Source organism: Scyliorhinus torazame, chromosome 6, assembly GCF_047496885.1.
Source record: "Scyliorhinus torazame isolate Kashiwa2021f chromosome 6, sScyTor2.1, whole genome shotgun sequence".
In the NCBI taxonomy this organism is placed as follows: domain Eukaryota; kingdom Metazoa; phylum Chordata; class Chondrichthyes; order Carcharhiniformes; family Scyliorhinidae; genus Scyliorhinus; species Scyliorhinus torazame.
The window spans coordinates 85,566,614-85,638,702 of NC_092712.1; the positions used below are offsets into that span (position 1 = coordinate 85,566,614).

Here is a 72,089-nt window from a genome sequence, read left to right on the forward strand (position 1 = left end):
AGACGCGCCATTGTCAGGGGGGTGGAACTCGGGGGAGATAGTGGTCGCCATCGCCACTCCATAGGATGGCTCCAGGTTGGCACCTAGTGCGCCCTTCTCCCAGTCAGTGCCCATAGGGCCCTGGGGTTCACCTTGGGATAGTAAAAGTGAAAAAAAAAGAAAATCGCTTATTGTCACAAGTAGTCTTCAAATGAAGTTACTGTGAAAAGCCCCTAGTCGCCATATTCTGGCGCCTGTTCGGGGAGGCTGGTACGGGAATTGAACCGTGCTGCTGGCCTGCCTTGGTCTGCTTTAAAAGCCAGCTCTTTAGCCCTGTGCTAACCAGCTCAGAAGGGCAGCTGCATCGAGCCCCGGCTGCAGCCCTGGTGGCTCCCCAATGTCTGCAGCACAGTTCTAATGCCCTCTGCAATGCTCCTCAGTGACTGGGACCTGCTCTGGAGCATTCCGGCAATGCCCACCTACGACTGAGACAAGCTCCGCAGCACCTCATCGAGGTGCAGCTGGTACTGGATCACAATCCCCAGTGACTGAGGCGTGCTGTCGAGGTGCTCAGCATTGGCCGTCCCTGACGCCTTGGACACCTCCACTCATGCTGCCAATATCGTGGCACCAAGCTCTCCATAGCGAGCGCCATAGCAGTGTTGCCCTCGGTGCCACACATTGCCGGCGCCATATCCTGCACCCATAGCCTCTGGGCCTCCTCCGGTTGGCTATGAACCTGCTGGGATCGCTGTCATCCCCCTCTAAATATCACGGCCGCACCCTAGCATCTGCATCAGCTCCGGGTAAACCTGTTCCAGAGGCTCAGCATCTGCCTGGGACCCGGCTGGGTCCTGAGATCCAGCAGACTTCCGACAGCTGTCTCGCCTGGGCGTTCATGCCTCCACCTGAGGTGCTACTGTGTGGTGCTACCAGAATGTGGCCCAGAAGCCTGTCCCCACCACTGTCGCCCATTGAGGTGTGTGTCTCTGTGCTTGTGGACGGTGGGGTGACAGCCTGTGCCACCAATCACATTGTCTCACATTCCCATGGGAGGCAGGGGAGGGACCACCCCAGATGGACCGGCACCATTGGATGAGAATCCTGCAGGAGAATGGACATTTTTTTAAAAATAATTCTAATTAAGGGGCAATTTAGCGTGGCCAATCCACCTACCCTACACATCTTTGGGTTGTGGGGGTGAGATCCAAGCATACACGGGAGAATGTACAAACTCCAGACGGACAGTGACCCGGGGCCGGGATAGAACCCGGGTCCTCGGTGCCGTGACGCAGCAGTGCTAACCACTGCACAGCCATGCCGCCCTGCGGGTTAATGGACATGTGGTCAGCGGGAGATGGGTCATTCTGTATGGCTCACGCGTGATAGGTCATCTGGGTGTGGCCCGGTGGATTCTCACCTCTGCACCATATGCCAACCTCTACGTCAGTGAGGGATCTGTCCTCGGCCACCCCCGCAACCTCCAGGGCCCATTCCTCATAGGGGGTGAGGACTCTGATGTCCGGCATCCCGCCACCTGTCTGCGCCTCTCCATCTGTTATGGGCCAACTTCTCCTGTGGGGACACAAGAGGGGTCATCGTGAGCTGCATGCGTCGTTCATCGCAGGGTTGGAGAGAAAGCTTTTGGGGGGGCAGGATAGGGCACATGGGGGGATAGGGAGTATGGGGTGATGGGGAGTTTGGGGGGGTGCGAATTGGGGGGTGGCGTGGGCGCCACTGCTGGCCATGGGTGGGTTTGGACACTGAATGGTGCTGGGCAAAGGGAGGGGGATTGGGGGTGGCAGATGGGGCCGATGCCAGGGTGCCAATGCCAACCCACCCATGTGGTCCGGTGGAAGTCTTTGACCTTCTTACAGCACTGGGTTCCAGTCCTCCTGGTGATGTTCCCCGAGCTGACGATCACTGCTGCTTCCACCCAGGCAGTACTGGCTGCCATGTGGCTGACCCTCTCAGATTCTCGGGAGAACAGAGCATCCCATCTGATTTTGACCACGTCCAACAGTCTGGCCAGGTCAGCATCCCCGAATCGTGGGGCTGGTCTCTTCGGTTCCATGGCTGCGAGCTGAGTGGGGTTGGCTGTGCTGGAGTGGTTTAAGTGCTGCTCTCACTTGTTAGCAGGGGTCTGGTGAGCGCGGTCCTGGCAAATCAGCTGGTGGGACAGTCATTCGCGGTGTGAAGCCCCTGGGGTCTCGTTAAGTGGTCCAATTATCACTTTATAGTGGTGACAACCTCGTCAGGCTGAGCAGCTGGAAGCTCACGGCAGTTCCCGTTCGCTACCACACTTCAAAACATTTCCATTAAATCACGCCCATAATCTGTGCTTTTGTAGTTATACTCTCTCCCTGGCCTGATGATTGTTAGTTCAATTCGCACTGCAGGGACCTGAGCACAAAATTTTGATTGACACTCCATGCATCCATGCAGCAATGTTGGAGATGCAGCCTTGTTGATGATGGCACAGCGGTTAGCGCCAGGGACCCAAGTTTAATTCGGACCTTGGGTGACTGTGTGGAGTTTGCACTTTCTCCCCGTGTCTGCGTGGGTTTCCTCCGGGTGCTCCGGTTTCTTCCAACTGTCCAAAGATGGGCAGGTTAGGTGGATTGGCCATGCTAAATTGCCCCTTAATGTCCAAAATGGTTAGGTGGGGTTATAAGTATAGGGCAGGGACCTGGGTCTGGGTGGGGTGCTCCTTCGGAGTGTCGGTGCAAATACAATGGGCTGAATGGCCGCCTGCTGCACTGTAGGGATTCTATCAGGTAAACCATGGAAGTGTCCTACTGCAGTATTTTGCAGCAGAGTAGGGGTGTTTTCTGGACCATTCTGGACATCATGTACTTTCAACCAATATGATTGAAACTGATTATCCAATCAGTATCACATTTCTGGTTGTGGGACCTGATAGTGTACACATTGGTTGCTGTGTTACCTGCATGTCATAAATACATGTCATGGAAAAAACCCTTTATTAGGTGTAGAGTGCATTGATCATAAAAGGAATAATAATTGCAGAAACGCGAAGAACCCATTCAGCCCTTGAGCCTTGTCTGCTATTCAACCAAATCATGACTGATCTGAATCTTAACTCTAATAATCTCTTATTCACGTATATAACAAAACATTAATTAACTTCAGGTTGAAATTTCAAACTAATTCTTCTTTGAAGCTTTTTAGGGTGAGAGCTCTGGATTCCTATTGCCTTTTGAGTCAGCAACTCCACCTGCCCCATCCTATTATCTCATCCAGTATGCCTGCTGGGGACTAATTGTGCCAATTTTCTCCCAATTCAACTCATCTCTCTCAATGCTGAGCCTGTGTGCTTCACCATGGGACAAGCTGTCACAACCCCTCTCTGCATCCATCTCCACAATGTCCATTAAATTGTCAACAAAGCTCTTGCCACCTAGAACATAGAACATAGAACATTACAGCGCAGTACAGGCCCTTCGGCCCTCGATGTTGCACCGACCTGTGAAACCACTCTAAAGCCCATCTACACTATTCCCTTATTGTCCATATGTCTATCCAATGACCATTTGAATGCCCTTAGTGTTGGCGAGTCCACTACTGTTGCAGGCAGGGCATTCCATGCCCTTACTACTCTCTGAGTAAAGAACCTACCTCTGACATCTGTCTTATATCTATCTCCCCTCAATTTAAAGGTATGTCCCCTCGTGCTAGACATCACCATCCGAGGAAAAAGGCTCTCACTGTCCACCCTATCCAATCCTCTGATCATCTTGTATGCCTCAATTAAGTCACCTCTTAACCTTCTTCTCTCTAACGAAAACAGCCTCAAGTCCCTTAGCCTTTCCTCATAAGATCTTCCCTCCATACCAGGCAACATTCTGGTAAATCTCCTCTGCACCCTTTCCAATGCTTCTACATCCTTCCTATAATGCGGCGACCAGAATTGCACGCAATACTCCAAATGCGGCCGCACCAGAGTGTTGTATAGCTGCAACATGACCTCGTGGCTCATAAACTCAATCCCTCTACCAAAGCTAACACACCGTACGCCTTCTTAACAACCCTCTCAACCTGGGTGGCAACTTTCAGGGATCTATGTACATGGACACCGAGATCTCTCTGCTCATCCACACTGCCAAGAATCTTACCATTAGCCCAGTACTCAGTCTTCCTGTTATTCCTTCCAAAATGAATCACCTCACACTTTTCTGCATTAAACTCCACTTGCCACCTCTCAGCCCAGCGCTGCAGCTTATCTATGTCCCTCTGTAACTTGTAACATCCTTCCGCAGGATACACCTATCTTGTATTTGAATGCGTTGACATCACAATCCGGTCGAAACCTTGTTGAGGGTCGCCCAGACCCCGGCAGTGACATTGACATGGCACTTAACACCAGTAACACCTTGGTCTGTGTCCTTCCTCTTTTGGTATTTTCCCCTCTTATGAACTTCCCACTTTTTTCACTCACTCTCTTTCTCACTTAAAATCTCTTCTACCCAACAAAGTACCACAAAAATGTTCTCACCGTGATATTTTCACTGCTTTCCTCCCTCAGCCTCTGTAATGACCGGCTTCTCATTAATGTCCATCTCAATTCATTATGCTCTCTCTCCTCTGATTTCACTTCTTTCCTAAACTTAGAATAATAATATAATAATCTTTATTGTCACAAGTAGGCTTACATTAACACTGTAATGAAGTTACTGTGAAAAGCCCGCAGTTGCCACATTCCGGCGCCTGTTCGAGTACACAGTGGGAGAATTCAGAATGTCCAAATTACCTAAGAAGAGTTAATACCAAGAAGAGTTAATACCAAACACAACTATCCAGGTTGACTCCTCGCTCAGACTCCCCGAAGTTGCAGTGTCACGTGGTGCAGTTCTACTGCTACTTGCTGGTTGGAGGTCTAACATATTAACATACAGAATTGCTTATGCATATCACCACAGAGATGGCACAGACATAAGTGGCCAAAATGGCCTCCTTCGTGCTGTAACAATTCAATGATTCTAGGATTTTGGTACTGAGTCAAAAAAAGAGACAAGTAACTTGGTCAGTCACTGAAGACTACCATCAATGCTGAACCAACCATTCCTGGGTGGCTTGCAGGTATCAAATATTTGTAATTCCATACTTCCGTAGTTTCTATTACTTGACTAACAGTATATTAAATGTATTGCGAAAAGAGTAATAAATATTTTTAATGGCTGAACTGAAGCTTTAGAGTGTGATCTCAATACTTATGTATTTCCTGGGTCAGAACTCTAAAGACTGTTAGCACTAAGAAAATTCTTATAGCCTACAGGTCCCAGAAAGTGGTGGGGACAATTTTGTTGCCTCGAGGTGGCCTCCTGATGGCAGACTGAGAGACAAGCACTCTAGGCGGGCTGAGTCGCCACCCCCTAAGACTGCCTGCATTCAGCCGCCACTCGAGGCCACCCTTTAGAGAGCCTCCCTCTTATCACAGTGTTGAATCCACTTTTAACTTTAACTTGGAAAAATGTGGAGAGTGCCTCCATTTTAAGGTGTTGTTTCCCACACTTACCTGCCATGCCATCCTCCTATTGGCCCTTCAGCTTTGAAAGCCTGCCCACCATTCTTACTTCACTGGATGGTGAATCCGTCCTCTGTGATGCACGATCAATTACAATCAAAGACGAGGTTGTATCATAACTGAAGGCTTTAATCGACTAGAACTGTTCCCCAGCAGCTTCGGTACAGAAAATTAGGGCTGCTGGGACGGCACTGGTTCTTATACCCCACCTGTCAAGGCGGAGCTACATACCAACAGCCAATGATAAACTCCTAGGTTTAACCAATGGTCTTCAGCCTCTTGGGTACTGTAATACCTGATAATACCACATTCACCCCATGTTAAAAAAGAGTCCAGCGGGGGTGGTGGCCAGTGGTTACAATTGCATCTAACATGGTATGATCAGATACGGAGGTACCGTGATACCTCTTTACAGAGTTGTCGAGAATATTTACAAGCGTGGAAGATATATACAGTCAGTGTTCATTTACAGTTACAGTTACAATGAAGCAATCAGTCGGTCGGGTGGCCTGGTCATCCTTCTGGATCGTCTGGGCTTCGGTGGTGATTCTGGTGGGGGTCCGGGCGTCTGCGACTCCGGGAGCGTGGCGTCGGCCTCCATGGCAGCTTCGTTACCCCTAGACAGCGCTGGTGGGGCCAACGGTTGGCCCGAGAGGGGGGCGCCTGTGGGGGCGTCGGTGGGTGGGAGGGGCTAGGCAGGAGTGACGGAGGACTGACCCTCCAGTGAGGTGCTGTGGGGGGTGCGGGGGGGGGGGGGGTAATGGTTCAGGTGCACGTGGGGTTCCGGCGGGCGCCAGGTCCCGAAGGGAGACTGTATCTTGCCGGCCGTCAGGGAACGCCACTTAGGTGTATTGGGGGTTAGCGTGCAGCAGGTGGACCCTCTCGACCAACGGGTCCGACATGTGCGCCCGCATGTGCTAACGAAACAGGATGAGTCCGGGTGTTGCTAGCCAGGTTGGGAGCGAGGTCCCGGAGGAGGACTTCCTGGGGAAGACAAGGAGACGTTCATGAGATGTCTGATTGGTGGTTGTACAGAGCAGAGACCGGATGGCGTGGAGGGCCTCCGGGAGGACTTCTTGCCAGCGGGAGACTGGGAGATACCTGGACCGTAGGGCCAGTAGAACGGTCTTCCAGACCGTTCCGTTCTCCCTCTGTACCTGCCCGTTTCCCCGGGGGTTGTAACTGGTCGTCCGGCTTGAGGCAATGCCTCTGTTGAGCAGGAATTGATGCAGTTCGTCGCTCATAAAGGAGGACCCCCTATCACTGTGTATGTACGCGGGGAACCTGAACAGTGTAAAGATACCCTAGACGGCCTTGATGACGGTGTTTGCGGTCATGTTGGGGCAGGGGATGTCGAATGGGAACCGGGAGTACTCGTCAATCACGTTCAGGAAATATATGTTGCGGTCGGTAGAGGGGAGGGGGCCTTTGAAGTCCATGCTGAGGTGTTCAAAGGGACGGGAAGCCTTTATCAGGTGCGCCTCTCTGGCTGGTAGAAGTGCGGTTTGCACTCCGCGCAGATTTGGCAGTCCGCGCAGATTTGGCAGTCCCTGGTGACTGTCCTGACCTCCTCGATGGAGTAGGGCAGGTTGCGGGTCTTAATGAAGTGGAAAAAACGAGTGCCCCCGGGTGGCAGAGGTCCTCGTGGAGGGCTCGGAGGCGGTCCACTTGTGCGGTGGCACATGTGCCGCGAGACAGGGCATCGGGAGGCTCGTTTAGCTTCCCAGGACGGTACAAGATCTCGTAGTTGTAGGTAGAGAGTTCTATCCTCCACCGTAAGATCTTGTCGTTTTTTATCTTGCCCCGTTGTGCATTATCGAACATGAAAGCAACCGACCGTTGGTCCGTGAGGAGAGTGAATCTCCTGCCGGCCAGGTAATGCCTCCAATGTTGCACAGCTTCTACTATGGCTTGTGCCTCTTTCTCGACTGAGGAATGGCGAATTTCCGAAGCATGGAGGGTACGGGAGAAGAAGGCCACGGGTCTGCCCGCTTGGTTGAGGGTGGCGGGCAGAGCTACGTCGGACGCATCGCTCTCAACCTGGAAGGGGAGGGACTCGTCGATGGCACGCATCGTGGCGTTTGCAAAGTCTGCTTTGATGCGGCAGAAGGCCTGGCGGGCCTCCGTCGACAGGGGGAAGGTTGTGGACCGGATTAGGGGTCGAGCTTTGTCTGCGTAGTTAGGGACCCACTGGGCGTAACAACTGAAAAACCCGAGGCAGCGTTTCAGTGCCTTGGGGCAGTGAGGGAGGGGGAATTCCATCAGGGGGCGCATGCGTTCAGGGTCGAGGTCTGTAAATCATGACTGATCTGAATCTTAACTCTAATAATCTCTTATTCACGTATATAACAAAACATTAATTAACTTCAGGTTGAAATTTCAAACTAATTCTTCTTTGAGCAGTGCGGGTTGTGATCGGGCAGCATGTAGTCGGTCCTGCTGGGGGCCTGGGGCCCCATCCAAGATGGCGTCTCACATGGAAAGCAACATGGTGGTCGGGGATGGACAAAATGGCGGCGTGGATGGACAAAATGTTGGCGCCCATCCGTCCAGCGTGGTGTCCGAGGGGCAAGATGGCCGCGCCCGTGGGTCGCACGTGGCCCTAGGATAGGGGGGCGGCGGTGAGTGCTGGCCACCTGGGGCCCGAAGGGGAGGTTGCCGCGGCGGTCCGGAGTCGCTGGAGACCGCCATGGTTTGTGCCTGGTAGACCCCCACAAAATGGCCCTTCTTGCCGCACCCTTTGCAGGTGGAGGCGCGGGCCGGGCAGCGCGGGGGGGGATGCTTCGCCTGCCCACAGAAGAAACAGCGGGGCCCGATGGAGTTAGCAGGCCGTCTTACAGCGCAGGTCTGTGGGGCTGCCACTGCGGGATGCTACGCAGCCCAGGGGGCCGCCGCTAGGTCATAGAAGGCAGAGAGTAGCAATGGAAGGATGCTTTTCTAATTGGAGGGCTGTGACCAGTGGTGTTCCGCAGGCATCAGTGCTGGGACCTTTGCTGTTTGTAGTATATATAAATGATTTGGAGGAAAATGTAACTGGTCTGATTAGTAAGTTTGCAGACGACACAAAGTTTGGTGGAACTGCGGATAGCGATGACGACTGTCAGAGGATACAGCAGGATTTAGATTGTTTGGAGACTTGGGCGGAGAGATGGCAGATGGAGTTTAATCCGGACAAATGTGAGGTAACGCATTTTGGCAGGTCTAATGCAGGTAGTGAATATACAGTGAATGGTAGAACCCTCAAGAGTATTGAAAGTCAGAGAGATCTAGGAGTACCGGTCCACAGGTCACTGAAAGGGGCAACACAGGTGGAGAAGGTAGTCAAGAAGGCATACGGCATGCTTGCCTTCATTGGCCGGGGCATTGAGTATAAGAATTGGCAAGTCATGTTGCAGCTGTACAGAACCTTAGTTAGGCCACACTTGGAGTATAGTGTTCAATTCTGGTCGCCACACAGAAGGATGTGGAGGCTTTAGAGAGGGTGCAGAAGAGATTTACCAGAATGTTGCCTGGTATGGAGGGCATTAGCTATGAGGAGCAGTTTAATAAGCTTGGTTTGTTCTCACTGGAACGATGGAGGTTGAGGGGCGACCTGATAGAGGTCTACAAAATTATGAGGGGCATAGACTGAGTGGATAGTCAGAGGCTTTTCCCCAGGTAGAGGGATCAATTACTAGGGGGCATAGGTTTAAGGTGAGAGGGGCAAGGTTTAGAGTAGATTTCCGAGGCAAGTTTTTTACACCGAGGGTAGTGGGTGCCTGGAACTCGCTACCGGAGGAGGTGGTGGAAGCAGGGACGATAGTGACATTTAAGGGGCATCTTGACAAATACATGAATAGGATGGGAATAGAGGGTTACAGACCCAGGAAGTGTAGAAGATTGTAGTTTAGTTGGGCAGCGTGGTCGGCACGGGCTTGGAGGGCCGAAGGGCCTGTTCCTGTGCTGTACATTTCTTTGTTCTTTGAGACGAGTTAGGAACCTCATAGTTATTTAGCTTCTTAACTTCAGCAATGGAAGCCAGAACTTCCAAAAACACAGCGACTACATACAAACGTTTGGTTGACACAGCAAGTGTGTCTTTACATCTACTTTCTGGATGCAGAGGGTCTGTCAGAGTAACTTTTGAAATCGGGTAATCTATCTTCACAATGTGGCCTTTTTCCCACCCGTCCTCTGACACCGAGACCTCAAATTCAATCTGACCTCTTTCCCTCCCACGCCCAGACCACGGATCCCTTCAAAGAGCCACAAATGCACCTCTAACCCTGAGACCTCCGGTTCCCCCGCAGACCCCCCTCCCCCAGTGAGGCTTTTGACCCCTGGCTGCCGCCCTCCCCCCACCCCTCATTATAACCGCCACAAAACCCACCCGGAGAACCCAATCGATTTCCCTGTGAGACTCGTGGAATCCAAGCTCACCCGCTGAGGGACGGAGGCCCAACAGTGGGGCTCGTTAATTCCCAGAGATTAAAAAAAAGCCGGCCCAAGAGGGAGCTGGCACCTTGGGATGGTCCCGTCTGGGACTTGGAGTGTTGCTTTATTGCTGTATTTCCGAGGAAATAAACTTTGTTTTCCGGGGCTCCTCATTGACTACAATACCCACCATGCCCACTAGGTGTCTCCTACACAGGTTCCTAACCTCCTCGCTTCAGATAATCTGGTGCCGTGTTAACATTCTGCCATTCTAACTTTTGGAACAGGTGGGTTTGGGTTGGGTGGGGGTTTTCGATGTGAGAAATCTGTTTCCCAACCAAACCGACCTCAAACCATCCAATACTGGCCTTAACTGAATAATCATAAGACTGTATTAGTATTCAGTTGTATTTCCAATAGTCAAATGTTTTATTGCAGGACAGTTTGATAAGAACATTAACAGTTACATCCATATACACCATAAATAAAAAATAGTTCAACTTAGCCCTTTAATTAAGAAAATTATAACATGTTCAGCTAGAATTCCACAGTAACAATCAAACAAAGTCTGAACATTTAGTGAAAATGTTCCCAAGTGATGAATAGTGTTAGAAACATATTGTGCACTTCATTATTTACATTTTGGAACATCCTAATGGAAAATATTTGAAATATACTATCATTCCAAGCAATCATACTTATTCATAGGCACTGCAGGTGAATGATTTACTGTTCAGTTCTCATTAGTTGTGAGCATTTCCTCTAATATAGAAAGAAAACAATAAAAGAAGCTAATTAACAAAGAATATAGCTAATCTACATGTCACCAATTAATCACCTCCTAATAAGCAATAAGCCAGCAAGTCCTTCCTGACTCTCAGAATCTGAGGTTCCCATGAACTTGTCACCATGGCAAACTTCTGCAAATGTCTTTGTAAAAATATTTATATTTTAACCGTGAACTAATGTCCAGATCATTACTTGAGTAATATAGGATTCAGAATCTAGACGCTGTGTCTAACTGTTTGGGAATTGCTGGAAAAGCATTCCTATTTTTAGACATGGAAAGTACTTTCTTCTCGTCAGTGCAGTTGATAGTAATTATTTTATAACCGGGTGAGCTCTTCAAGTGTATCACTCAAAGATGTGTTCAGTGGCAGAGTTTGTTTTCCAAAGTGTGGTTGAACAGCAGTTTTCTCTTCCAGCAGTGACACTACAGTATGTATTGTTGTCTTTGGATCAAGAAACGTTACGAGTGGCAAGTTGATGTTTTTTTCCTGATAAATACGATTCTGCACTGTCATACTGAGCATGGAATCAAGGCCAAAGCTGGAAAGATATGATTCTTTCGTAAACTCTGCAGGGTCAGTATTACTGACATCAGACAACAATGCAATGACATACTGCTCAGGTGTCATTGCTGAATTACTCGGTAAAACCTGCTGTTGGATGAGCTGTGTTTTACTGATTTCATCCTGTACAAGTGAAAGGAATCGTGCTTTGAGAAATTGATTCTGAGAGACAACATTCTGATATAAATTCGAGAAATTGAATTTACAGACAGCTTGTTGTGGACTGTTCAATACCAAGCAGTGTTCAAGGCATTCAGAAATTTCTGAAACTTCCAGTGTCATTATCCCTTTCGATTCGAGAAATCTTTGGGTGCTGTCCTTATTGAGTAACAGGCCGAGGTTTAACGCACCCCAGTTTAAAGATTGCCCTACAAGCCCTTGGTTTCTCCGATAGTGGACAAAGAAATCAAGAAATGAGTTTGCTGCAGAATAGTTTGACTGGGCAGAATTCCCACTAAATGATGCAATTGAGGAGTAACATACAAAGTAGTCCAACTGGAGGGACTGTGTTGTATAGTGAAGATTCAGGACACCTGCAATTTTGGGATTCAGAACTTTTTCAAACAACGTTTGATTTAGACTTTGAAGAAGGCCATCATGCAATACAACAGCACTGTGAAAAACTCCTTTAATTGCAATCTTTGGAAAAATGTCATGAAAGGCATTGATGGCTTTCTCAACATCCGACAGCACTGAAATGTCACAGGCCATGCTAGTTACCCTAGTCCCAAACAGATTCCAGAGATTTCTAAATTCTCCCTGCTTCTCATTAGATGGAGTGCTTCTTGACAGAACAATGACATATCCACCACCATGTTTGGCAATGAAATTTACTGTGAGGAAGCCAAGCCCTGTAAGTCCCCCTGTCACTATATATGCAGCATCACTTCTAAAAAGTTGCTTTTGGCTGTGATATACTTGTATCTGTGACATCCTACTATTTGGTGCCTGCGCGCTCTTCAGGTCAACAATTGAAACAGCTTTGCAGGTAAAGTATGATTCTGCCCTGCATTCATCCACATCAGAGATCACTTGCTGAAAATCAACTTTTGGTAAATCAAGCAGTTTTCTTTCGAAATGCATTGATCTCACCCACTTGTAAATATCACGCACAGATTTTCTAAGATATCCCTTCTGAAATATGTTAGCTACCTGCAAAAAGTGAACATAAACATCGTCCTTTTCACAACCAGGAATGATTTGCGAAGAACCAAACACCTGGTTGTTGTCAAATAGAACAACAACATGTTTAGCAGAAGAGCTGTTGACAGATGTTGCAACTAAAGATGTATTAATAGGGGGCAGGAAAAGCAATGCATCAGAATGAGTGAAAGCAGGTGAAAAGTCATGAGATTCATTCTGAACTCTCCACCCCAATCCATTGGCTGCCATGGACAGCACTTTAATCAGACATGATTCTGGCTCCATGGAAACAATTAGCAAACGTTTGTGATATTTAACGCGAGGCAAAATGTTGTGCAGTATTTCCCATGCAAGGACAAAGTATGAAACACATGGTGTCTGCTTCAACATTGGAATCTTACTGCTCTTGTAACAAACAGATGCAGAAAGCGTGACTGTGGAAAGTGCTGCAACTGGGTAACATGCAGCAACGTGATCTCCTATTTTACATGTCTTTACATCACTGCTGACTGCTGTGACTGTGCCACTGAAATCTAGAGCAAGTAGTTTGTGCCCCTCTGTCATTGATTTGTTCCAGTACATTGTCTGTCCAAAGTGCATTTCTGATACACTGATTGGAAAGTAATCTGATGAATGGATGCAAATTTTATCAATTTTAATATGCACAGTTTGTTTTGTTGGTTCATTCACTTTCCCTTGCTGTGGTGTTGCATGGAAATTTACAACTTTGTAGGGATCAAATGTTTGGAAACTAACATTTTCAAAACCAGAGTAAGGAACCATGCTGTGAACATTATCAGACATTTCATTGGGCATCCGTGTGATGTGGCCTGTATACAGCTTTCCTCGCCTAATCATTACTTCAGGATAATTGTCAGGCAAGGTAATTGCATTTGCTAATGCCCCAATATCTGCATCAATGGCAGAGCTGATGTCAATCAGGTGAAAAGTAACCTCTTGAATTTCTGCGGCACATGATCTGGTCATGCCCCATAACGCAAAGCCTGCCGTGATCTGATCTATTGTTTTGTCTGATGTCCTGAATGTGATTGTTCTGATTGACTTTGTGGAATTTTCCCCTTGAACTAGTTGAAGGAGTTGACGGTAAATCTCACAGCAGCTGCTAATGTGCTCCACCACTGCTTTGCTGTTCTGGGCAGTTACGTTTTGCATCCCCCACATGAATAACACTTCATCAAAGCTGCTCAAATCATTTATATTGTGCTGCCTTAGAACCTGTGAAATTTCTGTATCCATCAATGTCTTAGGTTCTTGGTAAGGAATATATGAGGACTGCTTGTGCAAGTACCTTTGAAGGCTACCAGCAATTCCACAGTTATCTGCAAAGACCAACAATTTGGGGGCAGAAGGATGATCCATACCTGTCGGAAAGTGAACTATTTCCTCCCACTTATTTTGGTAAAAATAGTCTTTCAATTCTGAAGAATTCTGTTTGCCAAGAAATGTAATTCTGACATTTTTTAGTTCTGCAATGAGGGCTCCCTTTGTATCTGTAAACCCCCCGGAGACCTCATAAAACTCTGCAGTGCTTTTACATGTCCTCATATACATCATCATTTCCTGTTGCATTGGTCGGCATATTGTCAAACTCCCCACGGATGTCGGGAATCCTGCTCTAGAATTTGACATTTTCATTGCTACGACAGCTGTCATTTGCATATAATAATCTAAAATGACTGGATGAATGTGGTAATCGTGCATCTGCAGCACAATCTCGTCAGGTACCTTAATACATGTTATAGCTTCCTTTAATTCATCTCCACAGAACACATCCCCAAGGCGTCTGAAAACTGAACCATATTGGAAACCTAAAGAGGAGAGCTCATCATAGATGTCTTCTGCCTTTATCCTTTCCTTGGCCCTTTGTGAAATATTTTGAAGAGCGATAGTATTTTCTTCAACAATGCATTCCGGTACTTGACGAACCTCGCCCTTTGCATAAGTGGCAGAAGATGCAAAAACAACAAACTTGGACACTTTGTCTTCCTTGCTAAGTTGTACCTTGAGCTCAGTTGAGTTTGTTTGCACAATACAGGGATTCAAAAAAGTAGTACTGATTTGACACAAACTGAGTGGTATCTTTGGCTCAATACTTGCCAGGGCCGATGCTACGCCAAGCTCCACATGAATAGAGCCAGGTAATATAGGGACATTGTTGTTTTTGTGCTCCAATATATATGGCACTGTTGCTGGTGTTAGGTTGTAGTTGAATTCCTTGCCATCTCTGTTTGAACTGCAGAAGAAGGGGTGTGTGGTAGATGCTGCATTTTCATTACTTTGCCTAAAGTCTTCAAAATTGACCTGAAGCTTAGTACGATCAAATTTGTAGAAAGGATACAATGTTGGAGCAGTCTCACATCCGAGATACATATTTTTCCAGTTAGGATTATACCCTGGTTCAAATAGTTTAGATAAAACTGAAATCAGTGTTTCATAATCCCTCGCTGGCTGTACTGTGGGAAGAACCAGAGCGTCATGCCCTACAATTTCTTTGATGTACCTTTGTAAGGCCCTTCTTGGACCTATTTCTACAAACACAGCATTTTTCACTTCTGCAACTGCAGTTCTTATAGCTTGTTCAAAAGCAACAGGATTGCGAATATTTCTGGCCCAATATTCCCCTGTGACACAGTCACCCCTTGAAACCAGTTGTCCAGTAACAGTGGAAATTACTTTTGTCTCTGTTTCATGTTTTTCTAAGTTGCCTATGTTCTTTTCCACCTGTTTTAAAATTGGTTCCATTAAGTGACTGTGATATGCTGCCGGAACATCTAAGATATGAAGGAATACATTTCTGTCACCAAATGAACGGGACAATTCTGTGTGCAGTTCGTCCACTGCTTTCGAGTCACCTGACACTGTACACGATGAAGGACTATTGAATGCAGCAATGCACAATCTCCCTGAATATGAATCAAGTTTCTCTGACACTGTTGACAGGGATAAATTGCTAACCACCAACATTCTCCCTTCTGTTACTGTCGACTGTAATACACTTCGGTGGTAAAGCACCTTTACAGCATCTTGTAGTGAAAGTATCCCAGCACAATGAGCTGCAGCAACTTCCCCAACAGAATGACCAATGGTAACATCTGGCTGCACTCCCCAAAACTTCAAAAGAGACACAATTGCCATCTGAATGGCAAATAGCACCGGCTGTGCTACGTCTGGTTTTGTGAAGTCGGCACAGTCGTCTTGAATTAAATCTAGCAATTTGATGTTTGTGTATGGTTTGAGTATTCGTTCTATCTCTTCAATTTGTGACCTGAACTTTGCTTCTGTTTGGAGAAGTTGTTTGCACATACCTCGATATAAAACACCATTGCCACAAAATACAAATACTAGCTTTACCCCTGTCTTTACCTGAGTTACGTCAGTATTTGTGGCTGATTTAAGTTGCTGCTGCAGATGACTGAGAGAAGATGCCACAAATGCTTTTCTGTATCTGTTATTTTTGTGGCTTCTTCTGCAGGCAGATGTATATGCCAGGTTCTGGAGCACAATGTCACCATTTTCCTTTATTTGGTGACTTGTGTCTTTTAGCATCATCTGAATGGAATTCTGGGAGGCAGCTGAAAGCACAAATATCTCGAATGGTTTTTGTGCACAGTTATGTACAGAATCCTGCCGGTACTCCCTTACTACTACATGAGCATTTGTTCCCCCAAAACCAAATGAATTAACCCCTGCCATCTTCTGTTTCATCCAACTTTCATTCCATTGTTTCACACTGGTAGGAATATGTAGATTCAAAGCTTTTGCATTGATGCTTGAATTCTCCTCAGAGTAGTGGAGTGATGGCACAATTTTTCCATGATACATCATGAGGAGCACTTTAATTAAACCTGCTGCTCCTGCAGCGGACTCTGTGTGGCCAATGTTTCCTTTGACAGAACCCACGATAAGTGGAGGTAGGTTTGGATGCCTGGATTGCCCAAGGATATTTGATATGCTGGCTGCTTCTGTAGGATCACCAGCTGGTGTTCCGGTTCCATGAGCCTCCATGTAGTGAACCTCTGATGGGTCAACATTTCTGGGGTAAATACTTCTCAATAACTCTTCTTGTTGTGTTTTTGAGGGTCTGGTGATGGGTGTGACTGTCCGACCATCCTGATTGACTGCACTACGGACTATTACTCCCCAAATATGATCATGGTCCTTCTGAGCCTGTTAACAAGATTAATAGATATGGCAAATCAATAATAGATATTGGAATAAATATCAATATTTAAGTGCATATTCTGGATAAAAATGTAGAGAAACATGTGTGATAATTATGTATTACCTTTGTAAGCGTCTTCAACAGAAGAATTCCACAACCTTCTCCCCTTCCATACCCATTACCGTCGCTGGAAAATGGCTTGCTTATTCCATCTGGTGATATCATCTTTGCTTTGCTAAGTGCTACATTGATTCTTGGTTCAATGATGCAGGTCACTCCCCCACAAACAGCCATCTCACAATCACCTGAAAGATGAAAATGGAGTTTGAACATAGTCTTTGTGGGCAAAGTTGAGCTTGGTAAGAGTAGTTGGTTTGTAATACAAATATTGACAAAGCAAGGGCGGCATGTGACGCAGTGGTTAGCACTGGAGCTGCGGCGCTGAGGAACCGGGTTTGAATCCCGGCCCTGAGTCACTGCCCGTGTGGAGTTCGCACAATCCCCCCATGTCTGCGTGGGTTTCACCCCCACAACCCAAAGATGTGCAGGTTAGGTGGATTGGCCACGCTTAATTGCCCCTTAATTGGAAAAAATAATAATTTTGCTCCTTTTCAAATTACCTCAAATCTGAGCGCTCTGGTTCTGGCTTCTTCCACCAATGGGAACAGTTTCTCCCCATCTACGCTCTCCAGGCCCCTCATGATTTTGAATACTTCTATCAAATCTCCTCTCAGCCTGAAGCTCACATGAAGCTCAACAGCGAAACAATTTTATTTTATGTGTTTTTAACAAGTACAGTGGTTAGCACTGTTTCTTCACAGCTCCAGGGTTCCAGGTTCGAGTCCCGGCTTGGATCACAGTCTGTGCGGAGTCTGCACGTTCTCCCCATGTCTGCTTGGGTTTCCTCCAGGTGCTCCGGTTTCCTTCCACAAGCCCCAAAAGACGTACTGTTAGGAAATTTGGACATTCTGAGTTCTCCCTCCATGTACCCGAATAGGTGATTTTCACAGTAACTTCATTTCAGTGTTAATATAAGCCTACTTGTGACAATAAAGATTATTACATATTCCAAATAATGGTCTTCCATTTAAGAGGATGAGGAGGAACTTCTTCTCTGAGAATTGTTAATCTTTGGAATTCCCGACCTCACAGAACAGCGGAGGTTGTGTCATCGAGTATGTTCAAGGCTGAATTAGACCGATTTTTGACCTCCAAGAGAATCAAAAGGTTATGGGGGTGGAGAAACAGGTAGGAAAATGGAGTTAAGGCCCAATTCAGATCAGCGATGATCTTACTGAATGGTGGGGTAGGCTCGAGGGCCAAATAACCTCTTCATGCTCCTATTTCCTCTGTTTTTACATGCTTCTTAAAAAGTGAAATAATTACTAGTACCTTGCTTGATAGCCATTGAAGCATAGTGTAGAGCAACAAGGGATGATGAACATGCTGTGTCGATAGCCAATGATGGTCCTGTAAGGTTGAAAGCGAAAGAAATCCTATTTGCTGCGATACTCATTGATGTCCCTGTCCCATTGTAATGGGTGATTTTGTTGGCAGGACTATTTAAAATTCCTTCATAGTCACGATTCATGAGTCCTAAAAAAAGCCAAGTATAAAGTGTCATATATTGCTGAGGAGTATACCTGTGCTCATAGAATAATCTTTTTGACTCTTTTTGTAGCTGTGGACTAGCATTAAGTAAATGTACAAAGAGTAGTGTAAATGCTCTTCCCCAACAGGCTGTGATGCGCAATCAATTACACTCAAGACAAAGTGATTCCATAACTGAAGGCTTTAATCTGCTAGAACCTTTTCCCCAGCAGCTTCGATACAGAAAGTGAAGGCTGCTGGGACAGCATCATCTCTTATACCCCGCCTCCAGGGTGGAGCTACATAATACAGCCAATGGTAGACTCCTGGGTCTAACCAATGGTCATCAGCCTCTCAGGTACCGCAATAGCTGGTACTACCACATTCACCCCCCCATTAAAAAAGAGCCCGGCGGGGGCGGTGGCCAGCGTTAATAGTCGCATTTAGTATAGTATGACCAGGTATGGAGGTACCGTGATATCGAGCATATGTATAAAGTGTTCATAGTGCAGCAATCAGTCGATCGGGCGGCCTGGTCGTCCTTCTGGAGCGTCTGGGCTTCGGCGGTGATTCTGACGAGGGTCACGGCGGTTGCGACTCCGGGGTCGACTTTGGTCCAGTGTCACCGAGGCCAGATGAAGCAATTATGAGTTCTGGTTGGGCAGCGTGTAGCCGGCCGTACTGGGGGCCTGGGGCCCCATCCAAGATGGCGTCACCCATGTGTCGCACATGGTGTCCGGGGATGAAGAAGATGGCGGCGGCGATGTACAAAATGGTGGCAGCCACCCGTCCAGCGTGGAGTCCGGGGGGCAAGATGGCCGCGCCCATGGGTCGCACGTGGCGCTAGGATGGGGGGTGGCAGAGAGCGCTGGCCGGTCGGGGCCTGAAGGGGGGGTTGCTGCGGCAGTCCATAGTCGCTGGAGACCGCGGCCACGGCGCGGGCCTGCCAGACCCCCACAAAGTGGCCCTTCTTGCCGCACCCATTGCAGGCGGCAGTGCGGGCCGGGCAGCGCGGGCGGGGATGGTTCGCCTGCCCGCAGAAGAAACAGCGGGGCCCGGCGGCGTTAGTGGGCCGTCACGCCGCGCAGGCTTGCGGGGTCAGGGGGAAGGTCTGAGGGGCTGCCGCTGCGGGGTGCCACGCAGCCCAAGGGGCCGCCGCGCGATCGGGTGCAAAAGCCAGCGCGTTTTTGTAGGCAACGTCCATGGACCCTGCCAGGGCCCGTGCCTCTCTAAGTCCCAGAATGTCCCTTTCTAGGAGTCTTCGGCAGATATCGGGGGAGTTCATACCTGCAACGAAAGCATCCCTGATTAAAAGTTCCGTGTGCTCACTCCCCGAAACTTGCGGGCAGCCACAGTTTTGGCTCAGCACCAGTAGCGCCCGGTAGAAATCGTCCAACATTTCCTCGGGGCTTTGACGCCTAGTCGCAAGCAGGTGACGAGCGTAGACCTGGTTTACAGGGCGGATGTAATGTCCTTCTAGCAGTTCGATAGCGGCAGCACAGTTCTCCGCCTCCTCGATAAGGGGGTAGATCCCAGGGCTGACCCGGGAGCGCAAGAGATGCATCTTCTGTCCTTCCGTGGGGGAGCCTACGGCCGTGTCGAGGCAGCCCTTAAAGCACATCAGCCAGTGTTTAAAAATAGCAGCAGAGTTATCCGCGTAGGGGCTGAGCTGGAGGCACTCCGGTTTGATTCGGAGCTCCATCCTTCCAACTTAAGTTGTAGCAGATTAAATTGATGCGCAATCAATTACACTCAAGACGAACTGATTCCATAACTGAAGGCTTTAATCTGCTAGAACCTTTTCCCCAGCAGCTTCGATACATAAAGTGAAGGCTGCTGGGACGGCACCATCTCTTATACCCCGCCTCCAGGGCGGAGCTACGTAATACAGCCAATGGTAGACTCTTGGGTCTAACCAATGGTCATCAGCCGCTCAGGTACCGCAATACCTGGTACTACCACAGGCTGTATGGATGCTTTGTGAACTGAAATTTTCAAGAGTTAGGTTTTTGTTTGGTCAGGGTATCAAAAGTTATGAAAGATGGGTAAATGTTGTTGAAATACAAATCAGCCAAGATCCAGTCGAATGGCTGAACAAGTTTGAGGGGCAGAATGGTTTGTTTCCATGTAACAGATGGAACTCACCGATGAAAACTCCTGTTCTGCTGCCACTGATGTCTTCCATAGGCATCCCTGCATTTTCAAATGCTTTGTATGTGCACTCTAACAGAAGTTTGTGCTGTGGATCCATACTGTTGGCTTCTGTTTGGTTAATGCTGAACAACTTGTGGTCAAATTCATTAAACCTGGTGAATTTTTAAAAATAACAAGTTTACATTAACTACATGTAGGTGAATTTACAATGGGTGGAATGTTCTCCTGCTCATCGGGTATAATTTCAGCTGAAGAGTGTGAAAACTCAGGAAAAATGGCAGAAATGGTATTTATTGTTATTCCAGAGTTTCTGTGGCTCTATTGCTGATGTTAAACCCAGAAACCACACCCCACACCCCATGCAGACAGATTAGAAATGTGAGAGAAATGTGAAGAGATGTATTTTGTCAGGAAGAAAAGGAGAGGCAATATAAACTAATTGGCACAATTTTAAAGAGATGCAGGAACAGAGAGAGAGGCTTGAATTAATGATGATTTATGGTTACATTGTTTGATTTCTTAATTGAGTCAAACTGTTTTCTTCTGCATTTACCTCCCAAGTTCAAATTGATCACAAGATTAAGAATAAAACATTTCAATTGGCCGATTATGCTTTGTTGATTTATAATCATTAAGACTCTCTGATCATTGACGTTATTATTGTAGAATATTTTCTGCAGCATTACCCTTCGATTAAACATGCACGTTTTGTGATCATTTTTCCAACTTTGTTGTCATCTGTGTCATGCCAGAATTTAGTATCGAATCGATCTGGTGGAATATCTACAACACAGTTTCTTCCCTCATGAAGAACTTTCCAGAAATTGTCAATGCCTTCCCCTGAAAATAAAACACAAGAATTCAGACGGGAATCACATGTATTAAAATAATTCTAAATACGTCAGTAAAATTGTCTGAAGAAAGACAGTGTCATTGGTTCTGACATGTCTCGATTCAATTGCGATATATGTGGGGCGGGATTTTCCACCCGCCGCTCCAGTTTTCTTCTGGTGCAGCGCACCCCCGCTGACAGCGGGGTTGTCCGTCCTGCCAGTCAGCCAATGGAGTTTCCCATTGTGGGCAGCCCCATGTTGTCTGGAAATCCCCAGGCGTGGGTGCGCTGCTGGCACAACGGAGAATCCTGCCAGTGGAGAATCCAGCCCGTGATATTTACCATGTACATTCAATGTGCAGCAGCCAGCCCAAGGGGTTCCACACAGTTACCAGTCCTCAATGTACTTTGGCTGAAAGGACTGAAACAATTTTCCCCATTGCACCATTTGTGGCGCATGCACCAAGCTTTACTGCCTCCCTCAGCTTGTAGTCCTAGCTCTCAGAATGTGCCAGTTTACCACACTTGGTCATGGATAACTCTTTGCACTGGAAGGCCAACAAGTTTCACGCAGACCATAAAGTGTCTTTCACTGAGTTGATAATCCTTCAGCTATTAGAACAAAGAAATGTACAGCACAGGAACAGGCCCTTCGGCCCTCCAAGCCCGTGCCGACCATGCTGCCCGACTAAACTACAATCTTCTACACTTCCTGGGTCCGTATCCCTCTATTCCCATCCTATTCATGTATTTGTCATGATGCCCCTTAAATGTCACTATCGTCCCTGCTTCCACCACCTCCCCCGGCAGCGAGTTCCAGGCACCCACTACCCTCTGCGTAAAAAACTTGCCTCGTACATCTACTCTAAACCTTGCCCCTCTCACCTTAAACCTATGCCCCCTAGTAATTGACCCCTCTACCATGGGGAAAAGCCTCTGACTATCCACGCTGTCTATGCCCCTCATAATTTTGTATACCTCTATCAGGTCTCCCCTCAACCTCCTTCGTTCCAGTGAGAACAAACCGCGTTTATTCAACCGCTCCTCATAGCTAATGCCTTACATACCAGGCAACATTCTGGTAAATCTCTTCTGCACCCTCTCTAAAGCCTCCACATCCTTCTGGTAGTGTGGCGACCAGAATTGAACACTATACTCCAAGTGTGGCCTAACTAAGGTTCTATACAGCTGCAACATGACTTGCCAATTCTTATACTCAATGCCCCGGCCAATGAAGGCAAGCATGCTGTATGCTTTCTTGACTACCTTCTCCACCTGTGTTGCCCCTTTCAATGACCTGTGGACCTGTACTCCTAGATCTCTTTGACTTTCAATACTCTTGAGGGTTCTACCATTCACTGTATATTCCCTACCTGCATTAGACCTTCCAAAATGCATTACCTCACATTTGTCCGGATTAAACTCCATCTGCCATCTCTCCGCCCAAGTCTCCAGACAATCTAAATCCTGCTGTATCCTCCGACAGTCCTCATCGCTATCCGCAATTCCACCAACCTTTGTGTCGTCTGCAAACTTACTAATCAGACTAGTTACATTTTCCTCCAAATCATTTATATATACTACAAAGAGCAAAGGTCCCAGCACTGATCCCTGTGGAACACCACTGGTCACAGCCCTCCAATTAGAAAAGCATCCCTCCATTGCTACTCTCTGCCTTCTATGGCCTAGCCAGTTCTGTGTCCACCTTGCCAGCTCACCCCTGATCCCGTGTGACTTCACCTTTTGTACTAGTCTACCATGAGGGACCTTGTCAAAGGCCTTACTGAAGTCCATATAGACAACATCTACTGCCCTACCTGCATCAATCATCTTAGTGACCTCCTCGAAAAACTCTATCAAGTTAGTGAGACACGACCTCCTATTGTTGATATTTGTCTCGGTATGGGTCCCTGGGAACATCCTGTGGAGCACAGAGTCCTGTGTCACGGAACTACACAAGATGAACCTTGACAAAAACCACTACATCCCTTTCCAGACCCTGAAGGAGGTGTGTGAGTCTCTTCCCCATCACAGCCGCTTTGAGGACAGCATGCGGTGGTGCAGAGACTTCGGGCATACATGAAGGGTCTGATGGAGAGTGCACTTTTCAACAGCCAAGCTACATCTTGGTACTTATTTGGAAATTCTGGCGATCAGACATTCTGCCAAATGACAGTCTGCTCAGGGAATGATCTAACAGGATCTACCATCTACTATAGTATTATTAGGCAGCATGGTAGCATTGTGGTTAGCACAATTGCTTCACAGCTCCAGGGTCCCAGGTTCAATTTCCGGCTTGGGTCACTGTCTGTGCGGAGTCTGCACGTTCTCCCTATGTGTGCGTGGGTTTCCTCCGGGTGCTCCGGTTTCCTCCCACAGTCCAAAGATGTGCAGGTTAGGTGGATTGACCATGATAAATTGCCCTTAGTGTCCAAAATTGCCCTTATTGTTGGGTGGGGTTGCTGGGTTATGGGGATAGGGTGGAGGTGTGGGCTTGGGTAGGGTGCTCTTTTCAAGAGCCGGTGCAGACTTGATGGGCCGAATGGCCTCCTTCTGCACTGTAAATTCTATAATTCTATAATTTCCACAGGATCTCCAGAATGTTGTGGGAAACATACTGTCTGATGGACCTGTGGTCAAAGGTGTTCTTTTGGATAAACATTTCCACTAGGGACAAGTGATGGGACACAGTCCAACTACTTGGAGTGTTCCATGGCAATATGACCAGATCCATCCTTTGCAACACCAGGGAACGTGGAACCTCAGCTTGCAGTGACACTTGATGTTTACAGACTGAGGGTTCATACACAGTTTGATGCAGCCGCACCCAAAGATGGCCATCAGGATGAGGGTAATGCTGGGCACATTTTTTCCCCTTCTATCCAGATCTTGCACATGATGTCACACAGTCAGGTAAAGTAAAAACAAAAGCTTTATGTATGAATAGAACTGAGGACCAGGAATTGATTCTGGTGCACAGAGTGTGAACACAAGGAAAGTAAAGTCAATATAGTACAAATGTCTTTCAGAATTCCTAATTCCCATTGGGGTAGAAACATAACAAATAGAATTAGGAATAATTCAAACTCCCCTAAACAAGAAATGTAACAAATAGGATACATTTTACACCAGGATCTTGAATTAATAAACATAAAATCCTTCCCAACCTCAACAGTAAAAGATTAAGCGAGAGACCACAGAGATGACATGTTGCTCAAATACATTAGTCGGGCCATATATCAAGATGTATTGACACCAGCACTACAATTAAACACAGAACTAACATGTCCTGTAAACAACCTCTTTTTTAAAAAAATGGTAGCGAATCTATACCTGTGAATAACCATCTTTGATGGCCTGTTTAATGCTATCTACTATCAGGCTATTAAAAAATATATAAATCTACAATATGAATAGTCGTCTCTAAGTTGGCATAATGCATGCTATTTACAATCAGGCTCTTCTAGAGAAAGGGGACGAAAATGTATAAAAAGATTTGACAGAGCCGGCACTCACTCTTCTCTTCTGCAAGACAGTGTAGTCAAGATGTCCTCTCGCCTGCCTGTTTCGTCAAACAAGTCTCTTGAGAATTTTGTATGTTTTTCTTACTCTATTAAAAATGTTTTAGTAAGAGAAACTTCTTTTTTTTAATATAAATTTAGAGTATCCAATTATTTTTTTCCAATTAAGGGGCAATTTAGTGTGGCCAATCCACCTAGCCTGCACAGCTTTAAGGTTGTGGGGGTGAAACACAGGGAGAATGTGCAAACTCCACACAGACAGTGACCCAGCACCGGGATCGAACCTGGGACCTCGGTGCCGTGAGGCAGCAGTGCTAACCACTGTGCCACCATGTTGCCGTGTAAGAGAAACATCTGGATATCCATGTTCTAAGGACAAACTATCAACAGACTTAATAATGACAATCTGTTAGCAGATGTACATTTTGTATACTCTGTAACTCCGTTTTATATTTTAAAATGTTTGCAAAAGAACCCCACAAAAGATTGACTGTGCATTTGTTTCATTGAGAAAGTTTAAAATTCAGAGATGCTCATTGGAATGTCCTACCTAACAAGGCTTCACGCTTAAAAAGTAACGATTTAATATTGAGCGACTTACCTGGAAAATTCCCACCAGAATGGAACTGAAAGCTATTTAACTAATTTCTAAGCTGGAAGAGTAATCTCCCTCTATTGAGAGTTGTTCTGTTGTGTTTAGGTGGCTCAGTCAGAAATAGACTGGTAAAATTAATCATCCAGGTCAGAAATCCTAAAACATTCACACCACCCATTGATTGAAACTGAGCTGCCAATGTTTATGTAGAGCAGTTGAATCCAATTGCAGATGTCCTCCCCAACCCCATTTTGGAGAGCACATCCATCATGTCAGTGCGCAATATTCTGTCACAGGCCATCTCCTGGTCCTGGATTACAAGGCAGATGTCTAGCTGCTGTCCTGGACATAGCAATTACATTTGTGTGTAGTGCCTGGCTATCAGAGATTTTCCTGCCGGCTAGATTGCAGTTCTGCCAGCATCTATTTGGAGATAAACAATGTTAACTTTTTGAGTTGTTTGAGTTTCATCAAAACGTTCTGACGAAGAGTCAAAGGACTCGGAATGTTAATTCTGTTTCTCGTTCTGATCAGGGTGGATCACCGACTCCAGAGCAAACTTGACCTAATTGGTAATGACCTTGGACAGAGTTTTGTCGTCCATATTAAGCAGTGAAATTGGCCGCCAAATTCTAATCTCCTCCCTTTGTCTCTTCTTCCGGTAGATGATAGCTTTAATGCCTGTTCTCGTGGATTCTCATACACTGCAGCCAGAAGCAACTCTTGTACACTTTCAGCAGGTCTGTGCCAATCCAGTCCCACAGAGCTGGATAAAACTCAACCAGTAAGTTGTCGCTTCCGGGAGTTTTACTCATCTCAAAAGATTTCACAGCCTTTGTCAGCACATCCAGAGTTAGCCATTTGTCCAGACTCTCCCGTTTGCTGTCATCTAAGATGATAGAGGACAGGGGAGGTTGTGCTGTGTGTGGGCTTCACTTTATTCAATCGGCATAAATGGATTTGCTGATCCTCAATAAGTCTGACTGCAGTGACTTTACCGAGTCACCTTCTTCCTTCAGGCTGTTGTTCACAGAGTTCTCTCTGGTGTACCTTTTGGAAGAAGAATTGTGAACATGTCATCCTGATATATGGAGTGGATGCTGGACCGAAAGTCAACTTGAGGCTATGAGGTAAAGAGCAAGGCTTGCGGGGCAGCACGGTGGCGCAGTGGTTAGCACTGCTGCTTCATGGAGCCGAGGCCCCAGGTTCGATCCGGGCTCTAGGTCACTGTCCATGTGGAGTTTGCACATTCTCCCCGTGTCTGTGTGGGTTTCGCCCCCACAACCCAAAGATGTGCAGGGTAGGTGGATTGGCGAGGCTAAATTGCCCCTTAATTGGGAAAAATGAATTGGGTACTCTAAATTTATTTTTAAAAAGAGCAAGGCTTGCTGTCTCCTCACCTCTTGGATATCCTCCTTATCACCGGCTCCCATCAACTTAAGAAGGAGTAGATTGTGCATGGTTTCTCTGGAGTGCGACAGAACCTCCCCCCCTCCCACCCTCTCCCTGCCCCACCCCTCCAACCTCATCCCACTCTCTATCACCTTCTGAACACCTTTGAGAATGAAAAACTTCTTGATTTTCACCTCAACCCTTTTCCACCACTGTGTCAGAGACCCTCAAAGAGGTATTTCACAGTTCTCCAACTTTTGAAATCCCTTTTGAGATCCTCAATGTTTTCTGGGGTCAACAGTTCGGTTTCTCTGTCCACTTGCCAACTCTTTTGTCTTATTGTAAGTGGCAGTCAGCCAGTAGGAGGCAGTGGTCAGAGACGAACATTGGCTTGCACATTGGTAGATGTCACTGTGAATGCTCAGGACACAAACAGGACGTCTATCCTGGAATGGGTGGGCACATTGGCCATAACCATCTGTATCTGCACAGTGCTCCATCTGTAGGGTTACTGAAGATGTTGTGCAGCTTAGGATCTTTTACCGTTTTCAGCAGGAGTCTGGACATGACATCTAGGTTGCTGTCAGCCCTGCTGGATCATACAGTTGCTCTCCCGCAACAGAGTACCCAGGCCAGATGAACAGCAATAATTTACTCCTGACCAGATCAATGGCCTGTGATACCTTCAGCTCGACCATTGTCCATCGTTGCCGAGGTGTAGTATTCCACAGTCCTGCATGAACAGCAGGTCAACTTTGACGCTGGCCAGGTAATCCAAGGCGAAAACACATCACAAAGTGGATTTAATGCTCTGCACATTTATGGTGTCAATTCGTTTACCCATTTAACTATTTTAGATTACCAGCGCAAAAGTCTATTGCTGTTCAACTTCCTGGTGCCTTTCTTTTGACATTCTGGCAGTTCTCCAAGATGCAAACTGGGGACCATGGTCACAAGAGGCTGCACTCACCAAGATTCCTAAAGCAGCACCGTCCAATCCCTGACCATTACCAGAAGGACAAGAGCAGCAGATACCTGGGAACAGCCATGAAATCAGCCATGATTGAATGGTGGAGTGGACTCGATGGGCCGAATGGCCTTACTTCCGCTCCTATGTCTTATGGTCTTATGGTCTTATGGTCTAACACCACCACCAGCAGGTTCCCCTCCAAGTCACTCACCATCCGGACTTGGAAATATATCGTCGTTCCTTCACTGTCACTGAGTCAAAATCCTGGAATTCCCTCCCTCACAGCACGGTGGGTATACCTACACCTCGGGGATTGCAGTGGTTCAAGAAGGCAGCTCATCACCACCTTCTGTAGGGCAACCAGGGATGGGCAATGAATGTTGGCCTAGTCAGCGACACCCACATCCCGTCAATGAATTTTAAAAAGACTTACCCTATATAAGACTCATGAGAGTCAGATGATTCTCTTTTCATTCTACAGGTTCCAAAGAGAAAGACACAGCCCAATGTACCTCTGGAATATGTGCACAGGCACCTTGATGCTGTCTCCTCTGTGACATGATTATCTAAAAGGTGATAGTCTAAGGATTAGTATCTATCACTATCCTGAGAGACGGTGGGCGGGATTCTCCATGAGCCAACGCCGAAATCGGGAAATGTGATTTGGCAGAGAAGTGGTTCCGACACCAAAATTGTGGCAAGGGCCGATTTGACGCCAAATTGCGATTCTCCTCCACCTCGAAAACAGTGTCAATGCGTTCCCTCTGCATGTACAGTGGGCACCCTTTGCATATCATTAGCGGGCCCGACCTGGTAATCCCCAGGGAGTCCACGATTCCCCTCCTCTGATGGGCCGAGTTCCTGACGGCGTGGTTCACTTGTGCTTGTGCCTCAACGGTAGCGGAATTGGTCCAGGTGCGGCGCTGGTTTTTGGTCCGAAAAGTCCACGGATTCTCCATTGGTGTCAACACTTAGGGCGGGATTCTCCGCTTGCCAACCCCAAAATCGCGAAATGCGAATGGGCGGAGAATAGCTTCCGACTCCAAAATTGGGGTAGATGCTAGTTTGACCCCAAATCGCGATGCTCCTGCACCCCGAAAATGGCGTAAATGCATCGCTCACCGCGTGGGGTTAAAGTACAGTAGGCATATCATTAGCAGGCCTGACACCCTGTTCTCCAGGACCTCCGAGATTCACCGCCTCCGATGGGCCGGGTTCCCGATGGCGTAGTTCACTTATGGTCTCAAAAACCATGAACCTGGCATCGTCGCTGCTGAGCGAGAGAGAGAGCAGGTAGGAAATGGCATGGAGTGACTGCGAGCTGCCGGCCCGGACACTGGCCATGCTGGCTGCGGCGGGGACCCCCCTGCCAGGGCCTGGGGATGGGAGGGGGTACAGGCCGAGCAGCCAATGGACTGGGACAGTGACCAGGTGCCGACCGCCATTATGGTGGCCATCTTGCTTTGCACCCACTGACCACCCACCTCGGCCCCTGGTTCTACACAGTGACACCGGCCGTATGGGTGCGATTACTCCCGCACCCCACCCCCGTCACAGTGCGCCCCCCCGCCCCCAAACACCCCGCTCAAGCGGCCACCACTCACCGGGCGACCACCCAAGGCAGCCGCCAATGAGGGCAGTGTCAGCCAACGATAACCCTGGCAGCAGGGACGGGCGCTAGGACCAGGGGCCCGATGGTGCCGAACACTGACAGGGCAGGGGCGTGGGGGTGACGGAGGGACATGCGGGGGCTGAGCCCTCAGTGCCAACCGGGGTCACCGTGTAGCCCATGGAACCTGATTGGGTATGGGAGTATGCGCCATGCTAACATGTTTGCCTTCCACCCCCTGCAGGTAATGGCATTTGTCGTTCAACCAGCAATGCTGGCCACTGTACCCAATTCATTTTTCCAATTAAGAGGCAATTTAGCATGGCCAATCCACCTAGTCTGCACATCTTTGGATTGTGGGGGCGAAACCCACGCAAACACGGGGAGAATGTGCACACGGACACTGCCCAGAGCCGGGCTCAAACCTGGGACCTCGGCGCCGTGAAGCAGCAGGGCTAAACCTCTGCACCACCGTGTTGCCATGCTGGCCACTGTACTGATGGTCGCTGCTCTGCGAGATGCCTTGCGGCCACTCTGAGAGGATGGGAATCTGCAGCAACAGAGCAGCCAGCAGAGGACCGGGCAGGAGAGCACTGGGCTGCAGAGGGGCAGGTGGTAGCTACACAGGCTGGAGGGCCGGCCGCCAACAGGCCGAGGAGGAGGAAGTGGCAAGGAGGCGCCGCATGAGGCCGCGTGTGTACCGGCACTGCCTGTTATTCGAGGACCTGCCAGACCAGGCATGCCGTCGGAGACTCCAGATGAGCTTCTGTTGACAGGAATGGTGTGTGTTGGGGGCGGGACCGTTTAAGTGCGGCTGCACCAATCACGGACCCGGCGAATCCGGCACCGTTTTCAATGGAATTGATTGCATTTCATGTTCCGATGGTGCTAGCCCATTTAAAATAGCTGAATCCGTGCAGCTGTTGCGCCGTTTTCTCTGTCGTAAAACACCACGGTTCCCACGCAGGTGTCGGAACTTAGACTCAAAATCGTAGAATCCAGACCTCACGGTTAATTCTCTGATTTGTACTGTACGCGGGCATAAAGGATTATCAAGCGTCACCCACATAGCGACTCGGGAGGGGAAGCTGCATTTTTATTCAATTAAATGGACAGAAAATTAATTGGTCCCATGATGGGCGAGTGATTAATCTCACCTGTGTGCAAGTAGTCCTTTCTGCTCAAGCATTAGAGTAAAATCTGCCCTAATTCATCTGCATTGTATAATAATGTCAATAACCATACGTAATTCCAATCCTCATTTACTTACCTCCAGGAAAATTGCATCCTATTCCAACAATTGCTATTTCTTCACCTTTATTTTCCATTTTTCATTGTTTGTATCTAGAGGGGAAAAAAGAGAATACAGCAAAATTTTAACTATTTCAAATAATATTTGGTTATTATCAGGTTGCTGAGCACATTCGTGATATTCCTGCCTCCATTAAGAATGTAGAACAACGTAACAAGGACTGACAATTATAGAGTCCTGGAATGCTTACAGCACAGAGCAAATTCAGCCAACTGAGTTTGTGCGAGCTCTCTGTAAGGTCACTTCAGCTAGTCCCACTACCCCACATTTTCCCTGAAAGCTGCAAGGTTTATATCCACAGGAGCTTTTCCAATTCTCCTTCGAAAATCACAATTCAACCTGCCTCCAGCACCCTCTCAGGCAATACATTGCAGACCCTAACCACACACAGCAGTGGCAGGAGAGAAGACTAGACAGCAGGTACTGGAGGACGCGGGGGTTGAAAGCCAGAGGAGGAGGGGTGGGAAGGCCAGAGGGAGGGTTAGATGGAACCATGGAGCATTGCATATGGCATGGTGGGGGTAAGGGACTGGCGTTGGGGTGGGCTCTTAGCAGAGGACAGTTGGGGGTGGCGGCTGAATGTTCAGATGGAGGGATCTGTGGTCCAATAGAGTAATATGGGGGGGCAAATCAAGGATCTTCTATTCTAATTTACCAGGGACAGTTCATTCTCAAAGTATCTAATTTTTCCAAGCTAAACACCGAAGAATTTTTAATTAAAATATCTAAATAATTTAAGTTCAAATTTGTGTGGAGAAACAATTGTACTAAATCTGATACTTAAGTTAGTACTGCTGCCTCACGGCGCCGAGGGCTTGGATTCGATCCCGACCCAGGGTCACTGTCCGTGTGGAGTTTGCACATATTCCCCGTGTTTGTGTGGTTCTCACCTGCACAACCCAAAAGGTGTGCAGGGTAGGTGAATTGGCCACGCTAAATAATAATAATAATAAACACTTATTGCCACAAGAAGGCTTCAATGAAGTTACATGCCCCTTACTTTTATACCTTTTTTCAAATTGTGTGTGTCGGGGGGAAACTGAAGTGACATCACAGAAAAGCTGTGGCCAAAGTGGCTGGTTGGGAATCTACACTAAATTTTAAAAAAAATTTGAGTATTTGGTAACTAATTAAACATAATAACTTAATTATAATTTAGAGGGATATCTAAGCCAGAGATCGGAGAGTATTATAGTTAGCTATCGCATTTCTATTAGAAATCTAGTGCTAGGAAACAGATAGTTGACAGTAACTTTGAAATTTAAAAAAAAGTATTTAAAAAAAAAAGACAAATTTTAATTTTAATTAATTGACGCAATGTCAGTTAGAGGGGTGCTGTGCTCTGACTGTGAGATGTGGCAGGTCCGGGAGGCTTCCAGCGTCCCGGATGGCTTCATCTGCAGAATGTGCACCCAACTGGAGCTCCTCACAGACCGCATGGTTCGGTTGGAGCAGCAATTGGATGCACTTAGGAGCATGCAGGTGGCGGAAAGCGTCATAGATCGCAGTTATGTAAATGTGGTCACACCCAAGGTGCAGGCAGAGAAATGGGTGACCACCAGAAAGGGCAGGCAGTCAGTGCAGGAATCCCCTGTGGTTGTCCCCCTCTCGAACAGAGGGGGGGATAGCCTATCAGGGGAAAACAGCAGCAGCCAGAGCAGTGGCACCACGGCTGGCTCTGATGTTCAGAAGGGAGGGTCAAAGCGCAGAAGAGTAATAGTAATAGGGGACTCTATAGTCAGGGGCACAGATAGGCGCTTCTGTGGACGTGAAAGAGACTCCAGGATGGTATGTTGCCTCCCTGGTGCCAGGGTCCAGGATGTCTCCGAATGGGTAGAGGGAATCCTGAAGGGGGAGGGCAAACAGGCAGAGGTCGTTGTACATATTGGTACTAACGACATAGGCAGGAAGGGGCATGAGGTCCTGCAGCAGGAGTTCAGGGAGCTAGGCAGAAAGTTAAAAGACAGGACCTCGAGGGTTGTAATCTCGGGATTACTCCCTGTGCCACGTGCCAGTGAGGCTAGAAATAGGAAGATAGAGCAGATAAACACGTGGCTAAACAGCTGGTGTAGGAGGGAGGGTTTCCATTATCTGGACCACTGGGAGCTCTTCTGGGGCAGGTGTGACCTGTATAAGAAGGACGGGTTGCATCTAAACCGGAGAGGCATAAATATCCTGGCCGCGAGGTTTGCTAGTGTCACACGGGGGGGTTTAAACTAGTATGGCAGGGGGGTGGGCACGGGAGCAATAGGTCAGAAGGTGAGAGCATTGAGGGAGAACTAGGGAATAGGGACAGTGTGTCTCTGAGGCAGAGCAGACGGGGAGAAGTTGCTGAACACAGCGGGTCTGGTGGCCTGAAGTGCATATGTTTTAATGCAAGGAGCATTACGGGTAAGGCAGATGAACTTAGAGCTTGGATTAGTACTTGGAACTATGATGTTGTTGCCATTACAGAGACCTGGTTGAGGGAAGGGCAGGATTGGCAGCTAAACGTTCCAGGATTTAGATGTTTCAGGCGGGATAGAGGGGGATGTAAAAGGGGAGGCGGAGTTGCGCTACTTGTTCGGGAGAATATCACAGCTGTACTGCGAGAGGACACCTCAGAGGGCAGTGAGGCTATATGGGTAGAGATCAGGAATAAGAAGGGTGCAGTCACAATGTTGGGGGTATACTACAGGCCTCCCAACAGCCAGCGGGAGATAGAGGAGCAGATAGGTAGACAGATTTTGGAAAAGAGTAAAAACAACAGGGTTGTGGTGATGGGAGACTTCAACTTCCCCAATATTGACTGGGACTCACTTAGTGCCAGGGGCTTAGACGGGGCGTAGTTTGTAAGGAGCATCCAGGAGGGCTTCTTAAAACAATATGTAGACAGTCCAACTAGGGAAGGGGCGGTACTGGACCTGGTATTGGGGAATGAGCCCGGCCAGGCGGTAGATGTTTCAGTAGGGGAGCATTTCGGTAACAGTGACCACAATTCAGTAAGTTTTAAAGTACTGGTGGACAAGGATAAGAGTGGTCCGAGGATGAATGTGCTAAATTGGGGGAAGGCTAATTATAACAATATTAGGCGGGAACTGAAGAACATAGATTGGGGGCAGATGTTTGAGGGCAAATCAACATCTGACATGTGGGAGGCTTTCAAGTGTAAGTTGAAAGGAATACAGGACCGGCATGTTCCTGTGAGGAAGAAAGATAAATACGGCAATTTTCGGGAACCTTGGATGACGAGTGATATTGTAGGCCTCGTCAAAAAGAACAAGGAGGCATTTGTCAGGGCTAAAAGGCTGGGAACAGACGAAGCCTGCGTGGAATATAAGGAAAGTAGGAAGGAACTTAAGCAAGGAGTCAGGAGGGCTAGAAGGGGTCACGAAAAGTCATTGGCAAATAGGGTTAAGGAAAATCCCAAGGCTTTTTACACGTACATAAAAAGCAAGAGGGTAGCCAGGGAAAGGGTTGGCCCACTGAAGGATAGGCAAGGGAATCTATGTGTGGAGCCAGAGGAAATGGGCGAGGTACTAAATGAATACTTTGCATCAGTATTCACCAAAGAGAAGGAATTGGTAGATGTTGAGTCTGGAGAAGGGGGTGTAGATAGCCTGGGTCACATTGTGATCCAAAAAGACGAGGTGTTGGGTGTCTTAAAAAATATTAAGGTAGATAAGTCCCCAGGGCCTGATGGGATCTACCCCAGAATACTGAAGGAGGCTGGAGAGGAAATTGCTGAGGCCTTGACCGAAATCTTTGGATCCTCGCTGTCTTCAGGGGATGTCCCGGAGGACTGGAGAATAGCCAATGTGGATCCTCTGTTTAAGAAGGGTAGCAAGGATAATCCCGGGAACTACAGGCCGGTGAGCCTTACTTCAGTGGTAGGGAAATTACTGGAGAGAATTCTTCGAGACAGGATCTACTCCCATTTGGAAGCAAATGGACGTATTAGTGAGAGGCAGCACGGTTTTGTGAAGGGGAGGTCGTGTCTCACTAACTTGATAGAGTTTTTCGAGGAGGTCACTAAGATGATTGATGCAGGTAGGGCAGTAGATGTTGTCTATATGGACTTCAGTAAGGCCTTTGACAATGTCCCTCATGGTAGACTAGTACAAAAGGTAAAGTCACATGGGATCAGGGGTGAGCTGGCAAGGTGGATACAGAACTGGCTAGGCCATAGAAGGCAGAGAGTAGCAATGGAGGGATGCTTTTCTAATTGGAGGGCTGTGACCAGTGGTGTTCCACAGGGATCAGTGCTGGGACCTTTGCTCTTTGTAGTATATATAAATGATTTGGAGGAAAATGTAACTGGTCTGATTAGTAAGTTTGCAGACGACACAAAGGTTGGTGGAATTGCGGATAGCGATGAGGACTGTCGGAGGATACAGCAGGATTTAGATTGTCTGGAGACTTGGGCGGAGAGATGGCAGATGGAGTTTAATCCGGACAAATGTGAGGTAATGCATTTTGGAAGGTCTAATGCAGGTAGGGAATATACAGTGAATGGTAGAACCCTCAAGTGTATTGAAAGTCAAAGAGATCTAGGAGTACAGGTCCACAGGTCATTGAAAGGGGCAACACAGGTGGAGAAGGTAGTCAAGAAGGCATACGGCATGCTTGCCTTCATTGGCCGGGGCATTGAGTATAAGAATTGGCAAGTCATGTTGCAGCTGTATAGAACCTTAGTTAGGCCACACTTGGAGTATAGTGTTCAATTCTGGTCGCCACACTACCAGAAGGATGTGGAGGCTTTAGAGAGGGTGCAGAAGAGATTTACCAGAATGTTGCCTGGTATGGAGGGCATTAGCTATGAGGAGCGATTGAATAAACTCGGTTTGTTCTCACTGGAACGAAGGAGGTTGAGGGGCGACCTGATAGAGGTATACAAAATTATGAGGGGCATAGACAGAGTGGATAGTCAGAGGCTTTTCCCCAGGGTAGAGGGGTCAATTACTAGGGGGCATAGGTTTAAGGTGAGAGGGGCAAGGTTTAGAGTAGATGTACGAGGCAAGTTTTTTACGCAGAGGGTAGTGGGTGCCTGGAACTCGCTACCGGCGGAGGTGGTGGAAGCAGGGACGATAGGGACATTTAAGGGGCATCTTGACAAATATATGAATAGGATGGGAATAGAAGGATACGGACCCAGGAATTGTAGAAGATTGTAGTTTAGTCGGGCAGCATGGCCGGCACGGGCTTGGAGGGCCGAAGGGCCTGTTCCTGTGCTGTACATTTCTTTGTTCTTTGTTCTTTGTTCTTAATTGGAAAAAAGAATAATTGGACACTCTTTAAAAAATAAAAATAAAAAAATATATAAAATCTGGTACTTAGGATGCAATCTATCTAAATTGGAACAGAGTCCAGTGACGAGCGCATTTAGCCAGGTGTTTCCCAGCGTGCCGGGAAACACCACGCTAACTATCGCGGCACTGTTTAATTCAGGGCATCAGCAGGAAAAGCCCCACCGAGGCTGCACTTGTCCCGTTTCCTGTGGTGAGGAACTTAGCTCAATCTCCCAAAAAGCACTAACTCAGCTATTCGGAGGTCCTCAGGCTCCCCTGCACCCCGCCTTACATACGCAGGGCACCCCTGGACCGAATCCCACCAAGGCAAAATGCCATCCTGGCACTCTAGCAATTCCCTCTACCAGTGCCGCCTGGGTACCTTGGCAGCATCAGGGTTCCAGTGCCAAGATGGCACCAGCAGTGCCAGGGTGCCACCCTGCCCAGAGGGCAAGCTCCTGCGGGCCTCCAATCCCCTGGTAGACTCTACAAGTGCCATTCCATCTGGTCCCCGCTTGTGGAGACCAGCACTGAATGGCACTGGCCCAAAGTCCCCAAGACCAAAGCTTAGATCCCAGGGACCTAGGGTAGATCCGGCGAATGCATATTAGAGTAAGACTAGCTGTCTCGCTCTAATATGCAGATTTTACAGATCGCGATCCCACCCACAATGGGCAAGATTCAGATTGTGATGTCTCGAGAGATCATGTTAGATCTCGTGAGTCGTGGTGAGTCGGGTAGATCCCGTAATCGTGATCTCCTGGCTACCTTTCGGGCACAACGCGGCCCAAAAACTCCTAAGAACCTGATGCCTGTGATCTCTCACATTGTTCGTTCTTCATTGTTTCCCGAGTCAAATTCAGTTCCTGAATGTCTGCCAACGTGGCTGCTTCAGCCACAACACACCTCGCCTTTAAGAGGCCCTGGTCAAGCTTGTTTTACCTGGTACCAGCCAGTTACAATTTTGAGCAATCAGCCTTTAACAGCGTGGTTCGCACTGGCAGCAAGGAGCTATCATTCAAATGAGCAGGCAGCATGAAGTTGGCATGCAGTAATCTGGCAGAGTAAATGTCCATGAGTGACTGCTCATTTTCAATCCAGTGAAATAAGTGAATAGAGAGTTGGACAGGGTCTATAGCAGGTGTGTGATCCACTTTGACATATTACGTGGCAAAGGTGAAATGTTATTCCTTTCAACCCTCATAAACATCAAATCATTTTGAGCTTTCTGGCAACCTACATTGTTCAGAAAATGTTCCTTTTATTAATAAAAACTATAGTAACAATTGATTTAAGGAAGGAAGAGGCAGAAATATTTTCAAATACTTAAATAAAACTGTATTAAGAGGGAAGTTCATTGGCAATGATAGTTCTTACCTCATATTCTCTGATTCCGTTGAGAGCGGTGCAGTGATTTATCTCAAAAAATTCTATTAAATCATTCATATCACAAGAGGAAGTTTCACAGATATTTACTGGAAATTGTTTAATCACTTGATTAATTTAATAATTAAAGCATTTCCAGTCGCAATGTGCTGAGGCGACATGTTATCACAGTGGTTAGCACAGTTGCTTCACAGCTCCAGGGTCCCAGGTTCGATTCCCGGCTTAGGTCACTGTCTGTGCAGAGTCTGCATGTTCTCCCCATGTCTGCGTGGGTTTCCTCCGGGTGCTCCGGTTTCCCCCCACAGTCCAAAGATGTGCAGGTTAGGTGGATTGGTGACACTAAATTGCACTTAGTGTCCAAAAAGGTTAGGTGGGGTTACTGGGTTACGGGGATAGGTAGGAGGTGTGGGCTTAGGTCGGGTGCTCTTTCCAAGAGCCGGTGCAGAATCGATGGGCCGAATAGCTTCCTTCTGCACTGTAAATTCTATGACTATATCTATGTATAACCTCCTGAAAGGCGGGGGGGGGGGGGGGGGGGGGGGCTGTTACGTGCAATTTATAGTGGTTGATGCATAAAAATCAAAAGGTTTTCCGTTAAAAGTCTTCATAACATATGCACATTGGCATCAATGAACCACAATTTACATCATGGCCACAAGAGGGCGCTGCAACCTCTGATAATTGGCCTCTTTCTGGGCACAAAAACTTTATGATTAAAATTAATTTGACTTTTATTCCCGGCCACAAGGCATAAAATTACTTTTACTTCACTGAACATTTACTCGTAAGAAGCTGTCCAATAAATCAGCGTAGTTTTGATGTTCTTTGGTAGAATCTACTGCTGTCTTAAGACAGAAATTCTTCCCCCTTTTCTTTTTCAGTAACTTCAGGTGAAGACACTGGGCCACAAATTACCTAGTTTTAGAAATTCTGCCATGGACAATTGTAATCAATTTCAGCCTGAGGGTGCAAAAAGGCCTTTCAGACAATGTAAATCACAAATGCTGATTTTACAGTTTCAACTTCAAACGTTGAAATTAGATTTAGCACAAACCTCTCCACACATATATAATTACAAATGCCTGCATATGTAGCCTCAAAATATAAATACTATGCTGACTGATGCTGTGCTGTTGCTCTCCCCTTTTCTCCTTGAGCTGCTGTGGTGTCCAAAAGCAGGCAAGAACTTCCATTACAACAATTTCTATTCCCACCTTTCTGTCTTAAAGAAAACACAGGTCGCCTGTGCATGTGGCCTTTGGAATGCTGCCAGCACCTCCTGCTTTGTGCTGAGCTCATCAGCAACAATGAAATGTGCCAACCTGTCCGAGAGGTGCAGGGACTTGCGCATAAATCATTCAAGTGGCATTACTCACCTCAACTCAATAGGCACAGGCACGCCACAGACTGCAGCACCCACGCCTAAATATTGCTCCCATTATTTCAAATCACTTTAAATAAAAGCCCAAACCAAAGGTAGAAATGGCCAAAAATATATAATGTAATTTTTTAACTTTGCCACTTGGCCTGTAATCTGGAATAGAGACTGCCAATTTTCAATCCATTGAAATCTTTCTAAATAAGTGGGTGATCCACTCTGACAGATACTACCCGTGTGATGAAGATGAAAATTTCAATCATCACAAGTATTACATCATTTCAGGCTTTCTGATAAACTACATAACTTACAAAACTCTCCTGCTTTGAAAGAAAATTATCATAATTAGCAAAAATAATATTAATTTATGGAAATGAGAGAATGAAATGATTTCAGATAATAAAGCGAGACCTGCATTTTGATGGAAGTTCATCAGAAATGATGGTTCCTACCTCACATGCTACTCGTGCTTTCGCCGTCTCTGTGTGAGAACAGTGCAGTGATTTACCTCACAGTGTTCCACATAAATCACCTGACAAGGGGATGTAGGTTTTTGTTTCACAGACATCAACTGGGAAATTCTAATTGGTTGAAATACTCACTTGTTTAGTTTAATAATGAAAGTATGCTCTCTGTATGAATCACCACAGACGTCGGATAATCTTGAGCTTTATAATTGCTATCAGCAAACTTGCCATTTTTAACAAAACTAACATGTTGACTAAGAAGTAATATTGATTATTTGTAGATACAGTGGGCACGATTCAACAGCCTCATTGCACCTGATTTGCTATTGAGGGGAGCCCATTGAATCTCATGAGAGACCGGCATCGAGATGCGTGATGCTCGAAACGTCTCGCACAATTCAACTGAATCTCGTGGCGCATCACAATCTGGATCTGGCTCTCCCTGGGCGAGATCCAGGCATGCATATTTTTATGAGCCATTATGACATGCTGTGTTGGGCATGACAGAACTCATGTACTGGATCAAGCCGGATCAAGCCAAATAAATTTCTCAACTCATTCTTGTCACTTGGAACTTCCAGACAGAATTCAACCAAACAATTTCTAAGAACGCGAATCTCCGGCTGCGTTAGGCTCTCGCTTGGACGCTATGCGGCCAGAGAATGCCAGGAGAGACCTGCAGCAAGCCCCCCTACAGACTCCGCGCTTCCTGGGATTCTCCGAAGCCCCACAAGACATCAGGGACGAAATTCTCCCCCAACGGCGTGATGTCCGCCGACTGGCGCCAAAAATGGCGCCAATCAGACGGGCATCGCGCTGGCCCAAAGGTGCAGACTGCACCGCATCTTTGGGGGCCGAGCCCCAACATTGAGGGGCTAGGCCGGCGCCGGAGGGATTTCCGCCCCGCCAGCTGGCGGAAATGGCGTTTGTTGCCCCGCCAGCTGGCGCGGAAATGCGGCGCATGCGCGGGAGCGTATGCGGCCGCTAAAAGTTTACCGCGCATGCGCAGTGGGGAGAATCTCTTCCGCCTCCGCCATGGTGGAGGCCGTGGCGGAGGCGGAAGGGAAAGAGTGCCCCCACAGCACAGGCCCGCCCGCGGATCGGTAGGCCCCGATCGCGGGCCAGGCCACCGTGGGGGCACCCCCCGGGGTCAGATCGCCCCGCGCCCCCCCCAGGACCCCGGAGCCCGCCCACGCCGCCTGGTCCCGCTGGTAAATACCAGGTTTAATTTACGCCGGCGGGACAGGCAATTTCTGGGCGGGACCTCGGCCCATCCGGGCCGGAGAATTGAGCGGGGGGTCCCGCCAACCGGCGCGGCCCGATTCCCGCCCCCGCCCAATCTCCGGTACCGGAGACTTCGGCGGGGGCGGGATTCACGGCAGCCAACGGCCATTCTCCGACCCGGCGGGGGGTCGGAGAATGACGCCCCAGAGTCGGAACCCATCCCAAATGGTCGCAACCGACTGATGCTCGCTGAAGTAGGTCATAAACCTACTGACCACCGACTCACGCGAGATCCAGCAGCCTCCGACGATTCTGCGGCCTCCCCAGCTAGGCTGCAACTGGGCGCCAATCGGTGCTGGTCCACACAAACGTGGAGAAGGTGGAACAGTACCCGGAGGGTCTCCCGGGCCACTGGAGACCCTAGGATGGTCAGGGTAAGGGCAGGGTGGTTCCCTGGCCCTCTGCTTGGAATACAGGCACCTTAGTACTCCTTTTTAAAAATGAAAGGGCTTCTGTGGGGAGCCGAGTCACCATCTCTGCTCGCAGGCAAAGAGCCCGGGGGTGCTGGGCTTGCTGCACCCGTGCTCGTTGGGGGTTGGGCGACCCTTGGCTGGGGGGACTCCTTCTTAGGGGTGGGCCACCATGGGAGGGTGGGGGGCACGGGGGCAACCACTCACTGCACCACCATGCCAACCCCTGGATCGTGTGTACCAGGGCAACCTTTGTCCCTGCCCGTCTGTCCCGGACCACCCATAACCCCAGAGCTACCAACCATTTCCAACAGAAATTAGTATTCAAGATACCAAAAACCAGTATTTTGGCAGTAAAATCCGAATTTTAATTTCAAAGAAAAAATGCCCACCAATCTGTAATATAGCTTGACATCTTTATTGCACAAATCTAAAACACAAATGGAAAATTCAAATCCAAGGCTTTTACGTACATGTACATCATCATGAGTGGGTGTCTTCAAACAAACAAGGGAGGTCATGTCTCACTAATTTAATTGATTTTTTTGAGGAGGTGACAAAAATGATTGTCGAGGGAAGGGCTGTGGATGTTGTCCACATGGACTTTAGTAATGCATTTGATAAGGTCCCTCATGGCAGGCTGGTGTAAAAGATTAGATCTCATGGGATCAGGGGTGAACTAGCTGGATGGATCCAGAACTGGCTTAGCCATAGAAGACAGAGGGTAGAAGTGTTTTTCTGAATGGAGGTCTGTAACTAGTAGTGTTCAACAGGGATTAGTTCTGGGACCTCTGCTCTTTGTGATATATATAAATGACTTGGAAAAAAACATAGTGGGTCTGATTAGCAAGTTTGTGGATGATACTAAGATTGCAGGAGTTGCGGATAATGATGAAGATTGTCAGAGAATACAACAGGATACAGATAGGCTGCAAAATTGGGCAGAGAAATGGCAGATGGAATTTAACCCGGACAAATGCGAGGTGATGTATTTTGGTAGATCCAATTCAGTTGGGAGTTATAAATTAAATGGCAGAACCATCAGGAGCATAGACACACACAGAGGTCTGGGCATGCCTCAGATCCTGAAAGGTAGCAGCACAGATGGAAATGGTGGTAAAGAAAGCATATGGCATACTTGCCTTCATAGGACAGGGTATTGAGTATAAAAGCTCGAAGATTATGTTACAATTATATACATTGTTGGTTAGGCAACATTTGGAATACTGTGTCCAATTCTGGTCACCGCATTACCAGAAGGATGTGGAGGCTTAGGAGAGAGTACAGAAAAGGTTTACCAGGATGTTGCCTGGTATGGAGGGTAATAGATATGAGGAGAGAAATGAATAAACTGGGATTGTTCTCCCGAGAGAGACAGAGGCTGAGGGGTGACCTGATAGAAGTTCATAAAATTATTAGGGGTATAGATAGGGTGAACAGTTGGAGGCTTTTCCCAGGATGGAAATGACAATTACATTGGGCACAAGTTCAAGGTGAGGGGGGAAAGGTTCAGTGCAGATGTGCGGGGAAAGTTTTTTACACAGAGGGTGCTGGTGGCCTGGAATGTACTGCCAAGTGAGGAGGTTGAAGCAGATACGTTAGCGACCGTCAAGACTTATCTTGTTAAGCACATGAACAGACAGAGTATAGAAGGATACAGGCAGTTGGTCTAGATAGGACACGTGATCAGCGCAAGCTTGGAAGGCCGAAGGGCCTGTTCCTGTGCTGTATTGTTCTTTGTTTGTTTTTGTTTTGTTTGTTCTAAGTTTCACACATTCAGTAAATCTAAGAATGAAAAATGTGAACAAAATATTCGCCTTTTTACATGAAGTTCAAAATTGTCCTTTCACCAGTATCAGAACTCAGTTCAACCATACTGATGCAATTCTTTTGCATTTGTCAAGAGAGTGCTACAATCACCTGCTTTCATCTTAATTTCAGAGTTTACCTCGGACTTACTTAGGGATGCACATGTAGCTCTTTTACACTTGTCAAGCAGATTTGCATTGAATTGCATTTTATGACAGCACTGTCCTTTGGCTTGAGCATAGACTTTCTGGATTAAGAAGTCAGAAAGTGTCTCAGTTCCCAAACTGGGCCGAAACTCAGCGGAGTTCTTCCTGACCAGACTGAAGATTCATTCATCTTCAGCATTACTATGTGCGATTGACAAGACTGCCAGCATGACTTTTGGAAGACGACGATATTTCAGCACACCTGCTGATTTTCCCCTCAGCTAGGAGATATCCACCCAAACTTCATCTGATCGTCTATCCAATGCTGTACCTACCAATGTGTCAACCTGGAATTGAGAAAATTCCACTCCTTAATCATCCAGAACATCTTCCATGACATGGAATCGCTTTGCAAAATAACAAACTGATGTAAAGTTTCCCTCCATCCTCCCGCTTGGATTAGCCATTCTTGCTTGTAGCGGCAATTCGTCCTGAAGGGGAAATTTGATGGTGGCGTAGTCACACACAGCAACATAGTACTTTCGTACTAATGAGTAGAAGTTACTCCTATCTTATAATTGTGGTGAATGTATTATACTAATAATCCACTATTGTATCTGTGCTATGCTGTTGCCCTTGTGGGCTCCACCTATGGGCCATTGTATGGCATTATCCATAAGGTAACATGTTGGGGCCTGTATGGACTCCGCTCATGGCTCCTCCCCTTGAAGGGAGGTATGCCTGTAGGCAGTTCTCAGTGTTAGTTCAGTCGCAGGCAGGTACTGTTCTAGTTGATTAAAGCCACAGTTTATTTCTACTCATATCTCGAGTGAATTGATGGTCGCATCAATTTAATCAACTACAACGCAACTATGGAATTGGCCCTCAAACCTGACCGACTGGAACTTGATCCGCAGGCCGCAGAGGCGAAATAAATTTTTTCGCACTGGCTCTGCTGTTTCAAGGCCTATCTCGCCGCCTCCTCCTCGCCTTCCATCACCGACGAACAGAAGCTGAGTCTCCTCCCCGCACAGGTGAGCCATTGAATCTCTGTTCAACTCGATAAGGCCTCCTCCAACACAAATGTCCTCGCGATGCTCGAACGCCTCTATGTAAGGCCCGTGAACGAGGTATACGCGCGACACATCCTCACCACTCCCCGCCAGCGCCCCGGGGAATTGCTAGACGACTACCTACGCGACCTCGAAGTCCTCGCACGCAGCTGCAACTACCAGGCCGTTATGGCCACTCAACATATGGAACTCGCCGTCCGAGACGTCTGCGTGGCGGGAGTCCCAACTACGTGAGACAGCGCCTACTCGAAAAAGGGGCCCTGGACCTGGATCAGGCGGTAAAATTAGCGTCCTCTCTGGAAGTAGCGTTCCAGAGCAACACGTTCCCGTCTGACCCCGTGACCCCCTCGTGGACCCCCGACCAAAGACTACCCACGCCTGTGCCGCGCGGCCGCCCGCCCACCATGGGGGCTACGCTGCTATTTCTGCGGCCAGTCCCAACACCTCCGGCAGCACTGCCTGGCCCGTAATGCGAACTAGAGCAGCTGCGGGAGAAAAGGACACTTCGCCAAAGTTTGCCTGGCCACGTCCAAGAACTCTAAACTGGAGGCCCGACCCACAGGCTCACAGGTCCGCAGACCCCGCAGTGTGGCAGCATGTCTGCCAACTCCACCCCCTGTAGGTGCATCATCAGCCTCGTGCTATCTGTGGGGGCAGCCACCTTCCAGCCCACACAGTACGTGCGACTCACGTGGGCCGCCATCTTGGCCATCCTCCCCCACGCGGCCGGCCACGTGCAATCCATGGAGGCCGCCATCTTGGCCACCATCTGCTACGCCGCTCGACACGTGCGATCAACAAGGGCAGCCATCGTGGAACCGCCCCAGCACCTCCGACCACGCCGACTACCCGCAATTCAGCGCGGTCACCCTGGACCAGTCGCGAACCAAACACCTCCGGAGTTCCATGATGACCGTCCGTGTAAACGGGCACGAAACGCCTTGCCTCTCCGACTCTGGGAGCACAGAGAGCTTCATTCACCCGGACATGGTAAGACGCTGCTCGCTCCCAATTTTCCCGGCGCACCAAACCATCTCCCTCGCCTCTGGGTCGCACTCGGTGCAAATCCGAGGATGCACGACCGCAACCCTAGCAATACAGGGCGCCGAGTACGCCAATTTTAAATTATATGTGCTCCCAGACCTCTGCGCTCCTCTCCCATTGGGACTAGATTTCCAATGCAACCTCAGGAGCCTAACCCTGAAATTCAGGGGGCCCTACCTCCACTCACCATGTGCAGTCTCGCGACCCTAAAGGTCGACCCTCACCCACTCTTCGCAAACCTCACCACCGACAGCAAACCAGTCGCTACCAGAAGCAGGCGGTATAGCATAGAGGACAGGACTTTTATCAGGTCCGAGGTCCAGCGACTCTTGTGGGAGGGAGTCATCGAGGCCAGCAATAGCCCCTGGAGAGCTCAGGTGGTGGTCGTCCGGGGAAAAGAACCGGATGGTTGTAGATTACAGCCAAACCACAAACCGGTACACGCAACCCGATGCGTACCGCCTTCCCCGGATTGCAGACATGGTAAACCAGATCGCACACTACCGGGTAATCTCCACGGTGTATCTGAAGTCTGCATACCACCAGCTCCCAATCCTCCCAGAGGATCGCCACTACATGGCTTCTGAGGCAGACGGCCGCCTTTTCCACTTCCTCCGGGTCCCCTTTGGCGTCACGAACGGGGTCTCAGTGTTCCAAAGAACAATGGACCGAATGGTGGACCGGTACGGGCTGCGGGCCACATTTCCGTACTTGGACAATGTCACCATCTGTGGCCATGATCAGCAGGACCACGATGCCAACCTCCACAGATTTCTCCAAACCGCTCAAACCTTTACCTCACGTACAACGAGGAGAAATGCGTTTTCCACACAACCAGACTAGCCATCCTCAGCTAAGTCGTGGAAAGCGGGGTTCTAGAACCCGACCCCAACTGTATGCGCCCCCTCCTGCAACTCCCCCTCCCCCACTGCCTCAAGGCCCTGACGAGGTGCCTCGGGTTCTTTTCATATTACGCCCAGTGGGTCCCCAACTATGCGGACAAAGCCCGCCCACTAATCAAGGCCACCATCTTCCCACTGGCGACTGAGGCCCGCCAGGCCTTCAGCTGCATCAAGGCGGACATCGCCAAAGCCGTAATGCGTGCGGTGGACGAGTCCGTCCCCTTCCAGGTGGAGAGCAACGCATCAGAGGTCGCCCTCGCTGCTACTCTCAATCAGGCAGGCAGGCCAGTAGTGTTTTTTTCACGCACCCTCACCACCTCCGAAATTCGGCACTCCTCAGTCGAAAAGGAGGCCAAGCAATCGTGGAAGCCGTGCGGCACAGGAGGCACTACCTTGCTGGTAGGAGGTTTACCCTCGTCACCGACCAACGATCGGTAGCCTTCATGTTCGATAATACGCAGCGGGGCAAAATCAAGAACAATAAGATCTTGAGGTGGAGCATCGAACTCTCCACCTATAATTACGATACAGTATATCGTCCTGGGAAGCTCAACGAGCCCCCAGATGCCCTGTCCCGCGGCACATACGCCAGCGCGCAAGATGACCGACTATGTGCTATCCACGATGACCTCTGCCACCCGGGGGTCACCCGGCTTATCCACTACATCAAGGCCCACAAGCTGCCCTACTCCACCGAGGAGGTAAGAGCCATGACCAGGGACTGCCAGATCTGTGCGGAGTGTAAACCGCACGTCTATCGACCAGATAAGGCCCACCTGGTAAAGGCATCCCGGCCCTTTGAGCGCCTCAGTATCGATTTCAAAGGGCCCCTCCCCTCCGATAACCGCAATACATATTTTCTCAATATTATTGATGAGTTCTCCCGCTTCCCCTTTGCAATCCCTTGCCCCGACATGACCACGTCCACCGCCATTAAAGCCCTACATAGTGTCTTCACCCTGTTTGGTTTCCCCAATTATGTCCACAGTGACCGGGGCTCGTCGTTGATGAGCGACGAACTGCGTCAGTACCTGCTGAGTAAGGGCAACGCCTCAAGCAGGACTACCAGTTATAACCCCAGGGGAAATTGGCAGGTGGAGAGGGAGAACGCGACGGTCTGAAGACCGTCCTCCTGACCCTGCGGTCTAGGAATCTCCCAGTTTCCCACTGGCAGAAGGTCCTCCCCAATGCGCTCCACACTATTAGGTCCCTACTTTGCACGGCCACAAACGAGACCCCTCATGACCACCTATTTGATTTCCCCAGGAGATCCACCACCACCACTCCACCCTATCCTGCCCAACCTACCATGACCAGCGCCCCCGTCCGTATATGGCTCCCGCATTCCCTCCCACCCGCCACCCCCCTTTCACCGATCCACAGGAACGAAGCTCAAGGAGAGACGCTCCCGGAGTGCACGTCTGTACCCGCAGCGGCGCCCTTACTACCGATGCCAGCACAGACGAGTTTGACACCCGGGCCAGCAATAATGCCAGAGCTTCGGCGATCACAGCGCACAATCCGTGCACCGGACCGGCTGAACTTATGAACCCGTCACCCCGCCGGACTTCATTTTTTTAACAGGGGGTGAATGTGGTGGATGTCTTATACTAATAATCCACCATTGTATCTGTACTATGCTATTGCCCTTGAGGGCTCCACCTATGGGCCATTGTGTGGCATTATCCATAAGGGAACATGTTGGAGACTGTATGGGCCCCGCCCATGGCTCCTCCCCTTGAAGGGAGGTATAAAAAGCAGTCGGCCTGCAGGCTGTTCTCAGTGTTAGTTCAGTCGCAGGCAGGCACTGTTCTAGTTGATTAAAGCCAGAGTTTATTTCTACTCATGTCTCGAGTGAATTGATGGTCGCATCAATAATAATAATAATAAATAATAATAACTTATTGTCACAAGGAGGCTTCAATGAATGAATGAAGTTACTGTGAAAAGCCCTTCGTCGCCACATTCCGGTGCCTGTTCGGGGTGAGGTGTCCCATCTTGAGTACCTGCCTGGCCTGTTCACCAATGACGCGCGGTCTTCATCAGACTTCTGATTGCATTTGGCCTTGTACATGCAGCTAGCAGGCAATGGAACACTGACAATTGCAGCAGGTTTCACAAAGCGAAGCAACAAATCCTGAAGAAAGTTAAGCAACTTCTGATCTAGAATCTGTATCTTGGGAGCTTCATTTTGGAGCTCTAGATTGAGCCTGTTAAACACAGGAAGTGTATAAGGTATTATATAAGATACAGTACAGTTTGTTTCTGTCACAAAGCTTTGCATAAATCCCGGCAGCTTTGCCTTGAGATGGTTCTACTGTTGTATTAGCAACAGGATTGCTAGCTGCGGGAGACCTCTTCTTAATTCCAGCACTTGAACTGCTGCTTTTTCCATCTTTCTTACTATTGTCAGTCTTGCTGCCATGCACAAGAACAGCAGTTTTCTGAACAAATCCTGCACTAGTCTTTTTAGGTATGATTGTTGCAGGGACTTGGGGCAGGATTCTCTCAGCCCTGGGCCGGTCCGGGCCACGCCGCCCCGACGCCGCCGTGGTTGGCGTGGCGCCGGTCGTGGGCCGCTCTACGCGGCTGGCCCTCCAATTCTTGGACTGGGATGGGCCGAGCGGCTGTTGTGGAAACGCTGAGTCCCTCCGGCGCTGTTCTGACCTGCTCTCAGCTGGCGGGAACTCAGTGTGGAAGGGTCGGGTGGTGGCCTGTGTGAGGGGGAGAGGGGCTCCAACCCCGGGGGGGGGGGGGGGGGGGGCCTCCGATGTGGGCCCCGATCGCGGGCCGGCTTCTTTGGCTGGGGGACTCATTTCCTACGCGTCGGCCCCTGTAGCCCTGCGCCATGTTGCGTCGGGGCCGGCGCATTGATGGAGGCCACTGCGCATGCATGCGTTGGTCCCTGCACCTCTGCGCATGCGGGGATCCCACGGCGCCCAGTTTGCACCTGGATCGGCAGCTGGAGCGGCGCGAACCGCTCCAGCACCGTGCTGGCCCCCTATAGGGGCCAGAATTAGTCCTGGAGGCGGCCCATTCACGCTGTCGTAAAATGCGACGGCGTTTACGACGCCGTGGACACTCTTCCGTGGGATGAGAGAATCCCACCCTTGTTTCCTGACAGCAGCTGAAACCAGGCAACCACTTTTTGCTTTTGCAACATGAATGCTGTTTTTTGTTCCTGCAAACAACGTTCTTGTTGTAGATGATATGCTACATGTAACACTACCTTATGTGTAATGGTTGAGCAATCTTCTTGGTGATGGTCTCCGCCACTGGGGACTTGGTAGAGGCCTTTACAGAAGTGTCAACCTTCAGTCACTTCACATTTCTCAAGCCCCCTTCATTCTTTCTTTGCCCCCTTCATTCTTTCTTTTTCCTTTCTTTGGTTCTGCTTCTTGGGAGAAGCACTCTGGTAAAGCAGACCATTATTCCAGAAATCTGGCTAGTGCTCTTTTCAAGGACAACCATCTTGTGCAGACATGTTTGAGTATTCTGTGATTTTCTAGATTGTACAATGTTTGTATTTCCTTGAACTCTTTGTGGCACTTGCTGGACGTCTCAAGGTAGTAATAGACTAGGTACAGGCAAGTCCACTGCAGAGAATGGCAATGATCTTACCCCTTTCTCTGCAGCCAGATGAAGAAGTTGGCATGGACATCCAAAAATGAAAGTATATGCGTTGTCTTTGTTCACAAAGGGAGTGACACTATTGTGGACTCCCATCATTAGTGCTGCGTTGTCTGCAGAAAAGCATATCACATTTTTCCAAGGAATGTTGTTTTCCTTAAGAACATTGTCCAGAGGTTGGAAAATGATTTTGCCGCTTGATCTTTCTTTCGTTGTTGCTATTTCAAGTAGCACACTGATCACCCTGTTCACATCTGTGTCAAAGAACCGAACAATGACAGGATAGTGTTGTTCCTCCACACTGTTGTGTTATGTACTCTGGGATAACACAGGCTGCAACTGGATGCAGCTTTAACCAAAAGATACTCCAGTCCTTGAAGTTAGTTCAATCTGATTTATTGAACCAGTAGCACAGTTAGCACAGTTCTCTATGAAATGAAATGAAAATCGCTTATTGTCACAAGTAGACTTCAAATGAAGTTACTGTGAAAAGCCCCTAGTCACCACATTCCGGCGCCTGTTCGGGGAGGCTGGTATGGGAATTGAACCGTGCTGCTGGCCTGCCTTGATCTGCTTTCAAAGCCAGCGATTTAGCCCTGTGCTAAACCAGCCCCTGAGTTCGACTCTCTGCTAACGTAAGTGTGGTAACCCTGGCTGACTGAACCAGACTAGCTCTTAGTCACGTGCTGGAGGTGTGATACTGTACATACACCCTGACTCACTCTGTAGATGTTCATCAGTGGAAAGAGGCGGAGTGTGAGTGCCTCGTGCCTTTTATAGTGAGATACCACCCCCGAGTGTCCTGCCTACTCATTGGTCATGTCCTGTTCTCTGTGTTCATTAGCTGCCTGTCTGCATATCATGACATCTCCCCTTTTTAAAAATGTTTTGTTGGCATATGGGAACGTACTTACATGTGGTGGCATATATTAACATATTTACAAGCGGCGGCATATGTGAACGTATTTACATGTGAAGACAGCTGTCTAATGTGAGAAAACAGAACATAGCAAACAAAACAAATGTTCATAAGTCCAGTCTCTGGGGCTTGCGTCTGATCCTTGTCGACCGCTGGAGAGGTGATGGTGGGGACAACGGCGACTTGACAGGCGGGATGGAAGCCTGACTGGTGGCCTCGTAGTTCGAGGTATCAGGAGGTGGCAAAACAACAGACGGAAACGGAGAAGAAAGCGGTTGCGGGCAGGCAACTTTGGGCAGTGCCCGTCTGTTTCGTCGCACAGCAGAACCATCAGCCATGCGTACAACATACCAGAGGGGCGCAGCCTGTCGAACAATGACAGCTGGAGCAGACCATCCGGTATCTTGACTCTGAGAGTGTCTGCCGGGGATAACACGGGCAAATCGGTGGCATGAGCATCATAGCCCTGCTTTTGTTGGTTTTGGAGCTGCTGCACCTTCTGCAGCACTGGGAGGTGATCCAGGTTGGGCAAGTCTATGGCTGGAAGTGTCGTCCGCAGGTCCCTGTTCATCAGGAATTGAGCCGGCGACGTGCCAGTGGACAGTGGGGTCGCCCTGTACGCAAGCAGCGCAAGGTAGATGTCAGAGGCAGAATCCGTGGCCTTGCAGATGAGCTGTTTCACAATGTGCATCCCTTTTTCAACCTTCCCATTGGACTGCGGATAGTGTGGGCTGGAAGTGACATGTTTGAAATGGTATGACTTGGCAAACATAGACCACTCGTGGCTGTTGAAGCACGGGCCATTGTCACTCATGACAGTGAGTGGGATACCATGCCTGGAGAGGCGTTGATGACAGTCCGAGATGTGAGGTCTGAGAGCTTCACGACTTCAGGGTAGTTGGAGAAATAGACAATAATCGACACGTAGTCACGACCATTGGCACGAAAGAGATCGATGCGAACCTTGGACCATGGGGAGGTCACGATTTCATGCTGCTGGAGCGTCTCCTTGCTCTGAACTGGCTGGAAGCATTGACAGGTCACACAGTTGAGGACCATGTTCGAGATGTCCTGGCTAATACTGGGCCAGTAGACAGCCTGCCTGGCTCTGCGTCTGCACTTCTCAACGCCCAGGCGTCCCTCATGGATTTGGCGGAGCACCAAGCTCTGGAGGCAGAGTGGAATGACAATCCGGTCCAGTTTGAGGAGGATACCATCAATCACTGTCAGGTCGTCCTTTACAGAGTGACGCCTGTTGCATGTGGGAGTCATTGCCCAGCATCCCAATCAGACCGCAATACCTGGACAGTGTGCGAGAACTCTGTGGGAGGCAACACCACACACGCTGCAGCCAACATCCAAACATCCAGTGGATGGGACACAGCTCCGGGGGACATGTCCAGGGCTGAAGGGTGGGTGAGTGCCACTGGGAGGGGGCTAGCACCCGGTCCATATGATGTTGTGAGACGGTGTCCGGGGTACAGGGTCTGGGGACCGGTGAGGGGGGCCCGCTGAGGCCTGGAGCATGTGGGCTGGGCGTTCCGGGTAGGGTGGCTGGGGGGGGGGATCAGTGGAAGAATGGAGGGTCCCGGGTTGGAAGCCACCGCTGTTTGTCGGTCTGACACCCTCTCCCAATTCCTTACAGATATTGAACGCTATGGCAGGGATGTCCTCAAACTCGCCCAATTCACTTAACATATGCGTGAGCTATGGTCATATCCTTAACCACCCACCACCCCCATTTCCCACCCTCCGAGGGTATGTGTCACATCACTCCAGGGTGCTGGGTCTGTGTCGGCACTGTCAGTGGGTCACTGTCGAGGGCAGGGGGTGATAATAACCTGCAGAGAGCTGAGTGCTGGTGCTCCTCAATCTATGCCATAGCCTGGCCCCTGCCTGCCTGCTGAGTGCTCGCTCACACCCATCACCTGCGCACGGTGATGCATTGCGGAAGAAAGTAACAGAGGCTTTCTACTGGTTGTGCACAAGGATGTTTATTGTTCAATATAGTCCCCACTCTCCCGATGGTGCAGCCACCCCTCACCCCTACTTACCGTGTCCCCCCTCCCCCCGGTGCCCTCAGTGATCCTCAATGTGCTTTGCCCTCCTAGTTCTACCACTATGTCTAGGTGTCCCCAGGATGCACATCAGAGGTGGCGGCCACCAGCTGCTTTCCTTGTCCCGTGGCCTTCGAGCCCCTGGCAGGTAACCTCTGGGGGCAGGGGGAGTGAATGGCCTCGGCTCGCTTGTTGACGGCACCTGCACAGCCGTGCTGCCCTGTCTCATGTGCTGACCCCGAGACGTGGCCTCATTAGAGGGGTGGATCACAGGAGTGCTGGTGGCCACCATCGCCACTTCATAGGACAGGTCTGGGTTGGCACTCCTCCCAGTCGATGCCCATGGGGTTCACCTTGGGATGGAAGGGCAACTGGGTCGAGCCCAGGCTGCCCCTGCATTAGCCGGCTCTGCCAGCACCAGCAGTTCCCATGATCCGCACCATTGTGTCGAAGCTCTCGGCGATCTCTCCAGTGATTGGGCCATGCTCTGCAGTGCCTCGGCAATGCCCACCTGCGACTGGGGCAAGCTACGCAATGCCACAGCCATTCCTCTCTAAGAGCAGGACATGACCCGCAGAACCTCAGCCTGGTAGTGGGTGACATCCCCCAGCGAGGCAGCCACACTGCCGAGACCCTCAGCCATGGCCTTCACCGACTGTGACATCTTGGGCACTTTCACTCATGGTGCCAACATTGTGCACCAGGCTCTCCACTGCGGTCGACACCCTGACAGTGTTAGCCCCGGTGCCACTCATTGCCGGTGCCATATCCTGCACCTGTAGCCTCTGGGACTCCTCCAATCGGCTATAGATCTGCTGGAGGGACGCTGACATCATCCTCTGAATTTCCCGGCCGCTCCCTATCGTCTCCATCAGCTCCGGGTAACGCTGTTCCAGAGGCTCAGCATCAGGCTGGGACCCAACTGGGTCCTGGGATCCAGCTGACCTCCAACTGCTGTCTCGCCTGAGGGTCCCTGTCTCCACCAGATGTGCAACATTAGCAGTGTGGTGCTCATCAGATTGTGCCCCAGAAGCCTGTCCAGTAACATTTCCCACCGAGGTGTGTGTATCTGCGCTGGTGGAGGGTGGGGATGACAGCTGTGTTGCGACTACAAAAGTTGCATCCTCAGAGCTCTCCTCCGAGGTGTCTCCTCGGAGTCAGGAGAGGGGACTGCCCGGGATGGGCCAGTGCCATCGCCCACTGGATCTGTGGGAGAATGGACATGTGGTCAGTGGGAGGGATGGGCCAGTCAGTAAGGCAATCACTGCTCACGTTTGACACGTCCTCCAGATGGAGACCGGTGGTTCCTCACCCCTGCGGCCTCCGCCAGCCCAAGCGTTGGTGACCGTCCTGTCCTCGGCCACATCGGTTACCTCCAGGGCCCAAATTAGTGTGGTGGGTGGGACATTGTGTCCACTCACCCGTGCTGCCCAGTGTAGGTCGTTGACCTTCTTCCGACACTGGAGGCCAGTTCTCCTGGTCACACTGCTCGAGCTGACTGCTACTGCCACCTCGCCCCAGGCAGCACTGGCTGCCTTATGGTTCACCCTCCGGGACACTCAGGAGATCAGGGCATCGCTCCTGGCCTCCACCACGTCCAGGAGCTCCTTAGGTCAGCATCCCCAAATCTGGGGGCCGGTCACCTCAGCACCATTGCTGTGAGCTGGCTGGGATTTGCTGAGCAAGTGCAGGTTAAGTGCTGCTCGACCTTGTTAGCGGGGGGCTGGCGAGCGTGGTTCCGATGAAACAGCTGGCGAGCCAGCATTCGGGGTGAGAAGCCCTTGAAGTCTCGTTAAGTTGACCAATTAACGTTGAATAGTGTTGCCAGCCTTGCTCAGCCGAGTGCTGGGAAATTCACGATAATTCCCGTTCGCTAGCACACTGAGACATTTTTCCGGAGAATCGCACCCTGAGAATTTCTTTCAGCCCTGGGGAGCTGAACTCAGAGGTCGGGTTGCCCTTTTGAAAGGGTGTCCCGATCTTTAAATGAGCTGCTGGTACCCCCACACATACATGGACACTACCCATACCACCCAAGTGAGGATACCATGCTATGGGGTCCCTGGGGGTCCCTCCCACTTCAGGCCCCGCCAAACACCCTTACAGCACCCCTTCCCTTCTAGGATTCCCAACCATCACACCGCCTCTACCTCCCAGAGGCCCCTGCTTACCTGCTCTGCACTCTAACACGCTTCATCACCCTCATCTCATGGGCATGGCCTCCCTCACCAGTGCCACCCGGGCAGTGCTCCTGCTGGCTTGGCAGTGCCAGTTGGGCACATTGGCAGTGCCAGGGTGCCAGTGCCAATGTGCCAGCTGGGTAGTGCCAAGGTGGCCACGTTCCAGGGTAAGGGCCAAAGCCCACCCTGCACTTACCCTGGCCACCCAGGGGTCTCCAATTACCTGGGAGACCCCCCTGGTACCGTTCCGCCTGGTCCACGTTTTTGTGGACCAGGACTGATCGGCACCCATCTGCAGCCTACTTGGGGAGGCCGGTGAATCGATGGAGGCTGGTGTATCCTGGGTGAGTAGGGGATAAGAAGGTTTACGACCTACTTCCGGGAGCGGCGTTTGGCCATGCCCATTTGGGGCAGAATTCTGACTTCGACGTCTCGCAGGACTTGAGTAAATCCCGCGAGGCACGGAGGCTGTCGGGAGGCCCTCTGGTGGCCTCTCCCGGGATTGTTTGGCCACGTTTTTGCTTTCGCTTGTGCGCAACATGGCAAGAGAATCGCATCCAAGTCCTTTTCTACCCCTGCAGCATGGTATGGAGCACATTGAGCAACAGTGGGCAAAAGTTAATGGCCAGTGGACAATTTCTCTAATTGTGAAGTTCCTGGCAACAGCTGTGTCGGGCTCTGATGTGCTCCGAGGCAACTCCATACATGGCTGTGTTTGCTTCATCAACAGTGACACACAGCAAACAGTCTTGCCCAGGAAGAGGAGTGCTGTCAAAGGTAGCTTTGTTCACAAGCTCTATACCTTTAACATTGTGCTCACTGATGCCACATGTGCTTCTGTTCCTGTCTCTCTGTGATATAATTGTAATACAGCTGACCTGCAACTTTAATGGTTTAACTAAGGTAATGCTCTAGTTTTCTCCTGTCTTTCCCCATCTGCAGCATGTTTCATTCACCATTTGAAGAATAAGGGCCTGTGCAAGGAAGCGGTCTCAAAGGAGCAAATAAATTTCAACAGCTATATATCAGAGACAATTATGGACTTAAACCGAAATGAGCAAGTATAATATGTGCATGCGTTACCGTCTGGAATTTTCAATTATTATTTGCTATTCAAGTTGTTGTTGAGCATTCAGTTTTTTTCTTCCCTGTGATTAATGTTGAATTTTAATTTTGCAATTTTCTCAATAAAATTTGCACATCTTTAGGCATACTTTTAATCCGCAATCAACTGCAATCACACTTATTATTATTGAGCATTTCCGCCTTCAAGAAATTCACATTGGATTGGATTTGTTTATTGTCACGTGTACCGAGGGTCAGTGAAAGGTTTATTAAGAGGGGCAATACTGAAATTTGAGTTCATTGGTAATTAGTCTGCAGCAGCAGTAAATGGAACAAATGAATGCACTAAACAATAAACAAGAAAAATAAGTGTAATGGAGAACTGAATAAACTGGAAAAATAACCAGTGTGGATGAGTTATCTCACCAGTATTATGGGCATTGCCAACTGGCTTACTGGTATCGTGAACAGGCAGTTTATATTGGCGGTCTCCACTGGACACCAGGGGCGAAATTCTCCGTTATCGGCGGAAAGTCCGCCGATCAGCGCAAAAAACAGCGCAAATCCGACTTGTGTCACGTCGGAAAAATGGGTCGAAAGTCTCCGGCCCGAAATGGGCTAGCAGCGACGTAACGGGATCCGCGCTTGCGCAGTGGTTCATGCCGTGCAGTGTCATACGCGCCGCATGGCGTGACGGCTCATAAGGCCGCGCTGCTCCCCCCCACCCGACCGGAACACCCGACCGGAACACCCGACTGGATGGCTGGCCGCCGCTCAGCCCTGAGGTTCGAGTCACGGGATGTGGAGGCGCTCCTGGACGCGGTGGAGCAGAGGAGGGACGCCCTGTATCCCGGGCACGGCCGCAGAGTTGCCCCACGCCACAGCCGGCGTCTGTGGAGGGAAGTGGCAGAGGCCGTCACCGCTGCGGCCCTGACACCACGGACAGGCACCCAGTGCCACAAGAAGGTGAACAACCTCGTCAGAGCAGGCAGGGTGAGCCTCCCCATATCCACCCCTCCCCCATATCCCCCCTTCCCCCATATCCCCCCTCCCCCATATCCCCCCTCCCGCATATCCCCCCTCCCCCATACCCCCCTCCCCATATCCCCCCTCCCCCATATCCCCACCCCTCCCCCATATCCCCCCCTCCCCCATATCCCCCCTCCCCCATATCCCCCCTCCCCCATATCCCCCCTCCCCCATATCCCCCCTCCCCCATATCCCCCCTCCCCATATCCCCCCTCCCCATATCCCCCCTCCCCCATATCCCCCTCCCCCATATCCCCCTCCCCCATATCCCTCTCCCCCATATCCCCCCTCCCCCATATCCCCCCTCCCCCATATCCCCCCTCCCCCATATCCCCCCTCCCCCATATCCCCATATTCCCCCCTCCCCCATATCCCCCCTCCCCATATCCCCGAGTGAATCCAGCCCTAACCTTAACCTCTGCAATGCACGCGCAACCGATGGCGTGCATTCATATACCTGCCTAACAGTGTTGCCTTTTACCCCTGCCACCCCCCCCCCCCCACAGGATAAGCGCGCACACAACAATAGGGAGCATGTGAGGACTGGAGGAGGCCCCGCTGATGAGAGGCCACTGACCGAACACGAGGAAAGGGCCCTGGAACTGGCTGGCGGACCTGACGACCGGGAGGTTGCTGATGCAGAGGTCGGGGGCGTAGTAGCAAGTGAGCCACCGACAGCCCGTCCCCATATCCCCCCTCCCCTATATCCCCCTCCCATATCACCTGATCACTGCCTGATGTCTAACCATGCATGCTTCATTGTGTATCGCAGGACCAAACGTCCAGGCACCCATCCCCGCAGATGCAGACCGCCCGCAGGATGCCCCTCGGAGGCCACGGGAGACGGAGAGACACGGACCCTCCAGCATGCGACGCCCGCAGGATGCCCCTCGGAGGCCACGGGAGACGGAGAGACCCGGACCCTCCAGCATGCGACGCCCGCAGGATGCCCCTCGCACACCATGGGAGACGGAGAGACCTGGAGCAACAGGGAGACGACACCCCCGTCACGTGCGGGAGCGACCACCCAGCGACGAGGGGGGCAGCCACAGGCCCCCGTCACATCCGAGCCAGGACACCACTACCCAGGACACCACTACCCAGGACACCACTACCCAGGACACCACTACCCAGGACAGCACTTCCCGGGACACCACTGCCCAGGACACCCCTACCTGGGACAGCACTACCCAGGAAGACGAAATACTGGACAGTGACTCAGAGTGGATGGGTGGAGACGAACCCCCACCCCAAAGTGCCATGGACTCAGAGTGGGACGAAGAGCACGACACAATGCCACTGCTGTCACCAACACCCTCCACCATCGCAGAAACACTCACCTCGATTGGGCACTTTAGTGATGAGGCGTCTGGTACACTCACTGGTGCGCACAACACAGCCGTCCCGGTACAGCAGGTGGAGGTAGGAGCAGCAGAGGGGCCGGGCGGTCGGAGTGCAGCCCAGCCCAAGCGAACATCTGCCGCCCAGATGGATCCCGGGTTCCTGGAGTTACCACACCCACACATAGATCCGATGCAACCACCGACCCGGAGACGAGCGAAGAGGGTGACGGGCGGCTTGAGGCGGCTGCAGTCGCAGGTGGAGGAGTCCACCCGCGTCCAGGAGCTGGGAGTGGTGCCGGTCATGCGTGCCACCCAGGCTGACACCACACGGCTGGCGTCCGCGGTGGAGGCAATGGGTGCGACGGTGTCAGACATGGGGAACGGTTTGCGAGGCCTGGGGCTTTCCGTGCAGGCGGCGTCTGTGGCCCAGAACATGGCTGCCCTCTCACAGGAGGCCATGAGCCAGTGCCAGCGCCAGATGGCAGAGGCGCTCAACGCCATAGCCCAGTCTCTGCAGGCCATGGCCCAGTCTCAGCAGGCCATGGCCCAGTCTCTGCAGGCCATCGCTGAGGGCATCGGCGCCAGTGGCCATGTGCGAGCCGGCGTCGCACTGTCACAGACAGGGTTTGCCAACCCCCTGGGCTCCATGGCTGCAAACCTGCAGACCCCTGTCGATACCAGCACGGGCCTCAGCGCCAGATGTCGGGGGGGCGTCGGATGGCCAGTCCGTTCGCATCCCCCACCCACGTAGAGGCCTGGGGGCCATCGGGCACCCCGAGGGAGGAGAAGGGGGTGTGGTCCGTCCCTGCTCCACCTGTAGGGGAGGTCCCGGTACACCGCGACACCTCGGACTCCCCCCCCTTCCGTCCCAGGTGCATCGGTTGGGCAACGGGCAGGACAGGCTGTCAGCTTGCCATCCCAGTCGCCCGGGCCGCAGCCTGGCCCATCTAGGCCAGGATGCCCCAGGAAACGGCTGCCAAAGGGATCCAGTGTCAGAGGGCTGGAATCACAGGAGTGCACCTCCAGTTCTGCTGTACCGTCTGGGGAACCACGTAGACGTAGTCAAAGGGCCCGTAAGGCCAAATAATTAGACACTGGGTAAGTTGGCACGGGTGCAGGGCACAGATGAGTTTTAGGGGCTAGGGCACGTGCATGAACTCCTTTGGTTATTAAAGTCAATGTTACACCTACAGAAGCTGCCTTTGTGCTCTGTCCAAAGCGTGCGGGGGTGTCATGTACGTTGAGCGCAAGTGTGTGTGTGAGGGGTGGTCTTACCTCAGCCCCAGGTGAGTCTGCCCCCTTCCCCCTGGGCCGCCATCAACATCCCCCGGGCAGAGGACGGGACCGTGCGCTGCAGTGTCACAGCCGCATGCAGGGATGGTCCGGGTGGATGGTGGTACTGTGGCTATGGGTCAGACATAGTCCAACGATGTAGAGCCAGGAGCTCACCGCAGGGCGGGTTGTCATCATCCTCCATGGCCTGCAATAGACACGCGTCCACCCGCAACTGTGTGAGCCCAGCCCGTTGTGCCGCAGGTGGATCGGCAATGGGGGGGTGTTGTGCATGCGTGTGGGGTGGGTGGGGTTGGGGAGGGGGGTGAGGGTGCTGGGTGGGTGGATGGGTGGGGGGTGTGGGGGGTGTGGGTGGTCGGCTGTTGCCATGGTGTGCGGTCTGTGGCCATACTACCCGATTCCCACGCCCATCTAGTCAGTGAAGCGGGCGTCTATCAGTCTGTCCCGTGCCCGCTGGGCCAGCCGGTAACGGTGGACAGCCACCCGCCTGTGTCTACCCCGTCTGCCCTGACCATTACCCCCATCCCCCTCATCTGGGGAGGACTGCGCCTCTTCCTGCTGCTCCTCCACTCCGCCGGTCTCTGCCTGCGGCACATCGCCCCTCTGCTGGGCTATGTTGTGCAGGACGCAGCACACCACAATGATGCGGCCGACCCTATCTGACCGATACTGAAGGGCGCCCCCAGAGAGGTCCAGGCACCTGAAACGCATCTTCAGCACATCAAAGCACCTCTCGATCACTCCCCTTGTCGCTACATGGGCATCATTGTAGCGGTTCTCCGCCTCATTGCGTGGCCTCCGTATAGGCGCATCAGCCACGATCACAATGGGTAGCCCCTGTCGCCCAGCAACCAGCCCCTCAGCCGGGGATGGCGTCCCCTGTACATGCCGGTGATGGATGACCGCGACAACACGTATGAGTCGTGTACACTGCCTGGGTAACGGGCGCAGACGTGCAGGATCATCATGCGGTTGTCGCAGACCACCTGTATGTTCATCGAATAGGTCCCCTTCCTATTGGTGAACACGGCCCTGTTATCTGCAGGTGGCCGCATGGCGACGTGCATCCCATCGATCGCGTCCTGGACCATGGGGAACCCGGCCACGGCAGAGAATCCCACGGCCCGGGCATCTTGGCTGGCCCGGTCCACGGGGAAGCGGATGTAGCGGTGCGCCATGGCATATAGGGCATCTGTCACTGCCCGGATGCACCGATGCACCGATGTCTGCGATATGCCGGACAAGTCCCCACTCGGTGCCTGGAATGACCACGTTGCATAAAAGTTCAGGGCCACCGTAACCTTGACGGACACGGGGAGAGGGTGTCCCCCGCCAGTGCCACGCGGTGACAGGTGTGCCAGCAGTTGGCAGATGTGTGCCACGGTTTCCCGCCTCATCCGGAGTCTCCTCCTGCATTCCCGGTCCGTGAGGTCCTGGTATGACTGCTGGGGCCGGTACACACGGGGCGCCCTCGGGTGCCTCCGTTGCCGTGGGGCCGCGACGTCCTCCTCCCCCTCCTCGTCCTGTTGGTCAGGTGTCCCTCCAGCCTGGGCGGCTGCCGCCTGTCCCTCTGCGGCAGCCTGCGTCGCCTCTCTGGCATGCTCCTCCTCCTCCTCCTCCTCATCCAGGGCAACATAGACATTAGCGGCTGCCGCCACGGCGGCCAACATCGCTGGATGATCGGAAAACATGACGGCCTGGTGGGGGGGAGGGGAACGACGACATGTCATCATTGCCCATATCCCCTCTTCCCCCCAGTCAGGTGGCATGGACCGCATGGGTCCAACTGTTGGAGGCTGGCACCTGGCCAGGTGGACCAATTCACTTGCCCTCGCTTCCCCCTCCCCGGCACAGACCCCCCATCCCTCTCCCCGGCACGGACCCCCCCCCAACTTCCACCCCGGCACGGACCCCCCTCCAACCTCCACCCCGGCACGGACCCCAACCTCCACCCCGGCACGGACCCCCCCCAACCTCCACCCCGGCACAGACCCCAACCTCCACCCCGGCACGGACCCCCCCATCCCCCTCCCTGGCACGGACCCCCCCCAACCTCCACCCCGGCAGGGACCCCCCCCACCCTCCACCCCGGCACGGACCCCCCCCCACAACCTCCACCCCGGCACGGACCCCAACCTCCACCCTGGCACGGACCCCCTCAACCTCCACCCCGGCACGGACCCCAACCTCCACCCCGGCACGGACCCCAACCTCCACCCCGGCACGGACCCCCCCAACCTCCACCCCGGCACGGACCCCAACCTCCACCCCGGCACGGACCCCCCATCCCCCTCCCCGGCACGGACCCCCCCCCCCCAACCTCCACCCCGGCAAGGACCCCCCCCCCCAACCTCCACCCCGGCACGGACACCCCCCAACCTCCACCCCGGCACGGACCCCCCATCCCCCTCCCCGGCACGCACCCCCCCACAACTTCCACCCCGGCACGGACCCCCCCCCCAACCTCCACCCCGGCACGGACCCCACATCCCCCTCCCCGGCACGGACCCCCCCCCCAACCTCCACCCCGGCACGGACCCCCCCCCCCAACTTCCACCCCGGCACGGACCCCCCCCCAACCTCCACCCCGGCACGGACCCCCCCCCAACCTCCACCCCAGCACGGACCCCCCCCAACCTCCACCCCGGCACGGACCCCCCCATCCCCCTCCCCGGCACGGACCCCCTCCCGGCACTCCCCCGGAGCCCAACCCACTCTAACCCCCCCCCCCCCCCCCCCGCCGCACACACACACACACAACCCGAGACACACCTCTCCTCACGCATTCAGACTGCGGCCACGCCATCGCCTGCCCAGAGCCAACCCCCCAGGCCGTCACTCACCTCCACGCTGGTCGGCGTGAACCTGGAGCACAGGGTCACGCCGATGAAAAGGAGGTTTAATTTACGTCGACGTGAATGGTCATCACGTCGACGGGACTTCGGCCCATCCGGAAGGGAGAATATCAGCAGGCCGAAAATCGGCTGCCTTGCGCAGACCCGTGACATTCTCCGACGGCAGCGGCGACATTAACGCCCCGCCAACTTTTCTCCCTTCGGAGACTTCGGCAACCGGCGGGGGCGGGATTCACGGCGGCCAACGGCCATTCTCCGACCCTCTGGGGGGTTGGAGAATGACGCACCAGTTTCCAGCTGTTCAGAAGGGGTTCCTTCTGGAACCAGTACTATGGGAACTTCCCCCTGGGAGCAGCCAAAGGACATAACCTGCCCAGTTTCAAGGTTCCCTTGAGGACGAACCTCCTACATATTTGACAAGATCTCCATATTCCTCTATATTCATAGAGAATTTGGCTTAACAAGTCTTGATCCTTATAAAATACTCATTAGGTTGGCAAGCCTAAAGTTGGTGTCGCTCTGGTGCTGAGATTCTATAATAGAGGCCATTGCCATGATTGCTCCTGCTTGCGACAACACAAAGGAAGAAGACATTACTTTGCATCAGTATTCACCAAAGAGAAGGAATTGGTGGATGTTGAGTCTGGAGAAGGGTGTGTAGATAGCCTGGGTCACATTGAGATCCAAAAAGACAAGGTGTTGGGCATCTTGAAAAATATTACGGTAGATAAGTCCCCAGGCTCTTATGGGATCTACCCCAGAATACTGAAGGAGGCTAGAGAGGAAATTGCTGAGGCCTTGACAGAAATCTTTGGATCCTCACTGTCTTCAGGTGATGTCCCAGAGGACTGGAGAATAGCCACTGTTGTTCCTTTGTTTAGGAAGGGTAGCAAGGATAATTCAGGGGACTACAGCCGGTGAGCCTTACGTCAGTGGTAGGGAAATTACTGGAGAGAATTCTTTGAGACAGGACCTACTCCCATTTGGAAGCAAATGACCGTATTAGCGAGAGGCAGCATGGTTTTGTGAAGTGTCTCACTAACTTGATAAAGATTTTCGAAGAGATCACAAAGATGATTGATGCAGGTAGAGCAGTGGATGTTGTCTATATGGATTTCAGTAAGGCATTTGACAAGGTCCTTCATGGTAGACTAGTACAAAAGGTGAAGTCACACGGGATCAGGGGTGAGCTGGCAAGATGGATACAGAACTGGCTAGTTCATCGAAGGCAGAGAGTAGCAATGGAAGGGTGCTTTTCTAATTGGAGGGCTGTGACTAGTGGTGTTCGGCAGGGATCAGTGCTGGGACCTTTGCTGTTCGTAGTATATATAAATGATTTGGAGGAAAATGTAACTGGTCGGATTAGTAAGTTTGCAGACGTCACAAAGGTTGGTGGAATTGCGGATCGCGATGTGGACTGTCAGAGGATACAGCAGGATTTAGATTGTTTGGAGAGTTGGGCGGAGAGATGGCAGATGGAGTTTAATCCGGACAAATGTCAGGTAATGCATTTTGGAAGGTCTAATGCAGGTAGGGAATATACAGTGAATGGTAGAACCCTCAAGAGTATTGAAAGTCAGAGAGATTCAGGTGTACAGGTCCACAGGTCACTGAAAGGGGCAACACAGGTGGAGAAGGTAGTCAAGAAGGCATACGGCATGCTTGCCTTCATTGGCCGGGGCAATGAGTATAAGAATTGTCAAGTCATGTTGCAGCTGTATAGAACCTTAATTAGGCCACACTTGGAGTATAGTGTTCAATTCTGGTCGCCACACTACCAGAAAGAAGTGGACGCTTTAGAGAGGGTGCAGAAGAGATTTACCAGAATGTTGTCTGGTATAGAGGGCATTAGCTATGGGGAGCGGTTGAATAAACTCGGTTTGTTCTCACTGGAACGACGGAGGTTGAGGGGCGACCTGATAGAGGTCGACAAAATTATGAGTGGCATAGACAGAGTGGATAGTCAGAGAATTTTTCCCAGGGTAGAGGGGTCAATTACTAGAGGGCATAGGTTTAAGATGCGAGTGGCAAGGTTTAGAGGAGATGTACGAGGCAAGTTTTTTACACAGAGGGTAGTGGGTGCGTGGAACTCGCTGCCGGAGGAGGTGGTGGAAGCAGGGACGATAGTGACATTTAAGGGGCATCTTGACAAATACATGAATAGAATGGGAATAGTGGGATAGAGAAGATTTTAGTTTAGACGGGCAGCATGGTCGGCACAGGCTTGGAGGGCCGAAGGGCCTGTTCCTGTGTTGTACTTTTCTTTGTTCATTGTTCTTATTAATTGAAAAGCAGAATACATTATTCTTTTTGAGAGATGCAGGCCTTAAGTGGACTGACCTGGCTTTGCCTCAACGCTTGCGTGAGGGATTTACATGCAGAATGTGCTTCTCTCTCCCGGTGAGCTTGATAGCACACTCCTGTACTCGAAGGGCGGCATGGTGACACCATCGTTAGCACTGCTGCCTCACAGCTCCAGGGACCCGGGTTAAATTCTGGCCTCGGGTGACTGTCTGTGTGGAGTTTGCACTTTCTCCCTGGGTCTGCGTGGGTTTCCTCCGGGTGCATGGTTTCCTCCCATAGTCCGAAGATGTGTAGATTTGTTGGACTGCCCATGCTGGATTGCCGCTTTGTGTACTGGGTTATAGGGTTACTTGGGGGCATGGGCTTAAGTAGAGTGGGGGATCTCATAGAAACTTATAAAATTCTATCAGGACTAGATAGGGTGGATGCAGGGAGGAAGTTCCCGATAGTGGGTTTGTCCAGGACAGGGATCACGGCTTCAGGATTCAGGGTAAACCATTTAGGACAGAGATAAGGAGATATTTTGTCACCCAAAGAATGGTGAGCCTGTGGAATTCATTACCACAGGAAGTAGTTGAGGCTAAGACATTGAATACATTCAAGAAGCGGCTAGATATGGCACTTTAGGTGAATGGGATCAAGGGTTATGGGGAGAAATTAGGATTAGGCTATTGAGTTGGATGATCAGCCATGATCGTGATGAATGGTGGAGCAGGCTCGAAGAGTCGAATGGCCTCCTGCTCCTATCTTCTATGTTTGTATGCAATGCAGATAGTTCGCCAACTTACAAACTGCTGTTTTAAATTATTTCAGCATCAAATCAGCACCAACTACGCTGTTGATACGCTGTGGAAACAGCAGGGGGCCAATACCAGAAGGGAATAACAATACTAAAAGCTAGCCTGCACTTCTTAAAAGGAAGATGCATTGTGGCTGAGGTGGTTGAGGTTAGACCTGGGAAACATGGAATAATTGCATAGCACGGGAGAGCACGGGTTCCAAGGTTTACTGATGGTGCACCAGTGGCCTACGTATGGGAGGTGGAAAGGAAATGTTCTATATCTGCAGGAAAACAGACACAGGCAGTAAGATGCCCTTGAGGTTTCCTGTTGTTATAAGAACATAAGAACTAGGAGCAGGAGTAGGCCATCTGGCCCCTCGAGCCTGCTCCACCATTCAGTGAGATCATGGCTGATCTTTTGTGGACTCAGCTCCACTTTCCGGCCCAAACACCATAACCCTTAATCCCTTTATTCTTCAAAATACTATCTATCTTTATCTTAAAAACATTTAATGAAGGAGACTCTACTGCTTCACTGGGCAAGGAATTCCATAGATTCGCAACCCTTTGGGTGAAGAAGTTCCTCCTAAAATCAGTCCTAAATCTACTTCCCCTTATTTTGAGGCTATGCCCCCTAGTTCTGCTTTCACCCACCAGTGGAAACAACCTGCCCGCATCTATCCTATCTATTCCCTTCATAATCTTATATGTTTCTATAAGATCCCCCCTCATCCTTCTAAATTCCAACGAGTACAGTCCCAGTCTACTCAACCTCTCCTCATAATCCAAACCCTTCAGCTCTGGGATTAACCTAGTGAATCTCCTCTGCACACCCTCCAGTGCCAGTACGTCCTTTCTCAAGTAAGGATACCAAAACTGAACACAATACTCCAGGTGTGGCCTCACTAACACCTTATACAATTGCAGCAGAACCTCCCTAGTCTTAAACTCCATCCCGCTAGCAATGAAGGACAAAATTCCATTTGCCTTCTTAATCACCTGTTGCACCTGTAAACCAAATTTTTGCGACTCATGCACTAGCACACCCAGGTCTCTCTGCACAGCAGCATGTTTTAATATTTTATCATTTAAATAATAATCCCTTTTGCTGTTATTCCTACCAAAATGGATAACCTTACATTTGTCAACATTGTATTCCATCTGCCAGACCCTAGCCCATTCACTTAGCCTATCCAAATCCCTCTGCAGACTTCCAGTATCCTCTGCACTTTTTGCTTTACCACTTATCTTAGTGTCGTCTGCAAACTTGGACACATTGCCCTTGGTCCCCAACTCCAAATCATCTATGTAAATTGTGAACAGTTGTGGGCCCAACACTGATCCCTGAGGGACATCACTAGCTACTGATTGCCAACCAGAGAAACACCCATTAATCTCCACTCTTTGCTTTCTATTAATTAACCAATCCTCTATCCATGCTACTACTTTCCCCTTAATGCCATGCATCTTTATCTTATGCAACAACCTTTTGTGTGGCACCTTGTCAAAGGCTTTCTGGAAATCCAGATATACCACATCCATTGGCTCCCCGTTATCTACCGCACTGTTAATGTCCTCAAAAAAATCCACTAAATTAGTTAGGCACGACCTGCCCTTTATGAACCCATGCTGCGCCTGCCCAATGGGACAATTTCCATCCAGATGCCTCGCTATTTCTTCCTTGATGATAGATTCCAGCATCTTCCCTACTACCGATGTTAAGCTCACTGGCCTATAATTACCCACTTTCTGCCTACCTCTTTTTTTAAACAGTGGTGTCACATTTGCTAATTTCCAATCCGCCGGGACCACCCCAGAGTCTAGTGAATTTTGGTAAATTATCACGAGTGCATTTGCAATTTCCCTAGCCATCTCTTTTAGCACTCTGGGATGCATTCCATCAGGTCCAGGAGACTTGTCTACCTTTAGCCCCATTAGCTTGCCCATCACTACCTCCTTGGTGATAACAATCCTCTCAAGGTCCTCACCTGTCATAGCCTCATTTCCATCAGTCACTGGCATGTTATTTATGTCTTCCACTGTGAAGACCGACCCAAAAAACCTGTTCAGTTCCTCAGCCATTTCCTCATCTCCCATTATTAAATCTCCCTTCTCATCCTCTAAAGGACCAATATTTACCTTAGCCACTCTTTTTTGTTTTATGTATTTGTAGAAACTTTTACTATCTGCTTTTGTATTCTGAGCAAGTTTACTCTCATAATCTATCTTACTCTTCTTTATAACTTTTTTAGTAGCTTTCTGTTGCCCCCTAAAGATTTCCCAGTCCTCTAGTCTCCCACTAATCTTTGCTACTTTGTATGTTTTTTCCTTCAATTTGATACTCTCCCTTATTTCCTTCAATATCCACGGTCGATCTTCCCTCTTTTTACCGTCCTTCCTTTTTGTTGGTATAAACCTTTGCTGAGCACTGTGAAAAATCACTTGGAAGGTTCTCCACTGTTCCTCAACTGTTTCACTATAAAGTCTTTGCTCCCAGTCTACCTTAGCTAGTTCTTCTCTCATCCTATTGTAATCTCCTTTGTTTAAGCACAAAACACTAGTGCTTGATTTTACCTTCTCACCCTCCATCTGTATTTTAAATTCCACCATATTGTGATCGCTCCTTCCGAGAGGATCCCTAACTATGAGATCCTGAATCAATCCTGTCTCATTACACAGGACCAGATCTAGAACCGCTTGTTCCCTCGTAGGTTCCATTACATACTGTTCTAGGAAACTATCGCGGATACATTCTATAAACTCCTCTTCAAGGCTGCCTTGACCGACCTGGTTAAACCAATCAACATGTAGATTAAAATCCCCCATGATAACTGCTGTACCATTTCTACATGCATCTGTTATTTCTTTGTTTATTGCCTGCCCCACCATAATGTTACTATTTGGTGGCCTATAGATTACTCCTATCAGTGACTTTTTCACCTTACTATTCCTGATTTCCACCCAAATGGATTCAACCTTATCCTCCATAGCACCGATGTCATCCATTACTGTTGCCAGGATGTCATCCTTAAATAACAGAGCTACACCACCTCCCTTACCATCCACTCTGTCCTTCCGAAAAGTTTGATACCCTCGGATATTTAACTCCCAGTCGTGACCATCCTTTAACCATGTTTCAGTAATGCCCACAAATCATAGTCATTCACGATGATTTGCGCCATCAACTCATTTACCTTATTCCGAATATTACCAGCATTCAGGTAAAGTACACTTATGTTGGCTTTTTTTCATCTGTTCTGAATCTTAACACCTCGATCAGTAACCTCTCCGAAGTTATATTTCCTCTGAACCTTTCTCCTAATTTTCCTTGTCATTGAACCCATATCTTCATGTAACAACCTGCCGCGTTGCTTACCATTAATGTTTTCACTTCCCGTTTTATTTCTTTTAGTATTCCTGGTCCTATTCACTGAGCTCCCCTCAGTCACTGTACCTTGTACTGTCGCCCTTTTTGATTTTTGACTATGGCTTCTCTGCCTTACACTTTCTCCCTTACTGCCTTTTATTTCTGTCCCTGTTTTACTACCTTCCAACTTCCTGCATCGGTTCCCATCCCCCTGCCACATTAGTTTAAACTCTCCCCAACAGCTCTTGCAAACACCCCCCCCCAGGACATCAGTTCCAGTCCTGCCCAGATGCGGACCATCCGGTTTGTACTGGTCCCACCTACCCCAGAACCGGTTCCAATGTCCCAGGAATTTGAATCCCTCCCTCTTGCACCATCTCTCGAGCCACGCATTCATCCTCTCTATCCTGACATTCCTACTCTGACTAGCTCGTGGCACTGGTAGCAATCCTGAGATTACTACCTTTGAGGTCCTACTTTTTAGTTTAACTCCTAACTCCCTAAATTCAGCTTGTAGGACCTCGTCCCGTTTTTTACCTATATCGTTGGTGCCTATGTGCACCACGCCAGCTGGCTGTTCACTCTCCTCCCCCAGAATTTCCTGCAGCCGCTCCGAGACATCCTTGACCCTTGCACCAGGGAGGCAACATACCATCCTGGAGTCTCGATTGCGACAACAGAACCGCCTGTCTATTCCCCTTACAATTGAGTCCCCTATCTCTATAGCCCTGCCATTCTTCTTCCTGCCCAGCTGCGCAGCAGAGCCAGCCACGGTGCCATGAACCTGGCTGCTGGTGCCTTCCCCTGGTGAGCCATCTCCCTCAACAGTATCCAAAGCGGTATATCTGTTTTGCAGGGAGATGACCGCAAAGGACACCTGCACTGCCTTCCTACTCTTGCTCTGTCTTTTGGTCACCCATTTTCTATCTCTCTCAGTACCTTTCACCTGCGGTGTGACCAACTCGCTAAACGTGCTATCCACAACGTCCTCAGCATCGCGGATGCTCCAAAGTGAGTCCATCCGCAGCTCCAGAGCCGTCAAGCGGTCTAACAGGAGCTGCAACTGGACACGCTTCTTGCACGTGAAGGAGCCAGGGACAGTGGATGTGTCCCTGAGCTCCCACATCGCACACGAGGAGCATGACACGGGTCTGAGATCTCCTGCCATGTCTTAAACCTTCGGTTAACTTCAACAACTACAATTTCAACAAAAAAAACCAAAGAAAAAATAAATAAATATACCAATGAAAAGAAACAGAAAAACAGAAACACTACTTACCAGTCACTTACCAGGGATAAAAAGCACTTCCTCCCCACCCAGCTTCGAATTCCCACCTAGATTCAAATTCCCAAACTCACTCTTAGCTGTGTCTCACTCCTGGCTCTGTCTTCTCTGGCTCACTGGGAGAACTCACTGGGAGTGAGTTTACAAGTTGCTCTTTTTAAACTGTCCTGAATTGACTCTCCTCCCCCACCTGCTTTTAGATCAAGGTAGATTTAAGTGACTGACACTTAACTGCCAACCAGTTTTTAAAAGGAGCTGCCTTACTGATTTAATTCAATTCCCACCTAGATTCAAATTCCCAAACTCACTCTTAGCTGTGTCTCACTCCTGGCTCTGTCATCTCTATATTACACTTTGTGGTAATATGTTGTTATTCTTTGCCCTGTGATCCAGAATGGTCTGATGAGTTGATGATAAAGAAACCACCAATCTTTAGATTGAAGCAAAACTGATTTATTGAATAATGATTAAATTAAATAGAGTTTTCACACTCTACAGAGCTATAACTACTAATAAAATAAGATTGAGTCTGATAAACAGTAATCTATAATCTGGAATTAACTAATGATGTCCTCGTGCTACTTCTTTCTAATCTAACCTACTCCCTGAGCTGTGATCAATACGTCCTCTCTGCTAACACCTAACTACCCAAGATTCCCTGGGTTCTGATATTTATACAGGGAACTGGTGATGCCCTCTAGTGTTTGAATTACACTGTGATGTAATAATTAACCCTACACTGGCGTACCTATAAACTATCATTACACCTGTCAGCCAGTTTGGATTGCTGTCGCCCATGCCAAGATGATACAGGGGCCTTCTAGGTCCAATGCTATTCAGGATTGTCTTCCAAGACAGTTCCCAACACTGAAAATAAACAACATTCAGGAATGCGCGTCATTGGCTAGGTCAGCATTTATTGCCCATCCCTAATTGCCCTCGAAGGTTGTGATTGCCGGCCTCCCATCCATTGACTCTGTCGACACCTCCCTCTGCCTTGGGAAAGTGGGCAGCATAATCAAAGACCGCTCCCACCCAGGTTATTTTCTCCTCCAACCTATTCCATCGTGCAGAAGATACAAAAGTTTGAGAACACGCGCCAATAGATCCAAAATTAGCTTCTTCCCCTGTTACCAGACTCCTGAATGGCCCTCTTAGGGTCTGAATTGATCTTGCTCTGCATCTTTTCTTCAGTTGTAACACTATATATGGTATATCTTCACCTGCTATCTGTGTTTAAGTATTTTCATTATATATGCTCATGTATTTATCGTATATTCAAGTTTTCATGTTTGGAGCGATCTGCCTGGACCCGGCCTGCCAAATAGTGCCCCCATTTGGCCAAGCTCGCCACCCCCGGACCACCCCCCACCAGTGCCCCAGCCCTGCTAAAGCACCCCCTGCCCGAGAGTGGCTCTCCCCCGACTGTGGCGGCGCTGGAATCAGTCCGCAGCTGCCATGCCGAGTTCCTGACAAAAGATAGCATGAGGGTATTGATTCCAGCAAATGTGCAATGTGGATTCAGAGCACAGATTTATTAATGACAATTCAGGCTGTATTTTGCCATGTACTTTACGTCCTGACACCAGGGCTGAAAATGTCAAGTAACCCCTCTTCAACAGACTGGGACCCATGGCGGCAAATTGCTGTTGATGGTCAATTAACAGATAAAGGACAGCGACCTGCTCCCAAAGAGCTGCCAACCTAATCAGAGGGCTGACAGCTCAGTGGCCTCAGTAGGCGCTGGTGAGCCAGATCAAGCTTTTCCATTAGGGACAGCTTCAATGGCAGTTGGACTCAAAGGACAGGTGATTCAGTTTGGAGGAATCAGAGGCCAGACAACTAGACCACCTATGGCATGGATGATGCGTGCAGAGAGGTTTAGCAACAACAATGCCAATATTGCAAGGTGAGCCATCACACTGGGAACCCACCTCATCAGTATGCCCTGGAATGTCCATAAGGGAAGCACCCCCACCACCAAACCCACTGGGAAGATGCTCGGCTTTCGCCCAATGGTCTACCTATCAGGCCCTCCTGATGTATGCACCATGCCCACAGAATTGGCAAGTAGCACTTTTCTGGCCACTTAAGTAGTCCAATTGAATTCTCAGAAGGTGAATGAGTTGCTGAGTTTCCCACCCCTGGACATATTCCATGGCAACAAGAAGATATTAGGCTTGCCTCCCTAAACTTCCCCCAACCCTTTTCCAGTCCTTCCACCT

At 49.9% G+C, this 72,089-nt stretch overlaps 1 protein-coding gene across 1 annotated transcript; it reads right to left on the reverse strand.

Moving 5' to 3' along the window:
• Positions 1-10,342: 10,342 nt before the first annotated feature.
• LOC140424870 (phthioceranic/hydroxyphthioceranic acid synthase-like) lies at positions 10,343-30,624 on the reverse strand. The gene is made up of 6 exons (XM_072508408.1): positions 30,549-30,624; positions 21,046-21,199; positions 20,351-20,511; positions 18,008-18,211; positions 16,739-16,920; positions 10,343-16,620 (listed from the first exon to the last, which is right to left on the reverse strand). The coding sequence occupies exons 1-6, from the start codon at positions 30,604-30,606 to the stop codon at positions 11,044-11,046; spliced, it is 6,336 nt and encodes a 2,111-aa protein (XP_072364509.1). The 5' UTR covers positions 30,607-30,624; the 3' UTR covers positions 10,343-11,043.
• Positions 30,625-72,089: the final 41,465 nt, after the last annotated feature.

What these genes read in the sequence shown, in the direction of transcription:
- LOC140424870 (XM_072508408.1), bottom strand. Translation starts at nt 30,606, where the DNA reads ATGGAAAATAAAGGTGAAGAAATAGCAATTGTTGGAATAGGATGCAAT. An exon ending in AGGATGCAATTTTCCTGGAG is followed by an intron (nt 21,200 to 30,548) that starts GTAAGTAAATGA and finishes TTTTATTTTCAG; the next exon opens with GGGAAGGCATTGACAATTTC. An exon ending in TGTTGAAGACGCTTACAAAG is followed by an intron (nt 16,621 to 16,738) that starts GTAATACATAAT and finishes TCTTGTTAACAG; the next exon opens with GCTCAGAAGGACCATGATCA.